At 38.2% G+C, this 72,089-nt stretch overlaps 3 protein-coding genes across 4 annotated transcripts; 2 read left to right on the forward strand and 1 right to left on the reverse strand.

Moving 5' to 3' along the window:
* The first annotated feature begins 19,431 nt into the window (after positions 1–19,431).
* Positions 19,432–21,472, forward strand: LOC103937073 (coiled-coil domain-containing protein 1-like). The gene is made up of 3 exons (XM_009346989.2): positions 19,432–19,590; positions 20,712–20,789; positions 20,883–21,472. The coding sequence occupies exons 1-3, from the start codon at positions 19,581–19,583 to the stop codon at positions 21,470–21,472; spliced, it is 678 nt and encodes a 225-aa protein (XP_009345264.2). The 5' UTR covers positions 19,432–19,580.
* Positions 21,473–22,176: 704 nt separating this feature from the next.
* On the forward strand, positions 22,177–24,399 carry LOC103937074 (fructose-bisphosphate aldolase 1, chloroplastic). Its single transcript, XM_009346990.2, has 6 exons — positions 22,177–22,384; positions 22,721–22,990; positions 23,112–23,221; positions 23,330–23,420; positions 23,568–23,837; positions 23,939–24,399. Exons 1-6 carry the CDS (start codon positions 22,211–22,213, stop codon positions 24,215–24,217), a joined length of 1,194 nt encoding a protein of 397 aa, XP_009345265.2. The 5' UTR covers positions 22,177–22,210; the 3' UTR covers positions 24,218–24,399.
* Positions 24,400–24,931: 532 nt separating this feature from the next.
* Positions 24,932–28,463, reverse strand: LOC103937075 (B-box zinc finger protein 19). Of its 2 annotated transcripts, none has more exons than XM_018644951.2 (6): positions 28,210–28,463; positions 27,399–27,495; positions 27,178–27,293; positions 26,854–27,084; positions 26,556–26,644; positions 24,932–25,261 (listed from the first exon to the last, which is right to left on the reverse strand). In XM_018644951.2, the coding sequence occupies exons 1-5, from the start codon at positions 28,300–28,302 to the stop codon at positions 26,588–26,590; spliced, it is 594 nt and encodes a 197-aa protein (XP_018500467.2). In that variant the 5' UTR covers positions 28,303–28,463; the 3' UTR covers positions 24,932–25,261; positions 26,556–26,587. The 2 variants fall into 2 exon arrangements, with proteins under 2 accessions (XP_018500467.2, XP_009345267.2); XM_009346992.3 differs by having other exon boundaries at positions 26,556–26,650; positions 28,210–28,451.
* Between the last annotated feature and the right edge of the window lie 43,626 nt (positions 28,464–72,089).

Raw genomic sequence — 72,089 nt, forward strand, 5'->3', positions numbered from 1 at the left:
GGCTTGATCTTGAGTTGGTGGAAGTTCTTCAAGGGCCGTTGGGGCTTGATCTTGAGTTGGTGGAAGTTCTTCAAGGGCCGTTGGGGCTTGATCTTGAAGGAGGATTTAACAAAGAACGAAGAGTGCTTTCTTCATCCTTCGAGATTTTCTTGAGAGCTTTAGAATTTTAAGGCTTCAAGGTCTTGGTGTGTGTTTGTTTATCCAAAGGGTCGTTGGGGCTTGATCTTAGGATGAACGATGAACACTTTCTTCAAGGGCCGTCGGGGCTTGATCTTGAGTTGGTGGAAGTTCTTCAAGGGCCGTCGGGGCTTGATCTTGAAGGAAGATTTGATGAAGAATGAAGAGTGCTTTCTCCATTCTTCGGGATTCTTGGGAATTTGGGGGTTGGATGCTTGAGAGCTTTAGAGTTTCAAAGCTTCAAGGATTTTGGATGTGTGGGGAGTATTCTCTTCCATTTTGGGAGTAGAGAAATGTATTTGTCAATTGGTCTTGGTGTCTTGGTTTATGAATTGGTGTTTGTGTGTGAATTGGTTTCTGTTGGTGTGTCTATTCCTCTTGATGGAGAAGCCTATTTATAGGTTTTGAGAGTGAATCACCACCATTCATTTTTTTGGTGAAGTGAGTGGATGATGTAGGTGAAGTGAATGGAGGTTGTAGGTGAAGTAAGTGGATGTTTGTAGGTGAAGTAAGTGGATGATGTAGGTGAAATGAGTGGATGTTGTAGGTGAAGTAATTGGATGATGTAGGTGAAATGAGTGGAGGTTGTTGGTGAAGTGAGGGAATGATATAGGTGAAATAAGTGTTGTAATTTTAATACATTGGTTAGCATTTACTTCACTGAAATTTTGATGTCTACAAATGCCCCCACTTCAAGGCGCGTCGTAGACATGTGCTTGTCACGTGTAGAAGATGCGTTTTGAAGTCCTTTAATGTGGATGTCAACCCAAGGGCCGTCGATGCTTGATCTTGAATTGGGCTGGAAATTTCTTCAAGGGTCATCGAGGCTTGATCATGAGTTTGACTGGAAGATTTTTTGGTTTCCTCCAATCGTTGATTTTCAACAGGTTTAATCTTGAACTGGGCTGGAGGATTCTTTTGGTCTCCCCCGAAGGTCTGAACTTACTCCTTTTATCTGGAGTTGAATTTGATTCAAGGGTGGTGAACACTTGATTTTGAATCAGACTTGTGATTTCTTCAAGGGCCGTCGAGGCTTGATCTTGAGTGAAAATAGGACCATGAGCGGTTTTAGGATTCAGACATATGGCAGGCAAGCACGAGGTGGAGGTGATGACCTGTTTCTTTGTTCAATCTTTCCAATTCATATTGAAGAGGGTTGGAGGATGACTCAACATATGCAGTTGTTGCGTTTGCTGACGATCCACAAGATTGATGTTTCATTGTCACTCGTCTTAGCTGTTCTCCAAGCAGATGTGGTCCCTTCTCTGGAAGTGTATCAACCGTTGAAGATGACTACTCGAGAGCAACGCTAGGTAAGCAACCAGGGAATAGATTCCAGGTAGTCGGTTCCAGATTGGAAGACTGACTCCAAGTGCCGGCTGATTGCTCTCTTTCTCTTTGGCTTTTTTTTTTTTTTTTTTTTGGTGATTTTGATGATGATTTTGCCGTACACAGTTTATGCTCTTACGGGCCAGGAGTGCTTGGTGCCGTTTGCAGTTTCAGCTCATGCAGGCAAGGAGCGTTTGGTGCCATTTGCAGTTTCAACTCGTGCAGGCAAGGAGCATTTGGTGCCGTTTGCAGTTTCAACTCGTGCAGGCAAGGAGCGTTTGGTTGTCGCCTTTTAGGCTCGTGCGAACGAGGAGCTTTTTGAATTTGTCAAACGATCTTAGAAAGGCATTCCTTGCAATCTTCATAGCAAGGAGTCTTGACTGAGTGATTGAAGAAGTCTTTGGGGAAGAAATCGCGCATCGTGATGGCAACGGACGATCTTTGTGTCATAATTTCATCATCCTCAACACTTTCATGTAGCTTTGAAGGTTGACGGTAGCTGCTTTGCCCCCTTTCCGATTGGTGAACTTGTGGAGAAGACGTATGTTTCTGTGCTCCTCAATAGCATGCTTTGGTGCCCCCAGCAAGGTCAGGTTGATGACCGACTCGCGCCTTTGATGCTGCTCTTGCTTGCTTAGCGGTATCAACTTTGCAGCGGCATGTTGAGGAGTGGTTGTGGCACCAATGGATGCTCCATTTGTGGCAGAAGTGCTCATGCTTCTTCCCTTGGTGGTTGCAAGAACGGCTTGTCCCTTGCTTGATGCCATTGATTTTGGAGGTGTGCTTTGGTTTTCTTGAACGGAAAAAAAGATGAGAGGTAGAGATTATCCCACCGGGCGTGCCAAATTTGTGAACACGAAAAATTCCTGAAAACAAGAAACAAGAATACGTGTACAAAGTAATATTTTTGTGGTGTTTAATAATTTTGGGGTTACGATCTCTCAAATTTGGTCCTCTGATTCGATCTCCGTAAGATGTAGATTTGTTGATCCAAGGGTCGTCGAGGCTTAATCTTGGATGAACAGTTGTAAGTTTCTTCAAGGGCCTTCGTGGCTTTGATCTTGAAGGTTGATGGAAGTTTCTTCAAGGGCCTTCAGGGCTTGATCTTGAATGTTGATGGATGAACGGATCTTCAAGGGCTTTTGGGCTTGATCTTGAAGAACGGTTGGTTTTCTTCAAGGGCCGTCGAGGCTTGATCTTGAATGAACAGTTGGTTTTCTTGAAGGGCTTTTGGGCTTGATCTTGAAGAATAGATGCGTGGATTTGTTTGTTGATCCAAGGGGCCGTCGGGGCTTGATTTAAGGATGAACAGTTGATGAATGGATCTTCAAGGGGTGTTGGGCTTGATCTTGAAGAATGAATGTATGGGTTTGTTGAGGTTGTTGATCCAAAGGGCCGTTGGGGCTTGATCTTAGAATGAACGGATGATGAATGATGAACACTTTCTTCAAGGGCTGTCGGGGCTTGATCTTGAAAAATGGTTGTGTGGATTTCTTCAATGGCTTTTGGGCTTGATCTTGAAGGTTGATGGATGCGCGGATCTTCAAGAGCTTTTGGGCTTGATCTTGAAGAACGGTTGGATGTGTGGATTTGTTGATGTTGTTGATCCAAAGGGCCGTTGGGGCTTGATCTTAGGATGAACGGATGATGAACAATGAACACTTTCTTCAAGGGCCGTCGGGGCTTGATCTTGAGTTGGTGGAAGTTCTTCAAGGGCCGTTAGGGCTTGATCTTGAAGGAGGATTTGACGAAGAACGAAGAGTGCTTTCTTGATCCTTCGGGATTTTCTTGAGAGCTTTAGAACTTTAAAGCTTCAAGGTTTTGGTGTGTCTTCTTCAAGGGCCGTTAGGGCTTGATCTTGAAGGAGGATTTGACGAAGAACGAATAGTGCTTTCTTGATCCTTCGGGATTTTCTTGAGAGCTTTAGAACTTTAAGGCTTCAAGATTTTGGTGTGTCGGTTTGTTGAGGTTGTTGATCCAAAAGGGCCATTGGGGCTTGATCTTAGGATGAACGGATGATGAATGATGAACACTTTCTTCAAGGGGCCATCGGGGCTTGATCTTGAGTTGGTGGGAGTTCTTCAAGGGCCTTTGGGGCTTGATCTTGAAGGAGGATTTGACGAAGAACGAAGAGTGCTTTCTTCATCCTTCGGGATTTTCTTGAGAGCTTTAGAACTTTAAGGCTTCAAGGTCTTGGTGTGTGTTTGTTGATCCAAAGGGCCGTTGGGGCTTGATCTTAGGATGAACGATGAACACTTTCTTCAAGGGCCGTCGGAGCTTGATCTTGAAGGAGGATTTGACGAAGAATGAAGAGTGCTTTCTCCATTCTTCGGGATTCTTGGGAATTTGGGGGTTGGATGCTTGAGAGCTTTAGAGTTTCAAAGCTTCAAGGATTTTGGATGTGTGGGGAGTATTCTCTTCCATTTTGGGAGTAGAGAAATGTATTTGTGAATTGGTCTTGGTGTCTTGGTTTGTGAATTGGTGTTTGTGTGTGAATTGGTTTCTGTTGGTGTGTCTATTCCTCTTGATGGAGAAGCCTATTTATAGGCTTTGAGAGTGAATCACCACCATTCATTTTTTTGGTGAAGTGAGTGGATGATGTAGGTGAAGTGAATGGAGGTTGTAGGTGAAGTAAGTGGATGTTTGTAGGTGAAGTAAGTGGATGTTATAGGTGAAATAAGTGGATGATGTAGGTGAAATGAGTGGAGGTTGTAGGTAAAGTAAATGGATGATGTAGGTGAAATGAGTGGAGATTGTTGGTGAAGTGAGAGAATGATATAGGTGAAATAAGTGTTGTAATTTTAATACATTGGTTAACATTTACTTCACTGAAATTTGGATGTCTACAGTTATAAATAGGTCAAAGTTAGAGAGAACCTTTTAATGGTAGGTGCAAGACAGATGAAAAATGTCGCACTAAAAGTATAGCACAAGAGGATAACAAATAAATACGGAGGAATATATGATGTTATTGATCTTTCTTTCTTTCTGTCTGTATATTTTTCTGTATCCTTTGATTGCAGTCGAGTGCTCTATTTATAGAGCAACTCGTATTACTATATTTGAAATTTACAACACACTTTTTGACAAAATGATATCTTGCATTCCCAAAGTCAGTTTTCAATTTGTTATGAGAATTGACAATGTATATGTGTAGTCATAAACAATGCCAATGTTAAAAACCAATATGTGAGGGCATTGAAAAACTCCACCAAGACACTGTGGGCACTACCCATCAACATTTTCAACACTCCCCCTTGGATGCCCACATATCAATATGAGTTGCCTCATTAAAACCTTGCTTGGAAAAAACCCAGTGGAAAAAAATAATAGGGAAGGAAAAAGAGTACAACTTTTCCTGGATCGTTGATATAGTGTCAAGTATGCTTTTGCCTCGTTAAAACCTTGATAGGACAGTGGGAAAAATCCTAATCGAAGGAAAAAAAGTACAACAAGCATGTATCATGGATGCTCCCTCTGACATGTATCACCCCCTGATTTTGCATTCTCCAAATTTAGCTATTTGGTAAGTCGACGTAATCCGATACTTTGCACTAACTTCTGAAATGTGCACTTTGGTAGAGATTTGGTGAACAAGTCTGCCAGATTTTCATTCGAACGGATTTGTCTAACTTCAATAACTTTAGCCTTCTGAAGCTTATGTGCACTGAAAAACTTTGAAGATATGTGTTTAGTCTTATCGCCCTTGATGAATCCTTCCTTCATTTGGGCAACACATGCTGCATTATCTTCATGAATGACAGTTGGATTGTCTGTCTCCGAAGTTAGACCACAGGAATTCCAGATATGATGGATCATTGATCTTAACCAAGAACATTCACGACTTGCTTCATGTAAAGCAAGTATTTCTGAATGATTTGAAGATGTAGCAACTAATGTTTGCTTGGTTGAGCGCCATGAGATTGCTGTATCTCCATTCTTAAACACATATCCAGTTTGTGAGCGGGTTTTATGCGGATCAGAGAAAAAACCAGCATCTGCATATCCAACAAGGACCCGGTCATTTGTGGAGTCCTTTGAGTAGAAGAGACCCATGTCTGTTATCCCACGAAGGTATCGCAATACATCTTTGATACCCTTCCAATGGCGAATTGTTGGAGCAAAGCTATACCTTGCTAACAAGTTAACTGAAAAAGCTATATCTGGTCTAGTACATTGTGCTAAATACAACACAGCACCTACTGTACTTAGATATGGGACTGTTGGACCAAGGACTAGTTCATCATCTTTTTTTTGGACGGAATGGATCTTTCTTAATGTCCAAAGAATGAATGACCATTGACATGCTGAGTGGATAAGCCTTGTCCATACCAAATCGCTTCAGAATTTTTTCAATGTAAGTTAATTGGTGGACCAAAATTCCACTAGCACAATGCTCGATCTGCAGGCTAAGACAAAATTTTGTTTTTCCAAGGTCTTTCATTTAAAATTCACTTTTCAGATATTCAGCAGTTTATTGAACTCTTCAGGATTTCCAACTAGATTCATATCACTATAACGAATCCAGAATTGGATTTCTTAATGAACACACAAAGACAAATTACATTATTGATATACCCTTCTTTGATCAAATACTCACTTAGACGATTATACCACATTCGTCCAGATTGTTTCAGACCATACAATGATTGCCTTAATTTGATCGAGAGCATACCTAGTGGTTTGTTACTTGTTTTAGACAACTTAAGTCCTTCTGGGACTTTCATATAGATGTCAGTATCTAATTCTCCATATAGATACGCGGTGATGACATTCATAAGTTGCATGTCAAGTCTTTCTAAAACTTCTAAACTTATTAAGTAACGAAACGTAATTGTGTCCATTACAAGAGAGTATGTCTCCTCATAATCAATTCCAAGTCTTTGAGAAAAGCCTTGTGCGACGACTCGTGCTTTATATCTTGCAATCTCGTTTTTCTCATTGCGCTTCCTTATGAATATCTATTTGTAACCCATGGGGTTTACACTAGGCGGGGTTTGGACAACTGGTCCAAAAACATTCCGTCTTTCCAAGGAATTTAATTCTGCCTGGATTGCATCTTTCCACTTAGGCCAATCATGTCTCTATTTGCATTCATCAATAGAGAGGGGCTCAATATCATCACTTAAGATGATTTCAGTGGTTATTGCGAATGCAAACATATCATCGATGATTATTTCATTCCGATCCCACAATTCATTTGTACATGCATAATTTATAGAGATTTCTTTGCTTTCATATACTTCTGTCTCTTCAGGGACATGTGTCTCATCAAGGACATTTTCTTTTTATGGAAGTCTAGAATCATGAATTATGGATTTATTATTCATTTTCTCTTCCTGGATGATTTCATTTGGATTCAGCTGTGCCCTCGACTTTCTCTTTCGAGGGGCTGAATCTTTTGAACCTGGGAGTCTACCACGCTTCAGGCGTGCACCAGATGAATCATTCGCTGCCACTTTATTTTGTCCAACAGGGACATCAATTCTTGCAGATGCATTTGCAGCTGGTATATATGATTTTGTCACTTTCATAGCATTATTAAATGCATCTGGCATTTGATTGGCAATACTTTAAAGACTTTCACATTGAATGCCGCGAGGATCAAAATGAGATAAGGTGGAAACAACCCATGTCAGCTCTTTCCATTCTTCTGGAACTGTATTTTCTCCCCTTAACGACGGGAAGATTGTCTCATCAAAGTGACAATCAGCAAAACGAGCTGTAAACATATCACCTGTCAGGGGTTCCAAATATCTAATGATAGATGGTGAATCAAAACCCACGTAAATTTCCAGTCTACGCTGAGGTCCCATTTTAGTGCGTTGTGGCGGTGCAATAGGCACATAAACAGCACAACCAAAAACTCATAAATGTGAAATGTTTGGCTGATGTCCAAACACGAGTTGTACTGATGAGTATTGATGGTTGGCTATAGGTCTCAATCGAACCAATGATCCAACATGTAAGATGGTATGTCCCCATGCAGAGACTGGTAATTTAGTTTTCATAAGCAGTATGCGAGCTATTATCTGAAGCAGCTTGATCAATGCTTCTGCTAAACCATTTTGAGTATGGACATGAGGAACAGGGTGTTCAACATCAATGTCCAATGTCATGTAATAATCATCAAAGGTTTGAGACGTAAATTCACCAGCATTATCAAGTTGGATTGACTTAATGGGATAATCTGAGAACTGTGCTCGTAACTTAATTATTTGAGCAAGAAGTCTCGCAAAGGCTACATTCCGAGTAGACAAAAGACAAACATGTGACCATCGGGTAGATGCATCAACCAAAACCATAAAATATCGAAATGGTCCACATGATGGTTGAATAGGCCCACAAATATCCCCTTGAATTCTTTGCAGAAATGATGGGGATTCAACATCAACCTTTAGTTGTGATGGTCTAATTACCAACTTCCCTTGAGAACAAGCTTTGCAAGGGTTATCATTTGAGATAGCAATGTGTTTGCTCACTAATGGATTTCCATTAGAGTTGGTAATGATCCTACGCATCATGGTAGATCCTAGATGACCCAAATGGTCATGCCAAATCATGTAAACTTTTGAATTAATAAACTTCTGGTTCATGACAGTATGTGATTCAATTGTCCTTGTGTATATATAATACAATCCACTCGATAAACCACGCAACTTTTCCAATATACGCTTCTGGGTATCGTTGGAGGTAATGCATAAATACTCCACATTTTCTAAACTTTTCGTTTCAATGTGGTATCCATTTAAACGTATGTCTTTGAAACTCAACAAATTTCGAATAGATCGAGTAGCATACAATGCATTCTGTATGGACAATATTGTTCCATTTGGTAACATAATCTGGGCTTTCCCTGAACCTTCAATTACATCTGAAGGTCTTGATATTGTTGTTACCCCTACTCTTGTAAGTATTAAAATTGAGAAATACTTTCGATCACGAAGTATTGTATGTGTGGTTGCGCTGTCTGCAAGACAAATATCTCCGCCATTTCTCATGTTCTGAGAATAACCACAGTTTTTATCCATGCTCTCTAAGTAAGAGAATTAGAGTTAAAACCAAGTTATAACAAGAAATTTACATGCCACTTTTATTGAATTTGAAATACGGCAAGTTCAGCATAATAAAAGTACATCAATGATTCAATCGTACCAGTATACTTCATTTCCTCTTTCCACAATAAAGTCTGGAACATCTAGGTAGGTTGTGTTCAACTGCCCTGATAAATCAAACACTGGATCAGGTATATCCATTGGTCTAGCCTGGTCGGGAAAATTGGTCTCAACACCTTTCTCCTTGAGGGAGGCTCAATACAGATCCACTAGATGTTTTGGGGTACGACAAGTACATGCCCAATGCCCATTGCCACCACACCTATGGCAGGCTCCTTCAGAGTTCCTGGGGGCATTGTTCATATGAGCTTTGTCTTTGTGGTGATTCACATTTTTGAAGCTCGGGTGTGAATTATGCCTCGGAACCTGGTTGTGAAACTGAATTCCATGGTTCTTGTCTTTCCTGTTCCACCGACCTCGCTTGTGGCCACGTCGTCTTTTATGATTATCACCACCAGAGGATGTGGCGTTCACTTCGAGGGAATCATCATTCACTTCTGGGAATGGTGCAGATTTAGTAGGTCTGGAATGATGGTTTTTCATCAGGAGCTCATTGTTCTGTTCAGCTACTACGAGCACAGATATCAGCTGGTTGTACTCAGTGTAGCCTCGCGCTCTATATTGCTGCTGCAAGAGCACGTTGGAGGCATGAAATGTGCTGAGAGTCTTTTCCAGCATATGTTCTTCATTAATAATATCCCCACAGAGCTTCATCTGAGAGGTAATTATGAACAACACAGAATTGTACTCTGCCATTGACTTGAAGTCCTGGATCCTCATATGAGTCCACTCATAGTGGGCCCTTGGAAGAATCACCGTTGTCTGGTGATTGTATTTGTTTCTCAAGGCATTCCAGAGAGCTAACGGATCTTCAACCGTTAAGTACTCGCTCTTTAGCGCCTCATCAAGATGTCGACGATTGAAAATCATGGCCTTTGCCCGATCTTGAGAGGATGAGCTGCTCTCTTCCTTGGTGGTATCTCCAAGATTCCCTGCTTCCAGATGGATCTTGGTATCTAGTACCCAGGTTAGGTAATTATTCCCGATAATATCCAGGGCAGCAAATTCAAGCTTCGCCAAGTTTGTCATTTTCTTTTCTGAAAGAAAATGAGATGTGTTAGAACTTGCAATAATATGTATTCCTGGAGGAATATAATGTTAGAACTTCTGGTTCTTACAAATTTTTCATTTTGATCTTTAGGCCAAAATGATAAGCACTTGAAACTTCTAGCTCGAGATTTTCAGGGTGAATGAGGAAGGCGATTGTACCGCACCATTCTCATTGTAATATAGAATGGGAGATTATTCTGCACCACTCAAGTAGCAGGAAAATTTAAATACGCAGAGCAGTGTGGACGATTATACCGCACCACCTAAAATTGCAGTGAAATCAAACAACAGGCAAATTTAAATATGCAAGGCAGGGTGGGTGATTATACAGCTCCACCTAAAATTTGCAGTAAAATTAAATCTGTAGTCCAAGATAGGCGATGATACCGCACCGTCTTGGATCGCAGTAAGAATAAATTTGCAGTTCAAGATGGGCAATTGTACCGCACCATCTTGAACTGCAGTAAAATTAACATAAATAAACACTGGGTTAGTAATCAATCTCTACACCAAATAAGAAATCAAAGATGTATGTCACCGTTAGGTTGAGAACTAAGAGCAGCCATGGAGCAAACATTTCGTCGCGAGAGTATACCGCGCAATTGAGGCAGAGGAAGAAGATGAACAATAAAAACCTTAGAGGAAACATTTTTTCTTTCTTTTGTTCGGCGAAGAGAGATGAGAGAATAATTATATTTAGAGACTAGTGCTGATAACGTGTTATAAATAGGTCAAAGTTAGAGAGATAACCTTTTAATGGTAGGTGCGAGGCAGATGAAAAATGTCACACTAGAACTATAGCATAAGAGGATAACAAATAAATACGGAGGAATAGATGATGTTATTGATCTTTCTTTCTTTCTGTCTGTATATTTTTCTGTATCTTTTGATTGCAGTCGAGTGTTCTATTTATAGAACAACTCGTATTACTACATTTGAAATTTACAACACACTTTTTGACAAAATGATATCCTGCATTCCCAAAGTCAGTTTTCAATCTGTTATGGGAATTGACAATGTTTATGTGTAGTCATAAACAATGCCAATGTTAAAAACCAATATGTGAGGACATTGAAAAACTCCACCAAGACACTGTGGGCATCCACTACCCATCAACATTTTCAACATTGAGACCAAAATTTCATTTTCTTCAGTGTTTCTTAGCTTTGAAAGCTATGAGAATTGGACGGCCTAGATCACTTGTCGTCAGTCAAAGGATTGGCATAAATAATGATGTTGGAAACATCAGAAACCAGAATGACATGAAGCTGGGAGTGACCCAAAGAACAAAATAGGTGGTTCACTCCACGTGGTTTTCCACATGCTTACTAACAAGTGATGGATTAACTAGTCAAGAAAACTAGTCAAATGGTATAGATTCGTTAGTTAAGCAAATACAAGTTCAACGAATAAACTTAGTTCATTATAAGTTAACATACTCAATAACAATACAGTTTTTATCTCATGATAATGCAGTACAAACTTGAGCACAAATATATATCAATTAATGGATCATATAATGCATGAAATATGATAATAAACTAGATATGTCGACAAGTTTAACTAGAAAGAATGCAAGAAGTTTTGACCGGAAAAAGTCACCTCTAGGTTTAAAAATCGAGGACTCCACAGAGTCCAATCCACTAGAGCAAATAAGATTCATACAAGGTACCACATCAAGCTCATTTCCTAAATCTAATCTATAAAACAACTTTACCGCTGTGCAACCTTATTTTGCATGAGATGGAGATATCTTCAGTCTTCACAAGAAGGCAGCTCCATTCCTTAAGCTCATCTTTTTGTGGCATCGAGACCAACACGTTCAATGTATTGTGGTGTGTAGATGAAGATGATATGTAATGTGGATTTAACTGACAAGTCAGTTTCTCTAGTACAGAGATTGAAGGAAGAAATTAACGAGAATACAAAAATTAGTTCTAAGTGAAGATTTGAAACTTAAAGTTAGACCATGAAAACACAAAAAACCTATTTCTCAATGATTAGAAGTATAATGCATGAAATACGATTTGACGGCTAGGTTACATAAATAAGGAAGAAAGGAGCTCAAGAGCTTTGAATGCACTCTATTTCTCAACGATATAATTTGGACAAGCAAATGCAAAATGCAACCTAGTTGGGGTTTTAAACAAAAAGAAGTTGTTTGTTTTCAGCCAACAAGGACAAGGAGACTTGTCAAGCCAAAAAACGATATGAGCAAATCAAGGGCTAGAAGCTGGCTTTCCGCAAAAATGTGTCAGTCAGCCCATGTGGATAGTCTTAATTTGTGTGCCCAACTTGTGTGAAAGAAGCGAGCAAAACCGACGAGACAACTAATCTAGTTAGAATGTAACAAGAATTTAGACATGAATGCATATGCATGAAAAAACCTTTGGAGGGATGAGCCATACACTTCAGCAAGCATTTTCAACAACATCAGCCCTTAATTATAGCATATTCTAAAAACTAATTGGAGCATGTGTGATACAATTTACAATATTGACAAGCAAAGCCAAAACACTTGAGTCTAGAGTTTACAAGATTTTTTTTTTAAATAAATCCCACGTCTTTAAGACTGGGTTACAGTTATGTAGTTTTGAGTTTGGAAGTTTTACGAGAGCTAATCGAGATTTAGAAACTCAAACTCAGAAATTTCGATGAACAAGTAGATTTAATATATGTGGTTCGATATATGAGATTTGGGATCTAAGTTTTACATTTAGTTGTGGTTTGAGATTTAGAGATTAGAGATCTGATATATGTGATTGGTTGTGGTATGAGATTTATAATTGGAAAAGTCGTGAAAGTAGAGTGGCATACCACTTGCTAATGGCGAGAAAAGGGTGGGCTCAATGATTGGTCGATTGGAGGTAACGACAAAGCTAAAATTACGGACTGCATGAGTTAAATTTTATCAGGTTATGAGAAAGTGTGTGGTTGGTTGGGAAACGCAATTGCAGACGAAAAATCGACATTATTTGTGAGTAAATATTTTGTGGGGATATATCTAATAATGTGATTGATTACCCCCTTTGTATTGTTAATTTATATTTTATTAAATTGATTGTAAAACTTATCTTCAAGCTTACCTTATTATGATCGTTCATAGGGCGGTTGTAGAGTCACTGAGTGAAGTTCTTCGTTTCTTTCGGAAGTGCTGACTATCAGAGATGACTAAGTGACATATGGAATATGTCCACGACAACAATATATTGTAAGAATATTTTACCATTCTAAAGTGGTCCACATGGTACAGTCCATGTAACATATATTTTTATTTCTAAACAATCTTGTGGGCCAAATTATGAGAAATTGTTCCCTATCGTATTACTGTGATGGATGATAATTGATTATGGGCTTTAAAGGAAATAAGTCCTCTCTTTGCCTCTCTATATATATTGCATAGACCCATTTACGGATGGGCAATGATTATGGCAGCCGGGTAATCGCGATTATTTACCTATAATCGTTTATACTCATATCCGCATAATCGTTTACTTGTTGGTAATTGCTTAAACGGTTATACATATACCCATAACCGTTTGTAAATGGTTAACCATATCCCGTGACTGTAGACCCATTTAATCGTAACCGTATACCCGTTTATCCATTTTTAACGGGTTTTTATCACAAATGGTCCTTGAGATTGATCAAACTCATCATTTTGGTCTCTCACTTTTAAAATCAATCAATATCGTCCTTGACATTCACTACCCCACATCAATTTAGTCATTCCATTAAGATTTCGTCAACTATTATGTTAGTTTGTATGTGGTACCCACTAATCCAATGACATAGTGACACGTGGATCACAAAATAAGGGTTTTATTGCAAATGGTTTCTAACATCAATCCAACTCCTCATTTTAGTTCCTGAGTTTCAAAAGTTGATAAATTTGGTCATTGACTTTTACTAGCGAATCAATTTAGTCATTCCGTTAAAATTTCATCGATATTTTTCGTTTATGTGTTGATATGGTCCCACTAGTCCAATCATATTGCTCCATGTGGATGAATTATAAGAAACTTTTTTTTTTAAGTTAACCAACAGACAAGTATTCCGCTCTGACGTTTTTCTCGCATCCCACAACCCCAATTGGAAAAAAAAATCAATCTAAATTGGATAAAATCAAATCCAAATTCAATTCAAATTTGATAGGATTACAACCAACCAGAGAGAATGAGGAATGAGTTCAAGAGGCCAAGTAGTTTAATGGTATCATGGTGCCTTCCTTTTATTTGTGAACATACCCTGACGAAGATGACAATGACTTTTTTTTCTTTTAGTTTTAGTTTTTAGTTTCTTATTTTACTTTTAATTAGTTTTAAATCTTAAAAAAAAAAAGAAAAAAAAAGAGTTTCTTATAGTTTATCCACGTGGTGCCATATGATTGGATTAGTGGGACAAAAAATATTGACAAAACTTTAACGGAAAGATTAAATTGATGTGCGGCATTGAAATCAGGGACCAAATTTATTGATTTTTGAAATTCAGGGACTAAACTGAGAAGTTGGATCAATGTCAAGGACAATTTGCGATAAAAACCCTTATTTTTTGTAGTCCACTTGTCACCATTTTATTGCATGTGTGGGTCCCATATACAAATTAACAGAATAGTTGATGAAATCTTAACGGAAAGATCAAATTGATGTACGGTAGTGAATGTCAGAGACGACATTGATTGATTTTGAAGGTAAGGGACCAAAATGATGAATTTAATCAATCTCAGAGACCATTTGTCATAAAAACCCTTTTTTAACCCATTTACCAATTTTTTCTCCTATTTACATGTTTTTTGTTTTTTGAACCGTAACCCTATACAACTCCAATAATTGAAGTAATAATTTATGAACTATTGTAGGCTTATTTGATTGAAGTAATCTAAGGGATTAGAGAGAGAGGGGGCCGGTGGTAGCAAAAGGGAAGAGAAATATTTAATTGTGAGGTGTGTGTTGTATCATCCTATTGTGCTTTTATTTATAGTATTAGAACAGGTAAAAACCTTACCCTTTTAGGATTACAACTCTTAATAGGTAATCAACTCCTAATATGAATATAAGAGATATTCCTAGATCTACTAGGATTTACACAATTACATTCCTATTTAAAATATGATTGCAACACAAACAATATTTTTAATTGTTATCAATCAAGGTAATATAATATCTTTGCTAAGAATTGATTTGTTACTAATAAAATACCTCTCATTACTTGGGCAAACATATTGGAAAGAAAATTAATGTATTTTCGACATATTTTTTTTTATATACCTAAGCAAGTCTTCAATTATAACATCCATATGAGTACAAAATAAAGCTTCTAAAAGCTTAAGGCACTCATTATCTTAGGTTGAGAATATTATAATCAATATGCATCAGCACTGGATGTTATAAGCACCAGGATGTCATAATTGAAATGGATGTTATAATCAATATGAAATTTCTATAGAAAGTGGGGTGTTGTGATTTAGCTTAGGTTTTTTGTTTTGCTTTTTTGTTTTTTTAATTTTTTATATATATTAAAATAAATGGGTATCCATTTATAACAACGGTTAATACGCATAGCCATCCATTTAAATTTCACGAGTAATGGTTATACCCATAACCATTTAATTATCTAAACGGTTACTCATAACCGTAACTGTAAAATTTAAATAGACAGGTAACCGTGTTACCCATAACCTATGAGTATTTGCCCATCCCTAAACCCATCTAATATGCACGTGCAAATAGAGGCAAGAGAGAGAACAACTATTTCCTTAGCTGTTGACTGAAACCAATTGGAATCTCATAGCGTTGCCATCATGAATCCAAGTACACTTGGTTATTTATTGTATTTCCGCATTTAATGCATTATATAAAAATCATGAAGTTCGATGATCATGGCTTAATTTAATTTATATTTTACATGTGGCATTAGGGCCACGGTTAAGAACTTTCATGGTTTTCCTAATGTTATCAGTTTTGATGAATGATAACTGAATCATCTTGAATGGAGAATGGGGTTTTCGTTTTGAAATAAATTACGATCCACTTTGCGATTTTGAAATAACCTAATTGTATAATTCATGACTGAAACTTATGAACTGCCAATGAATTTTTTATATATTGTAAATTGCATGATCAAGGATGTGGGATTTTATTATATTGAAGCCGAAATTTCTTCTGTTTCATAATCTTTGGTTTGCCTCTTTGTATGAATTAATATTGGTATATTTAGCCACTGCAATTTGGAATCTTTATGATGGCTTTCAATTTTATGTAGTTATTTATTTAAATAAGATCATTTAATTTGTAATTCGTATTATGAAATTGTTTGTTAGTTGCCAAAGTGGCCAAACTAGAAAGATCACATAGATTCGAATTAAATGACGATTATCAATTACTCATGGTATGATGATGCATATGAACGAATAAAACCTTATTATGTTTTAAGGGTTTGTACATGAGTAATAGATTTTCGTTAGGCATAAGTTCTTAAGGGTCATCCAAAGGTGGACTAATTGCTCGTAGGATTAATGATTTGAATTTGGTGAGAATTTGTATATTTTTCGTTTTTTTTTGTATTTGTTTGGATACCCAAAGACAAAGAAACTAGTCTAGTTAGAGATGTACAAATTATCAATAAGGTATTATCCATTGATGATTATTTGTATTTTTGTAGTATCTACCCTGCCCAATGGAGAATACGATAATGCAATTAATGTTTTTACACTTGCTTCTTAGTACGCAAAACACTAACATTTTGAGCATATTCGGATTGCAGTGTCAATGCTTGTTTCTCTTCATTCGCTTGCTTCATCTATTCCCTCACTCAGTGGAACAAATTTCTCATATTGGAGTGAACAAGTTCAGTTTCACCTTGGTGTCCTGGACCTTGATTTAGCACTGCGAACTGATAAACCTGATGTTCTTACAGATACAAGCAGCACTGAGGAAAAATCTCTGTATAATTCCTGGGAGAGATCGAATAGATTGTGCATGCTGTTTCTGTGAATGACTATAACAAGCAACATAAACACTAACCCTCCTTAGGCTGAAACTGCTAACAAGTCTCTTGCTGGAACATTCTTGGCTGAGCTTACCACTAAGAAATTTGATGGTATATGAAGCATGCATGAGCATCTTGAAATAACTAATACCTATTTCGTCACTGAAGAGACTGTTCATATCTTTAACGACTATTTCTAAATAAATATTTCGTCGTTAAAGGTTTATTATGAGAAAAAACATGAAAGAGAAAACAAGAGCAGCTAATATGGCTACCTAGCTGTGAGGCTTTGAAAAAGAAAAAGAAAAAATAGTAAAACTTTTTTGTGTTTAATTTACCATATAGCCCGTAACTTTTATTTTAGTTTTAGCGACAGGGTTAATTTGGTTTTGCACCCTTCTTTCTGTTGACAACAGGGCATAAGCCCAAAAGAAAAAGGAAGATTACATAAAAATATCACAGGCTATGAGACCCAACTATATTTGCAACTGGTAACCGATGACAAGAAAGAGGAGCTTGCTCAAAAAATGCTGAACCCAAACTGCATGACAAACCTAAACTAGCCAAATCATTAGCAACAAAAAAAAATTTCATGATAGATATGATGAATTTCACAAGACCAACTTTGATGCATAAGGACACAACAATTCAATACTAAATTTCCAAGAAGGTGATTATCTACTTTTGCATTTGAAATCAATTGAACTGCAAGAGTAGATTCTACCATAATTTTTTGGGAGTTTTAATAAAAAACTCACGGTACTGTTCACTTTAACGAAAAAACACAATTTTACTCTAAAAAGTCAATCCTATATTATTCACTCTACCCTTTATTTTGTCCTTATCATTAAAACTCAAAGTTTTCAAACCCTTTTCATTAGTTTTCTTTAATTTTTTAAATTCCATTATTCCATGCATGTTGCAATCCAATAAAAACATCCCAAACTTCAGCATATAGAGTACCACCTCAACCAAAATTACACACAAGAACCAAAAATCACTGCGCTCGACGAGTTTCTAAGAACACTGCCAGCATCAATGAAATTGGCCTCTCCCTTTTAATTGACAAAGAAAATTTTGTTAATAGGTAGTTTAAATATAAATTAAAAATACTATATCACGTACAATCCGTAATCAAATATGCTAAAATCTTGAATTAAACCAATTAGGAGGCACATTGATTTAATTTCCTCTACTTACTTTCCCAATCGCACAAAAAGGGAAACCCGATTTTCTTGATGGGCCTGGATCAGATGCCGAACCGCATCGACCTCTAGAAAGATTTTATTTGTGAACAAACGATATTGACTTTGTTTGAATATGTTTTTAAAATAACTGAAATTACTTTTGTTTAAAATATTTTTAGAATTAATTCTTAATAAAGATACAAGTAAATCTTCAAAAAGTATTTAAAGTGCTTTTTGAAAGAAGGACATAACTAGTGCTTCTTGTTTAAAGCACTTCAAGTGCTTTTGGAATCCAAAAACATTTTCTTTAAAAACGCTTTCAATCATTTTAAAAACACATTCAAACGAGCCAATTATATTTACTAAGAGAAAGAGAGTGGATGTGACATCACAATGGGTTACCAATAATATGGTTCAATCATATTTAACGAAAATCAAACCTAAGAGCACTTAGTAAGGTCTCCTGGGCAATGGACAACTCAAAAACTGCCTTCAGTGAACAATAATTGTCCAAGTGCATCTTCACTCCTAAACTGAATAACCCAGGCAATTTGTATTAAAATATTAATATTTTTTATTTTATAAAATGATAAAAGATAACTTTATTTTTAATTTTAGATAATAATAAACGATTTGTTGAAAGTATTTGAAAATATTGAAATGTAGTGTACAGTGAAAAAACATGGTTAGGTATTTATAGAAAAAAATTATAATTTTTATATCTTTAATTATTTTTTTTTAATAATTTAAATTATGGTTGCATTGCATAGATATGGCGCTGGGACATGCAATTTTTGCCTGACTTCTGCATACTTGGGTCCAATTGCCCCAGTGGGCTAGAGTGTTTTAGGGGGGGAGGAAGTGGATTGGATTGCATATCCCCGAGGTAATAAGCAACAGAGGAGTTGCACTAAAACCTTTTACTTGTAATATAAATGAAAATGAATACTACTAAACTGTAATATGACATAAATAAATGTTTTTTTAATAAATGATATTATCTACACCAAAGAAAAATAGTGAGTTTAGTCTCACAATAAGATAGCAATAATGTTGTTCAAATTCACATTTGATGAAAAATAAGGGGGCTGTATTTAATTGGAAATTTGAGAGATTTTAATGGATTTATAAATCCATAGATTTTTATGAAGTTTAACTGATTTGTAGAGATTCTATGTAAAATTTTAATTCAAATCTCTTGAAATCTCATGAGAGATGTGGGATTTGTGGATGCTTAAAATACACTACAAAATCTCTCAAATTCCCTCTAATTCCTCAATTTTTCCAGATTCTTTAAATTCAAATTCTAATTGAATACACCTAGAATGTTATAAATTTTTTTAAAATTCTAATTAAATACACCCGGATTTCTAAAAATTTTAATAAACTATCCTGATTGAATACACGTTGAATTTCAGAGAATCACTTAAAATGATAATTGAAAATCCTAAATTTATTAAAAGAATTAAAATCCTTCAAAATTCCAATTGAATACACCCTTCTAAATATTTTAAATTCAAATTACTTTTTGAAATTTCAGGGAATGAAACCGTAGCCGATAGACTTGTAAATCGTATGAATCATTATTCGTTTCTTGGTTCGTCTTCTTCCTTCGAAAGTGTTCGTCTTCTTCTTCTCCCTAATCCATAACTGCTTCTCCAAATTAGGGTTCTCAATGGCACAAGGTACGCTCCTCAAGCCCTGAAGCTTACTCCATCGTCGTCGTTAATTCATCTTCCATTCCTGCGAGTCCCCTTCCCAAGGTTTAGGGTTTCTTTATTTTTTTAATCTGATTAGGTTTAGGGTTTATGTTTAATTTTGCTATTTTATTTCATTTTAATAAAGTGCATAAATATTTGAAATTTACTTTTTAATGTGAAATGTAAAGCAGAAAATGATGTATAGCAAAATCCTCATGTGTATCGATTGTCTATTTGTGAATGTTTTGCTTTGGTTCTTTGACAAGGGTGAGTGGTTTCATTGATATGTTTGAAAAACCTTCATCTCGGTTTCTTCCGAAACAGAGCATTATAGGTGAAACTTATGAGATAAAAGGAAATTTTGGAACATTATCGAGATTAATCACTTGGATAATTAATGTGTTTCACTGCTACAGTTAGACACTATTGCTATACATGGTAAATGATTAGTTGGAAAATGTTTACTCCAAGTTGAAGTCTCAGGAAATTAGCTTCTAATGTTTGAAACTCCTTTCCTCTCCCTGTTTGGCTTGTTATGTTGCATCATTACAACAACAAAAATGGATTCAGATAATAGAAACAGAACAGACGAAGTCACTGATGTGGTTAAAGAACCCGAGTTCGCTACCATTCTATTGTATTTGTTGTTAATTAGTTGTTTCCATAATCTGTTTCCTGTATTAGTATGAACTTCCATGTCTGTTATATTGCTTGTATTTTCTTTTGGTATTACATGAATATGTGAATATCATGAATGAAGCCATGTTAGGTTTGATGGGTATGTTTTGAAAAGGCTGTCTCCAATGATGTCTAACCAACTGACTTCCTCTGAAATGATTGGAAGCTAGGTTTTTTTTTTGTTTTTTTGTTTTGGTCATTCAACTTTTTGTGCAAGAAGCGTTTACATTTTTTTTTTGGGATTTTTATTTGGCTCTAAGTTTTCATGTCAGAATGGAAAACGAACACGAAATTTGTATTTGAACATTTAACTGAACGTGTATACTGACAGAATTTAATCACAGTCACATGTCAGCATAAATTGTTTTGTATTTGCAAAAAGCATGGCTTGTACTTGCTTCTACTTACTGTTTCCCTTAAATTTGTAGCCATGGATGTTGGAGATGAAGTGATGGAAGGCACTATTCAGTCTCTTATCATGGATTCCCTAGAGTCTATTAAAAAAGGTGAGGTACTTTCTCCAGAGGATAATGCTTGGGTTGATTCGTTCCTGATTAACGAATTTGATGTTTTTGATGACAACTGGGACTCTCTGAAAGGTGCCTTACAAGAAATCCTTGGTTCTCAGCCGCCTGAATCACTCAGCTCTTCTTCACTTGTAACTAATGGTTTAACCGGGGGAGCTGACACTGTGATACTTGCATCTCGTGAGCGGGCAGAAACAAAACAACTCCGAAGAAGAATCCGAAATGCTGTTCTAAGTATTGGTGAAGAAGCAGAAAGAAGTGATGAAGATGATGATGATAATGATGATGATGATGATGACATGCCAACCGATGAGGATTTGAATAATTTGCAGTCATCAACTTTTACGGGAAATCCATTTTTGCCAGGATACAAAGATGACCCGAGAATGACGGAAAACCTCGAGTTAGGAGCCGATATCAGCTCTTCATTATCTGAGATGGAGCCTTCAACTAAGGATATTTTCAGGGTTTGGGATTTGGATCTTCCTGTGGAGGAAGACGACCTGGTAAAGCAGTTGAACAAGGCCCTCGAAGAAAGTTTGCCTCAACCGGTCCCATCAACTTTTGATGATTCTGATGTATGGAAAAGTATGAAAGTAGATTCGGTTGATGATCTAGTTTCTGGGATTGCAGATCTATCTTTGGATCTCAACTCTAGTTAAACATCTTATATATTAGAATAATAGAATTCTGCTTTAATTTCTTTATTTGTTGCGGTGTTAATAATCGACTTCCTGTTGTTTCACAATTTCGCATGACTCATTTATTTGTTGAATTCTTCTTATGTTATGTTCAACATCGTACCGAAAGGTTTTGCGGAGGCAAGAGCATTGTATTCAACCATGAATCTGCTACTTAGTGAGAGCCATTAGATTGAACCAACCTATCGCCGTGGTTTACGTGGCGTGGAAAATCACCAGCACGGTCGTAGAAGCTGACCTGTGATGCTATGTACCGTCCACGTGGTTTTCTGTCTCGTCGAACCTTAACGTTGAACCATAGCCGTTAGTCAGTAAGAAAGGGGGAAACAAAGCAAGAGAGATCATAACAACCTCATATTTACTTCCCCATTTGGAGAGGAATATCTTGACACAAGTCTGTTTTGGACGTTTCACGTTGTGAGCGTCATGCATTTGTCTTTTTCTTCCAAGATGAGAAAAAACCCCCATGCCTGAACCACGTACGCAGCCAGCCAAGTCAGCAGGTTATCATCCACATGGTGCGGCGGGATTGGCCGGAGCACACCAGCCTCAAATTAGACATCTTTGTTGTACACAAGACAGTTATAAATATAGAGAGCGAGTGCATGTGTGGCAAAGGGCAAGAGAGCTTTACCGGAGGAGATAAGATTATTTTACACTTGTTCTCTCTCACAAGAAGGCTACTCTTTACAGCTAACGATGGCTTCTGCATCTTTCCTCAAGTCTTCTCCGGTTTTCGACAAGTCTGAGTGGGTGAAGGGCCAGACCCTCCGCCAGCCTTCCGTGTCCTCGGGTGTCAGATGCCTACCCACTGCCCCAACCGGTCTAACCATTCGTGCCGGTTCCTATGCTGATGAGCTTGTTAAGACTGCTGTAAGTTTTACAACGTTTGAGTTACCATATATGACTTGAACTATTTACTTATGCTCTCTCGAAAATATACGCTCTCGAAGTATATTTTTTTACGCGAGAAACTCTGAAAATGTTACTTGAATTGCTATCTTGTTATAGTAATTGAACATGTTTCTTACTATGGACCATTAATCTGAACTACTGATAAGGTTGATTCTTGTTTGAACATGTGGAACAAGTTGATAGTCTGATAACATAACATCCTAAACTGTTTAGTTATAGAAGTTCATCTTTAACTTGCACCCTTGCCTGTTGAGGTTTGAATTTGATGAGGTGTGGGTTTGGTTGTCGGTACAGAAAACTGTTGCATCCCCAGGCCGTGGAATCTTGGCCATGGATGAGTCCAATGCAACCTGTGGCAAGCGTCTTGCCTCAATCGGGCTAGAGAACACTGAGGCCAACCGCCAAGCCTACCGTACCCTCCTTGTGAGCCCCCCTGGCCTTGGCCAGTACGTTTCAGGTGCCATTCTCTTTGAGGAGACTCTCTACCAATCCACTGTTGATGGAAAGAAGATCGTTGATGTGCTCATTGAGCAAGGCATCGTCCCCGGGATTAAAGTTGACAAGGTCAGCTGACTGAAATGCAAAAATTTACATACCAAAGCAAGCTGCAAGCATACTCTTCTGTAAGCATAGTATTAGTACATAAAATTATGGTAGCTGCATGTTCTGATTATGACAAAAACAGGGTTTGGTGCCCCTAACTGGTTCCAACGATGAGTCCTGGTGCCAAGGTCTTGATGGTCTTGCCTCTCGCACAGCTGCCTACTACCAGCAGGGAGCTCGTTTCGCCAAATGGTACGGATCAAATCTGAATTCCCCATGTTATTTTGGCAACTAATTCTAGCTCCATAAGCTAGATTGATGACAGTAAAATGTAACGTAATTACCAACTTGATGAACTAGGCGTACCGTTGTGAGCATCCCCAATGGCCCATCAGCTCTTGCAGTAAAGGAAGCAGCATGGGGTCTCGCTCGCTACGCTTCCATTGCACAAGTAAGAGAACTGATATGCTATGCAAGTTGATTTCATATTTGATTGACTAATTGCTATTAAGTTGCTACTTAGACCGCAGGGGTTTGTTTTGTGTCTAGTTAGGATGTGTTTTTTGATTGAGAAAGTGCTTGCTTCTTGATTCTTTAGGACAGTGGTTTGGTCCCAATTGTTGAGCCAGAGATCTTGCTTGACGGTGAACACACCATTGAAAGGACTTTCGAAGTCGCCTTGAAGGTGTGGGCCGAGGTTTTCTTCTACCTAGCAGAGAACAATGTCTTGTTCGAGGGTATCCTCCTCAAGCCAAGTATGGTTACTCCTGGTGCAGAGGCCAAGGAAAGAGCCACCCCTCAACAGGTTGCGGACTACACCCTCAAGCTCCTCCACAGGAGAATCCCCCCAGCTGTCCCCGGGATCATGGCAAGTGTTCGAAAAGCTTGATAATAATTGGTTTTTTATTTTTTTATTTTGGTGGTGAGAATATATCATGTACTGATGATGAAATTGTGTCTGTTGCGCAGTTTTTATCTGGTGGACAATCTGAGGTCGAGGCAACCCTGAACTTGAACGCGATGAACCAATCGCCAAACCCATGGCACGTGTCGTTCTCCTACGCCAGAGCTCTCCAAAACACCTGTTTGAAGATATGGGGAGGCAGACCCGAGAACGTGAAGGCAGCTCAGGATGCTTTGCTCATCCGTGCCAAGGCCAACTCACTTGCACAGCTTGGCAAGTACACCGGAGAAGGAGAGTCCGAGGAGGCAAAGAAGGAATTGTTCGTCAAGGGCTATGTGTACTAAGTAATTTGAACCGTCGCTGTAGATGATGAAGAACAAATAGCAGATGGTGATGTTGTTGATGTTAATGGAGGAAGGAGACATGGATCTCTTATGTGTGTAATGCTTTATAACCATGAAAGACTATTTTTGTTGATGAACATTTTATGTACTTTTTAGCAACTTAATAAGCTTCTTGATGATGAGTTAGTTAGCCGGTATTTATTCAATCAGATATTTTCATGCTTGAAGTTTGCATCTTCGGTTCATAAGTTAACCTAAACCCCAAAAATTTTGCTACTTTCAGGCATAATTTTTTCGGAAATCCGTCAGCTTGATCCTTCGAAGCATATAGCTATTTGTCTGGAAAAAACTTGGAAATGTTTCAGTGATTTCTCGCAATCTGATAACATGGTTCGAATCATTAGACTACATCAAAATCTATCAAGATGACCGAGCTCGAATCAGTAGACTACATTAATACATCCCCACCAAGTGTTTCTCAGGGATGTCTTCAACTACTGTTTCTTGAAAATGTTGTACGAAACGGGTGTTCCACATTCATGGTTATATGAGTAGCACATGATGTAGAGAACATTAGACTCCCATTTCATGCAACGGGTACAGGAAAAGTTTTCTCCCTCCTTGGATCGCCTTTGTGCATACACATAAACTACATAAGTAATCCTGATTAAGTTTTCATTTAAAAGCCAAATCACATGAGTTTTTGGGGAAGCATTAAAATTCAATTGAAACCAGTTCACATTTCCTTTCTAAGATTTGATAAAAATGTCATCGAAGTGCAAGTAAGACGAATGTCGACAGCGGCATTGTATTTCGATAACTTAACTTTGAACAAACTGTACAAATGACTCTCACTTTTCTCTCTTTCTAGCTAAACACATTGCTTGTGATAATACACAGTTAAAGAGTTTCATCTAATCTACTTTGCACGAGGAACGTGACAGACTGATGCTGATCCAAAGAAAGCGGAAGAAAGGTACAAATAAGAATACAAGTGCATAAGTCGTCAACCAAGATTCTGCAACGGTAGTTTGTCTAGAACATCTGCAGCCACAATGTAGAGGAAGAGAAGGGTTTGTAAATTTATTGGACAACGATGACAAAGAACAAAGATAATCTCATTAGATCAAAAACATGATCAGACAGAAAACAGAAATACAAATAGTTGGGGGTCTTAAACAAGTTGTTTATGCCTACACTCGACCCATTTCAAAACAAGAACCGAAAAATATCAGCATATATGTGTTATTTTATAAACAGAGTTATTAACTTTCTCCCAACTTTCTTTTCACCGATTGAGTACACAGTATAATGGGAAGCCAATACAATCTCCACCTCTTTATTTCTAGAAAACCTTTAAAGATAGTAAGGCTAAAATGCAAAGTGGAGGGAGAAGATGACCGCTCATATTCAGTTTTGGTTCAAAGATAGGCCATGAGTCTCACATCACAGTTGAAATGAAGAAAAGAAATCCACGCATAAAGGGTAATTCGATGAGATAGAGACATATGATTCAGTCATAGAGCCTATGTGTTACAGAAAATTTCTCCTATATCACACCAGACTACTAGCAGTCAGATATATATAAAGTCTTTTCCCCTCTAATTTATTTTATTTTTCTTCTTTCTCCTTGGGTTCCCTTATTAAGTTGACTTTTTTACAGCAAACGGATGATCTATGTATATGTTACGTCATCATGAATAGCATAATTCATATCTTGTCATGTGAATCTTCCCGGTGAAGTATACAGCTGCACACGGGTTAAGGCTCACCACTCAAATAATACACAAACTTATGTGACCTTGCTTTGAAAACTATATAAAGTTTGTAACTTTTTTTATGTCATTTGACTAAATGGAACCCTGCCCTTCCCACAAATGCACAACAGGTGCAATTTCCTTATAATGTCAACCATCTCTCAGTTCAAACTTATCATCCAAGTTCTTGGGGAAAAAAATACATTACCAAGAAGAAATTGTGGCTTTGCAAGCCTTAATTGTATCATTTTCTGCTAGCAATTAAAGTTGCTCAAAACCAAATACGTTCTTTGGGACTGGTATCCAAATATCCCTCCTTGTTAGTGACCCAATATGAGAAAAGTTTCACTCATTTTCTAGCATTCTGAAAGCAAAAATCCGATGCAAATACCCATGTATTTTACATAAGCACGTGCTTGCAAACCATTGATTTGAATAATCCTTTTCATTTCTGAATTTAAACACATCAAAATCAATGCTAGAGAATTTTCCTGAGCTATAAGCAGCAATTTAACTTCATACAAGAAGATCTTGAAAACGTAAAACAAATGGATGAGGATAATATGATACGCAAATTGTACCTTTCTCCCTTTTCAGGCTATTTTTTGAAGGATCAAACTGGAACGACACTTACAGATTCGTCATTCACGCCATTATGAACACCCACACCCTGTTCCTAAATATGAAGGCAAGATAAATGTTGTTTTGATTAGTCAAAATGCTTATAATTGCAAATAATTAAAGGAACAGAACTAGAGTTCACAACATTCAAACTGCATATTTAGAAGACAAAGAATGCCTTGTTAATAAGAAGACAAGAATGCCTTATTAAAGAACCCAACCGGATAGTAAAATCAACATGGGGAAATATATATTTACCTGGTTATTTGAAGCTTGCCCGCGTATTCTTTGGGGCCTGGTATTAAGATCAATCAATGTATTGTCTATCTTGTAGTCACCGTCAATATTGTTGTCTAGGACTGCAATTGGAGAGATATTGTGATTATGTTCACCCTCTATTGGTTTTACATCGGGCAGCTGATTTTCGTCCCTTCGTACCTTCTTTTGGTCAAGTGGTTGAAGTCCTCGGCCAAGCTTATTCCCTGGAAACTATGGAGAAACGCCCCAAGAGAGAAAAGAAATTAATCCCTGGAGGCCTATATATATAACCTTAACCCGAACTTCCAGTAGAAAGACACGAACCTCAACTCTCTGCCTGAAGAGGAGATACCTCCCATGGGTTCTTTTCCCACCGACATGTACAATCATATCGCACTGCAGGCAAAGAGAACTACCATCTACCTCACAGTAAAAGAACGCTACATGTATGTTTTCCAAGGGAAAATAAGTCTTGAAAATTCTTCTACTTAAGTTTAACATAGCTCACAAAAACTAAAAGTTTAAAGCATTGAAGTCTAGCATACCAGGTGCATTTTCGCAAATATCACAACAAGGAACATCACTGGGTGTGGCTAGCCCAACACGTACATGTCTATTGGCAAGTTTATTACACAGATGGACCTGCAATTCCAACACAGAAGAACAAAATCATGCTTCTACTACAATTTGACAGGAGAGCTATGCAAAGCAAAAAAAAGACTAAGAATTCAAACATCTTCGGTAGTCATGATTTCCATACACATAAATAGCAGAAAGACTTCAAAATTAAGAAGCAAACGTCAGACTTGTGTTACACATGATTTTCGAACCACGCTACATTCAGATAGCAACCCATCGCCAATCACTTCTCTAACCAAACATCTCAAAATTCATCACTAATGTGAACTGTTGATTAAATTTACCAATCTCACTTTCACAATTCCAAATTGTATAGTATGACTTCCACATCATCTGGGTACTCATAGTTTGATACAAAACCTCGTATACTCGTCAGACAAGTTCAAGCAGTAAGCAATCATTCTTATGATTTGTCCGGCACCAATATAGCAAAAGTGGTGGATTGCCCTAGTGGTTAGGCCTTCCTCTTCACCCCACTACGTCCCGGGATAAACCTCCCCCCTCCTTAATGTAGAGTATTGTTTGTACTAAAAAAAACAACCACCTGTGACTTAGCTTGCAATAATCAAAATCAAGATTAACAATCAGAAAGCAGACCCACAAAATTCAATTTCCCAAAAACTTGCAAATGTTAGTGCTAAAATCATTGGAAGGATCATATAACTAAAAGTCAATGTTTGCATAAACAAAAGCAAAGGGAAAGAAGAAATGAAGAACCTTCTCGTCACAGGAACGGCAAAGGGCGGCCTCGTCGGCGGCACAGAAAAGGATGGCAGCGGCGCTCTCGCACACATCACAAAGCGTTCGCATACTGTATGCCCACTTCTTCTCATATACTCATCCGTCCTTCCTCCTGCAGAAAGCCATTGTTTTTCTGGTTTCCTCGGAGACAGGCAAAAGACAAAGGGGGTGAGGGAGGGAGGGAGGAGAAAATCGAGTCATTGTATATAGGTAGTGGGCAGGTGGTACTCTGTACACGTTACGTTGATGTGTATGACAGCTTGGTTTTTGTGTTTTCTTTTTCTTTAATTTCATTACTATTTATGGAAAATGAATCTTGTGGTGGCGACCCTTCAATTTTCACTTCAAATTAAATTCTTCCACTACCGATTAATGAAAGTAGACATGTGGTTTTAATTTTTATTTATTTATTTATTTTTCATGATTTAGAGCCAATCATTGAAATTAAATTTTACATTTGTTGTAAAAGCAATGTGAATGCCTTATATAACAGCAATACTCACTTGAAAATCAACTTTTATATTTAATATTATTGAAATTAAATTGTTTTATTCGTGGATGGTAGGTACATCACCTAATTTTTATATTTAATATTATTGACTAGTGGAAATATGAGGTGGAATGAAGAAAAAATGGTTGGTTATCTGCCTATACAACCAAGAGGAGAAGAAGCAGTAGATGTGGAGCCTAAAATAATTTAAAAAATTCTAGAGGCGACACGTGAATTTTTGCTCAAGAAAGACAAGATTGTCCTCATTAAATGGGCAGACTCCTCAGATACTCCCACGCGGATCTGACACCTCTGAATGTCCATGCAGCTGAATACGGCTACTCACAACTCACCTGCCCTTGCTAAGGAAAAGTCAAAGCATTAAAGATAGATATTAATTACCCAAATCCTATCTTTAATACATTCTCAACTGAAGATTGACTTCATTCAAGTAAGTAATTCCTATTTAAATCAATTAGGGATATTTACTCCATTATCTCTAGATATTATATCCTATTTAATATCTTGAGAATATTTCTCCATAAACCTTGGCCAATATGATGGCGTCATGTGTAGGGTAAAACCCAAGTACCATGGCCAGCCCTTTCCCCTATATATCCCCAATTCTACCAAATTTCGGTAAGCTTTTGCAACCCTAAAAAGCTCTAAACACTTACTCTTTTTCAGAGAAACTAACTTAGGCATTAAAGATCCATTGGCCTAACCCCCTTACCTCGCGGGTGCGTGAGGCTTAGGTTTATGATCAAAGGTGTTGATTGTTTTGTAGGTGTATTTTCGTCAGGCTAGAGATGACAGAAATTTGCATCCACAGTAGAGGACGTAGAAGAGAAATATATCAGTAGCTATAAGGCTAGAGAGAAGAAAGAAAAATAATGAGAGATATCGTTGTATTCCTATTATTTCAAATAATGAAGGAAAATACTATTGCTGCCCTAAGGACGTAGGGACACTTACCGAACCTCATAATATTGTGTCTTATTTACTTTATATTCCATTGCACATATATCCTCAATTTCACAACATTTTAAAGTTTTTTTGCCGCTTTTGTTTACTAATCACGTCTCATGAAACTATGAGGTCGAGCTTTGAGTACTGGCGATAGTCATAATTTAGGCTTGTGGATTAAGTTAGAGTATTAGTTGTGTTAGAGTAAAGATTATGTTAGATTTTAGAGATGTGGAGATTTAGTTGTTTGTGCAGGTTTCAACCACTTTAGTTTTTGCCTTTTCGTGTTTTTACTTTTATCGCCTTTTCAACGTATCTAATATACTGTTGCAGTTTTAATAAACATGTTTTAAATGCTTTTACAATGCAATTAGGCTTAGAGCTCTTTTAAACTGCTTCTCTAAAAATCACATTATTTTAACGCTTTTGCTAAAATTGATTTTATTAGAAACGCATTAGAAATTTTTGTTAAAAATTGTCATGACCATGGTGATGGGGAGGGGTAGGGTAAGTTGGTGCTTGGGTCTATAGGAAGGATCTAATTACTGAATTTTGAATATGTCCTAGATATTACTTTTTAAGTGACATTTTTTTAGGAAATAGTTTCTGGTTTGTTAGTAGTGTTTCTGGATTTCTTCTTCCACGTTTGAGTTTTGTGATCTCCCATTTGTTTTCACAATGTTATCTTGTTATTGTGTGAGATAATTAAACGTATATTATTCTGCTACTTTACTCTTTATTTCTGGCGGCTAGAGGCTAGTACATTATGTAGGCTTTATCCAAATTCTCTATTGCTTCAACCTTTTGCTTTTTGCTGGTAAGTTGTGTGGTTTTTTAGCTTCAGGTTTGTACTAATAATGTAAACGCTAATAGTTTATTTGTTGTTAATAAGTTATAACATTGGTGGATCTACACTTAAGGAGTTGTGCCGACTTCTTGAAGTTTTGAACGTTGCCCGACACATGTTTGATGAAATGCATGATGCCTGCCTTTTGCTTAGGTGTGCAAGGCTTATGAAGACTTGATCAGCACCATTTTGATTAATCAGTCATGTCTCTATCATTTTTTTGTAAAAGAATTTGCTAGAGTTGGATTAATATGCTGACTATGGTGAGATATTTGAACTATATTTTAATCATATATTTGTTTTTGGTAATAAATCATTATGTTTTTATATATTTTCTTCGGTAGGTTTCGATATAGAAGAATAGGTTTCACTTTGGGTATGTTGTGAACTTTGGCATACATCCACTTTAGCTTTGGATTTAGGGTTTTTTTGTTTTTTTGTTTTTTGTGACAAGCAACAATAGTCTGATATTTCATTAATCATTCCAAACAATGCATAGGTGCCAATTGATTTGACTAATACTCTAGTGACCAAGAAAATGATCTGGAGGTGAATTTGCACAAACAATATAATATTTTTTCTTTCATTATGTAAGCTCATCCAGTATCCAACTGTTGTCGAAAGTTCAACATGTTTTTACTTGGAGTGATGTGCACATTATGCACCAAATGATTTATACCTTCTACATTAACATAATTCTAAAAGATCTACCAAATAAGATATGTTTAACTCACATTGTATAATGTTTCATTAGTTTGGTAAGTACCAATAATAAAAACATTATGTACCATACATCTGCTACGTTCTAAATTAAAATTATGTTATGAACCATATGAAATTGGTACCAGGCAGAATATCATGTATATAAAAATTATAATCCACTGGACTGACTAGTCAAGCCCGCTAGTCAATTAAGATAGATTGGTTAGTTGATAAATCAAAGATTCAATAACCAATTTCAAATACCAAAAGCTATCCTAGTTTGCAAGGCCTCAGTTTGTTCCAAGTTATTAATGTATCAAGTGAGCATGATTGTGAGCACATACTAATTAAATATTCAAGTTATACATGCAGCATGTATATGTATGTAAGATATATGACACAATATAAATAACTTTGAATACAAGATGTTTTTGGCTGGAAAAACCCACCTCTGGGTAAAAAAACCAGGGACTCTCCACTGAGTCCAATCCACTAGTATAATCAAGGTTCTTACAAAGTACCACGCAAAGCTCAATTCCTAGACCTAGTCTACGGAGCAGCTTTACCTTTGTGCAACCTTACCTCACATAAGATGGATTCCTTTGGTCTTCATGAAGTGGCAGATCCTCCTTAACTCTTCACCTTGTGGCACCGAAAATGTATTGTCTCTAGTCTTCACAAGATGGTAGCTCCTCCTGAACTCTTCACATTGTGGCACCGAGACCCATACACGAACTATGCATATGATGATATGTCAATGATATGCAAATCTGGATTCAAATGTCTAGTCAATTTCTTCAGTCAAATTGTTGAAGGAAGAACCAGACAAGAATCCTAAAATGGGTCATTTTTAAAAATTTGAAACAAGGAACACTTGACCACAAAAACATTGCAACCCTATTCTTAAATGATTGGGTGTTTAATGCATGAAAAAAAGTTTTGCAATTAGGGTTCATAGATGAGAAGAAGGAAGAAAGTGGAAGCATAAATGCTCTGTCTCTCTAACGATATAATCTAAAAACCCCCAAAAAAGAAGTGAAAACGTAGCCAAAGATGTATGCAAAAAGGATGTTTCATTTTAGTTAGCAAGGATGAGGAACACATGTCACACCATAAAGCAATTTGGGCATATCCACGGCTAAAAACTGGTAACCAGCAAAAAGTTGTCAATCAACCCATGTGGGCAGGTCTTAATTTGTGTGCCTAACTTGCTGAAAATTTGCGCGCAAGCTTGACTAGACAACTAAGCTAGTTAGAATGAAGATGCGAAATGCACATGTATGAACAAACCTTTTGAAGTCCTTGAACATTTTTTCCCGGTAGACATAGCCTATAAACAGAAAAAAGCCTAAAGCTAGATTGAGCATATGGTACAATTACAATGTTGACAAGGAAAGCCAAACCTAAAAGTCTAGACTTCACAATCTCCCCTTTGGCATAAAGCTAATTTCACTTACCCATACTCAAGAAATGAATCCTGCAAAACAACAAATCTTAACAAGAACCAGTGAAATTTATCATAGGTGACCAGCTTGCAAGGTAATAAGGTAATAACACAATTGAAAATTTTCTCGCCCATTTTGTCATGGTAAGACAAAGGCAAGGTAAAATATCACAAGAAATTTTCCAATTTGCAGCAAATCACAATGCAAGAACCACAAAAGTATAGTGGATAAGGAATTAGCAATATATCATATAAGCATGTCCAAGCAAAGTAAAGCAACAAGTAAGCACATATAAGTGATCCAACTACCCTAGAAGGGATGCAAGCAATGAAATTGAACTCCCCTCAAAATTGATGCTTTCCATGTAAACACACCCTTATAATTCTTAAACATGACTTCATTTATCTAACAAGGGACAATGACTCAACGGAAAATGAAGATGTCCATTGACACATAAATTTGAGCATAAGCATAGAAAAATATACCTAAACAACCAAAGGTAGCTTATTAAAATTCTAGAGGTCAAGATAACAGTTGAATCTTTGAACCAATAAATTACAGCTAAAGCACAAGCCAGGAAAAGGATAAGAAAAAGTAGTTTGAATATCGATGCTTGATATTGATAAGACAAGTATTTGACAAAATAATATGCAATGCAATTCTCAAAGAAAAACTCTTCAAGGGCATACAAAGACAGTAATACAGGGATGAACACTTGCTCATGATGCAATTGTGATGTCACAAGGGTATATGATTGGTCACCGCCATCTTGAAATCATAAAACCAAGCATTTAATTTCAAAAGAATTTTCAACGTTAACCAAGTTTTTAATAATCCATTGACTTTAAGAAACAGCACTTCCTGCATAATACGGACAATGGACAAGACTCGCAAAAAGTAAGGCCTAAGCCTTGAAATAAAAGTCAACTTTGGTGAAGAACTTTGAGTGAGGCACCAATTTGAGAAATGCCAATGTCATTTGAATGAAGGTGATATTTAGATGAGTTACCAATTGATTTTTTTAGAGAATTTGATTCATGACCTACGAAGGGGGATCTTGAAGCATTACACACGACATTGCAAGGAAAGCCAAATTGAAGGGATTTTCCCCATTGATAATATACGATTTCTTTTGAAGACACCCCTTTCATAAAACACTATCCTATTTGAATGTTTTGGTTTGATTTGGGGAGAGGACAAAAAGAAAAGAATTGACATATGGTCCAGATTAGAGCATCTCCAATGGGAGTCCCTATTTAGGAACTCCTATTACCTCCTTTGAGTACTCATTTAAGGGCTTAAAGGGAATCTTTGTGTTCCTAAAGGAATATTGCCTCCAATGGGAGAGTCCTTATAGTAGAATCCCTAAATTTGAGGTTTTTACAATTTTATGTGATAATTTGATTAGGTGCACATTTTTTATTTATGTTAACATTATGTTCTCGTAAAATATTTTTTGTGAACATTTTAACCAAAAAAAATTCAAATTCTGACACTAATTTTTTTCTCAGAAAAATGTAACTAGAATGAGGGAATTGAGTATAAGAGATGAAGTTGTGGTAAGTTTTGGTTAAATAATTTGGTATTTATAGGAATGATGAGAGAACAAAATTAAAGAGTAACCCAAATTGAAAATATTAATATTTCAACAGGGGCATTATGAAAAGAGAAAACAAAAGAATTTGAAAACCAACATGAGAGATTAACCTAAATTGAAATGGTTATTTAATTGGAACCGTTGATCTTTCAATGGTAAAAAAAATTTGAAAAGCAAGAATCAATCTGGACCCTCCATGTTAAACGGTTGAAAAGAAAAGAAAAAAAGACAAGGCCATGTGACTGGGACTCACGCCTACTTTTCCACTTAAATTATCATATTGGGTCCACTATTTCAGTCCCTATAGAGTCTTATATGTGGGTACATACACCAAGTATCCGGCAAGTCCCTATACTTTAGAGACTCATTTTCCGATCAATTGGAGATTCATTTTGTCCCTATATTTTTTTTATACTCATTTTATACGGTGGTTGACCTTATATAGGGACTCCATTGGAGATGCTCTTAGTAAGTAAAGTTACTGCCACTCAATTAGGACCAAAGCAACATTAAATACAAAAACACCTTAAGATTTGGATGATTGGAAAAATGATTTTTCGGAGGCCATCTGAGAGAATAGGGAGAACCTTTGACTTAACAACGAAAAATTTATTCAGGGCTAATCCACATATTACTAATAATGTATGACAGATAAGAGATGCATACAGAGAGCAAAATGAGATTATATGATGAGATAACTATCTACACAAAAACATGCATAAAGACTAAACAAAATATTCAACTCTTGGAAGTAAGGCCATACAACCTATTCAACTTATATCAAAACGACCAATAGACCGTTAAAGATCTTCGTACTTTCGATTATCTAGGACTTTGGTGATGATGTCAACTAGCTGTTTTTTAATTGGCACAAAGGTTAAGTAAGAATTTTACCTTCCATAAGATCTCTAATGAAATGATGTCTTATATCAAATGTTTGGTTCTTGAATGTTGGACAGGGTTCTTGGAAATATCAATAGCACTCATATTGTCATAATAAATAAGAAATGTGGATCAAGATATACCATATTAAGCATTTGCTTCATCCACATTAATTGCGTGCAACAACTTCCAGCAGCAACATATTCAACCCTAGCTGTAGAAAAGGAGATGCAGTTTTGCTTCTTGCTATGCCAAGCCACCAGATTGTTCCTAACATAGGAAGCTCCCCCAAAGGTACTTTTTCGATCATCAATGCACCTAACCCAATCAACTTCACTATATACAACCAAGTTGGTGTTTGTGTCATGTGTATATTGTAGCCCAAAATCAGTAGTTCCACCCATATTTTGATAATCATCTTAATTGTCAATAGGTGAGATTCTTTAGGACAACTTTGCAATTGAGCATACACCTCAACTGCAAAGGCAATATCCGGTCTACTTGCAGTCAAATAGAGTATGCTTCCATTCATGCTCCTATACAAAGTTTGGTCAACATCCTTGCCACTCGAGTCTTTGTGAATTTTGCACAAGTACTCATTGGTGACCGAACAACTTATGATATTTTAAGACCAAATTTCTTCACTAAATTCTTGGCACATTTGGCTTGAGAGATGAAAATGCCATCATTTTATTGTTTTGACTTGAAGTCCAAGAAAGTATTTTAGTTCACCAACAAGGCTCATTTTAAACTCATTGGACATCATGTCAATGAACTGCTTCACAAGAGAATCAGAGGTGAAGCCAACAACAATATCATCAACATATATTTGAGCAATCACAACATGAGACTTCACCTTCTTTACAAATAGTGTATTGTCAACTGAGCCATATGTGTAACCATGAACAAGAAGATGAGAAAATAACTTGTCATACCAAGTACGAGGAGCTTGCTTAAGACTATAAAAAGCCTTCCTCAGTTTGTGCACACATTTAGGATTATAAGGATCTTCAAAACCTTTAGGTTGTTCCACTTAGACTTCTTCATTAAGATATCCATTAAGGAATGTGGTTTTGACATCCATTTGAAATAACTTGAACATTAAGTGGCATGCAATAACACAGAAGTCTGACATATTCAAGACGAGCAATAGGAACGAAGGTTTCATCAAAATCAACATCTTCGAGTTGAGAGTATCCTTGAGCAACAAACCTGATCTTATTTTTTATCACATTTCTTGACCCATCAAACTTGTTCTTGTAAATCCATTTTGTGCCAATAACATTAGTATTCAATGAACGATGAACAAGGGACCAGACTTCATTCCTCTCAAACTGATTCAGCTTCGTACTTCATTCCTTTCAAACTGATTCAACTTTTCCTGTATAACCATGATCCATTCTTCATTAGTTAAAGAATCTTTAATATTCTTAGGCTCAATCTGGGAGACATAGCAAACATTTACAACTTCATCAGCTATTTGTCTTCGAGTTCTAATGCCTTTGTCAATCGGACTCATAATTTCCTCATCACAATGACTTCTAGCCCACTTTGGTTTATCCTTGAATAGGACATGAGAATCTTGATCAGTGCTTAATTCACTCTCAGTGTCACATTCTGACACCACACTTAACTCAACAGAAGCATCATTGTTAACCTTAGTTGTAATACCTTGACTATTTTTAAATATCTGATTTAATTATGAAATTCGAGTGGGAAAAATGTGAAATCCCATTCCTAGATTTTATTATTAAATTTTTTTTTGTCGTATTTGTAGTTACGACACATTTATATTTAAGACGTATAATTTTTACGATAAGTGAAAATGACGAAAATGCCCTATTTGGCTAAATATAATTATACAATGATGTATTTTATCCTCATGTGCTTCATTGTATTTATTGGCATATTTGGATAGAGCTTGATCCTACGAGTGCGTAGGCGAAAAAAACCGTTCGTGAAATGGAGATATAACGAAAGAGATATAAATTAACAAAGATAGGGCCAAAATGGTTATTTGACCATATTTCTAAAAGGCTCTAGATTTGCTGGAGCATGAATCTAGTGCCACGTGTGTGGCTAGGATGGAGAGATAAGAAGAGAAATGAGGGAAAATGAGAAGGGGCTGTCGAAAGGGAAAAGGGAAAAACAAGGAAAGGAGAGGAACCGACCAAACTGGATCTTCCTCGACCCGCCAACCCGACCCGATTGTATCTCCCTATTTCGGCCAACCCGAACCGGTTCCGTATTGATTCTCACTTCAAACCTAGTCGATCCCTATTCCATTTCCACCAAACTAGACGAGGATTAGCCTCATTTTCTTGAAGAATGGTGTCGGTGGTGCCGAGGGGTCCATGGCAACGATCTACCATTTCTAAGGGTATTACATTTGACCACCACCACCAATGGACACCCCTCAATCTCAGGAATAAAGCCTAAGCAGTGGTTGAGGTGTCAGAGTTCATTTTGAGGTCGAATTGAGAACACCCCATTTCTAGGGTTCTGACGGATCAATGATAAATTCAGGTATTTCCTGGCCGAATTGGACTTCCTTCCAGGTATGAAAATTGTTGCTCTCACCGAGATCTACATGTTTGTAAAATTTGATAATTTTTGGAGTTGGTTGGAAATTGGGTTTTCGTTCGCCGGAAATCACCTCGTGCGGCGGCGCATGGCCAGTGAGCCGACGTTGCCTATTTAAGTTAAATTCGATGTTCTGATTTCAGATTTGATATCCATTTGATGTGATTTGATTGTTTGAGCCTAATATTGTAAATGACCGCCACTTGAATATTTTAGGAAACGGTTTAATTGACGACGAACTACGAATGGCTTGATCCCATTCGAGGGTACATAGCCAGTCTAACAAGGAGGTTAGATGCAGCCATAAAATAACTGAAATTAAATTTTAGTGAACAATTATTAAGAAAAGAAATTTATTTTGGTTAATAGCATAAAAAATTAACCACGACTTTATTTTTTTGGCCTATCACAGTAATTAGTTTTCGAATTAATTTTTGGGAGTTACAAAATGGTATCAGTGAACAATTATTAAGAAAATAAATTTATTTTGGTTAATAGTGTAAAAATTAACCACGACTTTATTTTTTTTGGCCTATCACAATACTTAGCGTCAGAATTAATTTTTGGGACGTTACAAAATGGTATCAGTGAACGATTATTAAGAAAAAAAAAATTATTTTGGTTAATAGCGTTAAAATTAACCACGACTTTATTTGTTTGGCCTATCACAGTAATTAGCTTCCGAATTAATTTTTGGGATGTTACAAAATGGTATTGGTGAATGATTATTAAGAAAAGAAATTTATTTTGGTTAATTGCGTAAAAATTAACCACAACTTTATTTTTTTGGCCTATCACAGTAATTAGGGACGTTGGGACATCAATGTTATCAATCTTGACATTTATGGACTCTATGATGGTTTTTGTTCTTAGATTGTAAACCCTATAAGCCCGACTTGTGTTGGAGTACCCTAAGAAGATTCCTTCATCACTCTTAGTATCAAACTTTGTTTGATGTCTCGATCACGTAGAATGTAGCAAACACTCACAAAGACTTTGAAATACTTTACCATTGGTTTTTTTTACCTCTCCATAGTTCATAAGGTGTCACATTAGTGCTAGGTCTGAGAAACACTCGATTTAAGATGTAGCAAGCAGTGTTCATGACTTCGGCCCAAAAGTGTTTTGCCAAGTTTTTTCTGTTAAGAAACACCATAGTCATCTCTATCAAAACACAAATTTTCCTTTCCACTTGTTGATGGGTGATTGGAGCAGAAAATTCATGCTTGATGCCGTTTGTTGAACAGAAATCATCAAAGTGAGCATTCTCAAATTCGGTTCCATGATCAGTAATGGATCTAATTATAGTAAGATGGCTAGACAGAGATTCATTCAACATTACTCTGTGCACAGTGAGGAATTGTTGAAAGGTATTTGATTTTTAGCTTAGAAAGCATACCTAAATGAATCTAGAGTAGTCATCCACAATTACCAAGATGTACTTCTTGCCACCAAGAGATAAGGTCTAAATTGGTCCAACAAGATCCATATGAATCAATTGAAGAGGCTTAGTTGTTCCAATGTCAGTCACTTTCTTGTGAGCCACCCTAGATTGCTTTCGTAATTGACATGATCCACAAACAAAGGAGTCCGAAATAAAAAGAGGTGGTAGCCCCCTCACAACCTTATGTTTGGACAATCTCTTGAGGGCTTTGAAATTCACATGTCCAAGTTTCTTATGCCACAATACACTAGTTTCATCGATAGCTTTGTTGCACTTGGAGTATTTAGCAACTTTAGAGACATGTAGCAATTGTTTCCAAATCTCGGGAGTATAAGCAAGTTCTTTCCATGTTCATTCACAATCCAATAACCCCTTTTTGAGAAGCACACTTCATCAGCCACATCATCACACAACTGGCTAATGTTAATGAAATTTGACTTCAACCCGTCAACATAGCTAACATTTTCAAGCTTAGGTAATCCAAGGATCTTTACATCACCTTTCCCTATAATCTGAGAGTTATCCCCATTACTAAACAACACCACCGCCAACAAAAGGATCAAGAGATGAGAAAACCTCTTTGTCTCCAGTCATGTGACAAACGCACCCACTATCAAAATACCACACATTTGGTTTGGTAGCATATAGAGCATTTAGAATAACAAGGCACATGTTGAGACTTTTTGAACACATTTGGAATGAGGCCTCACCTTTTTCATATTGGATGCATGTACAAGTTGAGCAATTCAGTTGACTTCATTGACCAATCGATCCACCTGATTCTTCAAAGTATCATTCTTCATAGAGTGAAGTTTCCTACACTTAGGACGAATGTAACCCAATTCGCCATAGTGATGACATGTGTGAATGAAACTGGACTTCGAGCTTGGATTGACTTTTAAGTGCCACATGAAGAGATTCTCTCACAAATCTTAATTTGGTACTTGTTGAGCTTGAGCCATTTTCCATGTAACCAAGGCCACATTTGTCAACATCAGGTTTCCCAAGGCTCAACAACTAGTCAATTTTTTTAGCCTCAATGGTAAGATGAATAACCTTGTCATTTGCCTCATTTAACTCAAGAAGTTGTTTCTGATTAGCCTCATGATACATAACGTTATTTGTTTTCAACGCATGAATTTGATTAATCAAGATTTCTTGAGATTCCAACAACTTTTGAACTTGAGCTTGAAGAACAACAATAACATCATCTTTTTTCCTCTTTGTCATCGTAAGGAGAATCCTTCTCATTTTGTTCCTTGATATGTACCTCAAGATAGCCAATCTTTTCATCCAGTTTAGATCTAACTAGACGAAGACCTATTTTCTTTCTATAACTCAGCAACCTTCTTGGACAGTTCAACCTTTTCCACTTTTGTAGTACAAGTCTCATAAAAATAGTATCATACTTGATGCATAATTCATCATAAGTCATTTCCTCATTGTCATTCTGCACTAGATCATCATCACTTAAAGACACTTCCATCATTAGAGCAACAAAAGCAACAATTTTTCTTCATCATCTGACGACCCATTAGAATGCATAGTGTTGGAAATGTGCCCTAAAACCAATCATATGATGATACTTTACGGACATTTCAAACTAATGTAGTTTAAATGTAAAGGGCAAAGATTATTGTTTGAGCCGTCTCATATAAATGTTATATGCTTAAACGATAAGTCCAAGGAATATGTGATTGGAAGAATGCGATCTAAAGAAGTTAGATTCATGAGACCATTCTTTCGTTGACACATCCTAAACGTTCCTGATCATAGGATTGTCAATTGGGCATTGACAGTCCATTAAGATCATGTTGGAAATGTGCCCTAAAACCAATCATATGATGATACTTTACATATAAATGTTATATGCTTAAACGATAAGTCCAAGGAATATGTGATTGGAAGAATGCGATCTAAAGAAGTTAGATTCATGAGACCATTCTTTCGTTGACACATCCTAAACGTTCCTGATCATAGGATTGTCAATTGGGCATTGACAGTCCGTTAAGATCAGTACGTGCTATGTCTTCTCTCAGGGAGAGTGACTAGTCTCGAGTCATTGGTGTGTGTGACATCAAGACAAGTACGTAGGTGCTCAATAGAGAATGAGTTCACTGAACACGATCAACGAAGAGTTCTCATATTCATGTCACATGAGAACTCATGGTTGGGATAATGCAAATTAGTCTTTTGACAAAAGACTTGAGGCATCACAGTTGTCTTGTGGTTAGGTCCTTAATCTTTGATTATGTCAACGTCACTCTATCAGGGTGTCCACGGCATCGTTGGGGTTAAGCCACTTAGCCATGGAGGCAAGTGAATGCGCAACAAGGGATCTCTAACCTTCAAACTGTTTGAGGGAGAATACTCTATGATATGATTTAGAATCTCTGGCCAGAGTATGAATGAGATGTTGGAATGCGTTCCAGATCACATTCAAGGTAATCATATAAGTACAAAGATTCACATTGGATAGTAGACATGAATAAACTATCAAACCAAACAATGTGGTCAAGAGTATTGTATTAGAGAAAGACCGTATTGCATTTGTAATCCTAAACTGAATAGGTTCTCCACCTCTTCTGATTAGCTTGGGTAACCATGATATGCTGCTAGGTGTCACTCATGGTTTGTGGAAGCCCTAAAAGTGTATTATCACTAACGGGAGAATTGAAAATAAGTTTCAATTCACAATCGATTTGAAAGAGTTTGAATCGCCCACTGCCTCGCTAAAAGGAACCTAATGGATCGTACACCGTGTAAGGTAGAGTTTGAAGATTCAACGGAGATGAGTAAGAATAATTAAATGGTTTAATTATTTATGGCAAGGATTAATTAATATGATTTATAGCCATTTCATCCTTAGGGTTTTCTAGGGAGTAAAGATGAGAACACAAACCTCCCTTTGTTCTCAAAGAATTCGGCTAATCTAGAGGGGAAAATCTAGCAATCTTACTTCCTCTAGGTCACTCATTTCTTCTTTCAATATACCTTGGTGTGGAGACTTAGAGGTTCTCAATTTTGGGAACTTGGAGAAACCTTTTCATCCATCCAAATCCATGGATCCAAGATGCAAGGAATGAAGGCCCTCTCTTTGGGTGATTAGCCTTTGCTTATGCAAAGAGGAATCTACAAAGGTATTGATTTCTCAACTCACTTTATTTTGAGTTGAGTCTTGATTCACTTATCTACTGGGCTTTGAATTTCATGGGTAAATGTTTTGTTTTAAGTGCATACAAGCATGATTCCGCCTTTAATATGTTAATTGCATGCTATTGATGTTGCTTAAATGAACATGTTTTTCACAAATTTTCCTTCAAGTGGTATCAGAGCCTAAGTCTAGTAGTTGGTGAATCCTTTTGGGTTTTGTAGTTCATAGTTTATGATTTGAATGTTGTAATTGTTACAAGCTTTATTCTTGCTTCTTTGAATGTAAATTTTGTTAGAAAATTTGCCATCTCAAATGTTGTAGATGTAGTTCATATGAGCATGAATAATGGAACTAAAAGTTGGTGCCAAGTGTTTTGGGAAATTCGGCCAAATCCAAAGGGTGATTTTTTGGGTTCATGTTAGGCTTGTTAAAATGGTTTTAAAGTGCTTTTTGGAACCCCTAAGTACCCTAGGATATTAACCCTCTTTTGAGTTGTGAAAATTTGAGTTTTTGATGAAAGAAAACATCCATGGAGCTATTATGAGTTTTCATGTATGTTCTTCATATTTCTTGAAGTTCTTATCAAGAACAAAAAGTTTTGAAGTTTTGATTCAAAAGTTTTATGTTTTACATAAAGTTTTGATTATTAGTTGATGGGTGATGATTATGTCAAAGATATAATTTTGATTATTAGTTAATGGGTGATGATTATGTCAAAGATATAATTTTGAATATTAGTTGATGGATGATGTTTGTTGGTAAGAAATAATTAAATGTTTTTAATTATATCAAAGGTATATTTTCTTTTCAAACCATCCCCACCATCTTTAATCTCACCCACCAAAATCCACTTACAAAATTCTTTTTATCAAAAATCTCTATGTTACTATCCTATGGCCGGCCACCCCTCTAGTGGGGTGCTTTTGTGCAATTAAATAAAGTTTTGATACTTTTGTGTATTTGTATTTTGACCCAAAAGTTTGTGTTTTTGCAAAATGGCCCAAATAGAATGAGAACAAAAATTGTTTTGTCTCTTTAATGAGAATTGGATTTTCATTATATTTAGTTCCATTTAAATCAATTCTATGGATACAAAAACCAAATGAAAATGTTGCATTCAAGTTTAATTAGTTAAAGCGTTGATTAATTAAAGAAATGGTGATTATGAATCTTAGCCTACGATAATTGAGCTATGTGAAAGGCCGTTTCAAATTTGTTTGAACCATGGGAATGTGTAGATTAAATTTTGGTTGTAATTTGATATGATCAATTGTTGTAAAAGAGCATAAGCTCTTCTTTACTTTAAAGTAATTTGATTTGATCAATTGTTGTAAAAGAGCATAAGCTCTTATTTACTTTGAAGTACTCATTTCTTGTTTTATTCGATATGCATGAAATTGGAGTAGTTGGGTCCAACGCCCAATAAGACAACACGCCTTAATGTGATTAAACGCGTAACTAAAATCAATCACCATCCCTAGACCGAGATTCAACACTAGGCTCGTGTTTGAATCGAATCAAAGGTTCATAGTCATCCTAAGGCCCTAAGGCAACTATATAGTCCATCAATGAATGCAAACCTTATGTTAGTAGTATCATATACTCTTGCTTTAAAAACCGTTTTAAAAGCTTAGTGGGAGTATTATATACAACTAAATCAATCAAATGGACCAATAGTTGTAATAGGATCAAAATGTTTTAATTAGATTAAAATGTATGTTTATATGTGATGAGACCTAAAAACCCTCAACCAAATCAATATTAAGTTGATAAGCGAGAGATGCTTTGAATATCTCTTCGTGGCCTTCCACCGTGGTAGGCTCCAATCGTTTGTGACTTGTACACCGGCTTCACCCTATCATGGGGGAGTACAAAGTGCATGCTTACATTTAGGAGGAGTCTATACGCATATGATGAGGTGAGTGTAGGCAACGAGGATAGCCAACATCGTATCATCGTGAGGTTATTCTTGAACCCCTTCATGAACTAAGCATGGTGGGAATAACTTAACTAAGTGCAATGGCGCCGATATCATATCATTGTGAGGCAACATTCTCTAGAGGCCAAATAAGATGGGTACTTGCATGAGATGCAAATGAGTAAGCGTACTCTCTCATTATTATTAATGCTAGCCAATATCGTATCATCGTGAGGTGGGTTTGGTAATGGTGAGCCTCCCATACCCTACTAAGAGCTTCCTCCAAAACTCTCGAATTCCGATGAGGGATATGGAATTTGCCAAAAATAGTGGGTGGTGCTAATTGATTTAAAGACCCGAATCAAATAGCTTAAAATCAATCAATTTATATTCGTTATGTATTTGTTTACCAATATATTTGCAAACGCTATCCAAAACTTGACAAAGAAAAACCAAACGCTTTAATTTCCGGACTTAGTTCTACAATCCCATAGATTGTCTTTAATGGCTTGTAGATGTAACTAAGTAGTCTCATCCTCACAATCTTCCTATTGATAATGTATCATTGGAAGAATATGTTAGATAAGTCTAACATGAGAAGGACAACACTTTTAATGTCATAATTCTTCAAATACAAATGTTGTATGAAGAAATAAGAGTTGCTTTGAACAACCCTTAATCAACACAAACTTTAGTGCTTGTCTCTTTGTTACACGAATAAAGAACTTGAGAAGTAAGCACAAGGGCATGGACACTTTATGTGCCATGATTCTTCACTTACAAATTGTTGTATGAAGAAATGAGAGTTGCCTTGAACAACTCTTGAGAGTTTGTTATTATGTTTAGAACATAATGGTTGGTTGACAAAAATAGTCCATTAATATGGACTTATGATGATTTTGAATCATTGAGTGTTGAAGTGTTAAACCACTTAACGAGACGGAAACTAGGCAAGGACTTCACCTTTGTGTCCCTATCCTAATAGGTTCACTAAGTTTATTGTAAACTATATAGTGAACAATAACCGCACGCTCTCCAAATCGTTTGATGTGTATAACACATTTGAAATGAGTTTCAAGAGAGATAGTGGGAGTTTAGGGACCATGACTATTGTAGTTAAAAAGGGAAGTCAAATGAAGAAGGCAAAATAACTCCAAGGGAACAAACTTTCTTTATGAAAGGATGGACATTGGAAGGGGTATTTGCAAGAAATGTCTTGCAAGTGTCAAGAACACACCTTTTGAAGGTGTTGTAAAACGTTCTTGAAAAGTTCATAACAGTTGGTTCTTCTACTTAAATGCATGATTCCGTATTAGTAACTATGTTTTACAATTGATGTAAAAGTGTGCTAATAAGAAGTAGAAGATTAATGAGAGAAGAGAAAGTACTTCACATTCCAAACGTGAATCGAATATAGATCTCTGCGAAAGCGGATTGTACTTACTTCCTCATATGAACTACCAAAGAAATTGGAAAATACTAAAGATTGTCTTTACATTCCAATTTTAAGGAACTTAAATCCGTCACTATAGTAGAGATGGATAAATGTTTTGTTTGACAAAACATTGTTCTTTATTAATCAATAATTAGATTATTGTAATCTAATTGGTTGTCTCTATAGTAGAGATGATGTGGTAGTTTAACTGTTTAGAATACGATGATGCTTAAAACCCAAAAGGTTGCAAGGTAGTGACTAATCCCAACTCAGTTGTGATACCTCTAAAACATAAGTTACGAGTTGGTCATAGATGGATGCTTTGGATCGTTAGATCCGGATCCAATACCTTCTTGTTAAAATTGTATAGAGGCGAACTGTTCGAATCTTTATTCTTTTGGAAAGAAGAAAGAATCACAAAGTTGTTGAGGTTAATTCACTTAGATGTTAGTGGCACTTATCCACAACATAATACTACTCATGTTGTATGACATTCACCGAAGATCACTCTCGGTTGGACTATAGTTTATTTTGAATAAACATAAGTCCGAATACTTTGCAAAAGGTTTCAAAGAATTCAAGAAATGTAAGTAGATGAGTAAGACGTCTAAAGTATTTACCTCCTTAGATTTGATCCAAGGAAAAAGTAACACTTTAGATTAATTTCCTTGAAAAATATCAAGGAAAGTAGCATCGTAAGATAATGAATTTCTCCATTAGGAGAAGAATGAACATAAATAAGATTTAGTTCGTTGGACATTATCAATTACCCATATATATATGATATATACTTCTAAGACATGTTAGTTGTAGAGATCCATCCATCATGGATCTTAGCAAGCTAGTGGGAGCCATAAACGTCTTATGAGAAAAGATCAATTGTTTGATTTCTCATAAAGATGTAAATGAATCTTTTGTTTACTAGGTTTACAAAAGATTAGTGGGAGTTGATTATATTCCTAAATTAGAATATATATACATGATATATATTAATTTTGAAAATGAAAGGAATTCTTCATCGTTAAAGTTATGACTTTAAACATTCTATAATGATAGAATGTATATGGGAGACATAGTCTATATACATGGGATGGAAATCTATAATGATAGATTTCAAGATATAATTGGATTATATCAATCCCTAAAATAGACAAGAGATGCTAGGAAGTTTCTCATATGATGATAAACTTCAATTAGAATGACAATTCTAGTGAGACTAGGAAGTTGTTCTTCTCAAAGGGAATGTACCCTTTGACTCCCAAAGAAATAATGCGTAAATAGAATCCTTTATGCATACGCAGAAAGGTGATTTATGTATTTCATATTGTATGAAAACATTGATATAAGTCGTACCTAGAACGGTACAAGATGATATCAGTGCAAGCCCAGGATCAGAACCATGGCAACTGTCAAGTGAATCCTTAGGTATTTAAGAAATACTAAGGATGGATTCCTCAAGAATGAGGAAGAATTAGAGTAACGTAATGGAAGCGTAAATGTATTAGATTATGAATCCAATCCATCATAGAATATCTCTTCATTATGAATGAAGTGATAAAGAGATATCTCTTTATTATGACTAAAGAGATATTTGGGTGGAACGTTAAAAGTAAATGACTTTAATGTGTTTCATCATGTATGCAAAATATATTGCCATATAGAAGCTTACAACATTGTTGTTTGGATGGGAAAGTTCATTCATGAACTCTTCATTCGGTTCCAACCAGAAAGTGTATGACACTAATGGGGCGATAGCTCAAGCCAGGGAATCAAGGTCTCATCAAGGTCCGAACTCAAATGAGAGACTGAACCACATGATTGAGAATCATGTATAATGGTGACGTCGTTATTCTCAAGGTTGCTTCTATGGATAACATATAGATATCCATTGTTTAGGCCTACTACTCAGCCATTTATGAAATGAATTACAGAAGAGGTATCATCAATGATGACTAAGCTGATTGGCTCTAGTGCAAGTGGGAGATTGTTGGAAATGTGCCCTAAAACCAATCATATGATGATACTTTACGGACATTTCAAACTAATGTAGTTTAAAGGGCAAACATTATTGTTTGAGCCGTCTCATATAAATGTTATATGCTTAAACGATAAGTCCAAGGAATATGTGATTGGAAGAATGCGATCTAAAGAAGTTAGATTCATGAGACCATTCTTTCGTTGACACATCCTAAACGTTCCTGATCATAGGATTGTCAATTGGGCATTGACAGTCCGTTAAGATCAGTACGTGCTATGTCTTCTCTCAGGGAGAGTGACTAGTCTCGAGTCATTGGTGTGTGTGACATCAAGACAAGTACGTAGGTGCTCAATAGAGAATGAGTTCACTGAACACGATCAACGAAGAGTTCTCATATTCATGTCACATGAGAACTCATGGTTGGGATAATGCAAATTAGTCTTTTGACAAAAGACTTGAGGCATCACAGTTGTCTTGTGGTTAGGTCCTTAATCTTTGATTATGTCAACGTCACTCTATCAGGGTGTCCACGGCATCATTGGGGTTAAGCCACTTAGCCATGGAGGCAAGTGAATGCGCAACAAGGGATCTCTAACCTTCAAACTGTTTGAGGGAGAATACTCTATGATATGATTTAGAATCTCTGGCCAGAGTATGAATGAGATGTTGGAATGCGTTCCAGATCACATTCAAGGTAATCATATAAGTACAAAGATTCACATTGGATAGTAGACATGAATAAACTATCAAACCAAACAATGTGGTCAAGAGTATTGTATTAGAGAAAGACCGTATTGCATTTGTAATCCTAAACTGAATAGGTTCCCACCTCTTCTGATTAGCTTGGGTAACCATGATATGCTGCTAGGTGTCACTCATGGTTTGTGGAAGCCCTAAAAGTGTATTATCACTAACGGGAGAATTGAAAGTAAGTTTCAATTCACAATCGATTTGAAAGAGTTTGAATCGCCCACTGCCTCGCTAAAAGGAACCTAATGGATCGTACACCGTGTAAGGTAGAGTTTGAAGATTCAACGGAGATGAGTAAGAATAATTAAATGGTTTAATTATTTATGGCAAGGATTAATTAATATGATTATTAATCAAACGAATAAGTTCGTTGAAGACCTCGGGATAGTTTTGGACCTTAAGGCCCAATGGGCTTCGAACGTCAAGTCCATTGACTTAAGTTGTATGACAACTTAATGAATAATGATTCACAAAGGCCCAAATAGCCCAATAAATCCCCTTAAGGCCGGCCATTTAGAGGAGGGTAGTGAACTTGGCTTAATTGCAAGTTTGCCACTCCATGGTGAGGTGGTATAAAGCCATCTTTATAGCAATTTCATCCTTAGGGTTTTCTAGGGAGTAAAGATGAGAACACAAACCTCCCTTTGCTCTCAAAGAATTCGGTTAATCTAGAGGGGAAAATCTAGCAATCTTACTTCCTCTAGGTCACTCATTTCTTCTTTCAATATACCTTGGTGTGGAGACTTAGAGGTTCTCAATTTTGGGAACTTGGAGAAACCTTTTCATCCATCCAAATCCATGGATCCAAGATGCAAGGAATGAAGGCCCTCTCTTTGGGTGATTAGCCTTTGCTTATGCAAAGAGGAATCTACAAAGGTATTGATTTCTCAACTCACTTTATTTTGAGTTGAGTCTTGATTCACTTATCTACTGGGCTTTGAATTTCATGGGTAAATGTTTTGTTTTAAGTGCATACAAGCATGATTCCGCCTTTAATATGTTAATTGCATGCTATTGATGTTGCTTAAATGAACATGTTTTTCACAAATTTTCCTTCAGATCAGTACGTGCTATGTCTTCTCTCAGGGAGAGTGACTAGTCTCGAGTCATTGGTGTGTGTGACATCAAGACAAGTACGTAGGTGCTCAATAGAGAATGAGTTCACTGAACACGATCAACGAAGAGTTCTTATATTCATGTCACATGAGAACTCATGGTTGGGATAATGCAAATTAGTCTTTTGACCTGAGGCATCATAGTTGTCTTGTGGTTAGGTCCTTAATCTTTGATTATGTCAAAGTCACTCCATCAGGGTTAGGTCCTTAATCAAGGTTCTTACAAAGTACCACGCAAACCTCAATTCCAAGACCTAGTCTATGGAGCAGCTTTACCTTTGTGCAACCTTGCCTCACACAAGATGGATTCCTTCGATCTTCACGAAGTGGCAGCTCCTCCTACGCTCTTCACCTTGTGGCACCGAAAACATATTGTCTTCAATCTTCACAAGATAACAACTCCTCTTGAACTCTTCACCTTGTGGCACCGAGACCAACACATAAACTATGCATATGATGATATGTCAATGATATGCAAATCTGGATTCAAATGTCCAGTCAAACTGTTGAAGGAAGAACCTAACGAGAATCCTAAAATGGATTAGTTTTAAAGATTTGAAACTAGGAACATTTGACCACAAATTTAATGCAAAACCACAAAAACAATGCAACCCTATTCTTCAATGATTGGGTGTTTAATGCATGAAATAAGGTTTTGCAATTAAGGTTTCATAAATGAGGAGGAGAAAGAAAGTGGAAGCATAAATGCTTTCTCTCTCTAACTTTTCTCTCTAAACAATATAATATGAAAACCCCAAGGATGAAGTGCAAACCTAGCCAAAATTATATGCAAAAGGGATGTTTCATTTCAGCTAGCAAGGACAAGGAACACGTGTCACCCCACAAAGCAATCTGGGCAAATCCATGGCTAAAAGCTAGTAACCAGCAAAAAGTTGTCAGTTAGCTCATGTGAGCATGTCCCAATTTGCATGCCCAACTTGCTAGAAATCTGCGCGCAAGCTTGACTAAACAACTAAGCTAGTCAAAATGAAACAGGAATGAAGACGTGAAATGCCCATGCATGAACAAACCTTTTGAACATAGATGCGCCACATCCTTGAGCATGGGATACAATTACAATGTTGACAAGGAAAGCCAAATCTAAAAGTCTAGACTTGACACCATATGATCATTATGTGTCAACTTAACATGAATTAACATACTAGTTAGTTAATAGTGTAATACCGAATGATCATTACTCATTGACATAATGTACAAAGGCATACCAAATAATTGTTACATTTCAAATGCACACTATATAACGTTTCATCAAACGAGTACGTTTCAAAATAAAAACTTTATGTACCAAATGTGTGTTAAATTCTAAATTAAAATTACTACATGAACTAAACAACCATTATGTGTCAATATAATATTAATTAACGTACCAAACTCATGGTACACTCTAAATTTGCAGACCTCAAGTACTTATATAGTAAGTTATCAACTGGCAGTACAAAATGCTCATCACTTGTTAATACATAGTATTAGTCATGCACAAAACTCCATTTGCTAAGGCAATGTTTTGTGAAGTTCTTGAATACCTATAACGACCAAATTAAAAAAGAAGAAGTAACCAGGTATATTTCACTACATATACAAAGATTTATCTTGATGAACTACCATTTAATATCCATTTTTACGGTAGCCTTTTTCTTTACATTTCTCTAGCATTTTTTCCTCGTTTGAGTAAATACTAGCATCTTGGCACAACTCAACATGGCTTAGATTCTCCAAACATTCTCTATTGATAATAGAAATAAAATAGCATAAATTTGACGTATATTCTTAACAGAGCAATCTTACAAATACATTTTAATCAAACTCTTTACTTACCAACAAAGCTGAAACACAACCTATTACTAAATGTGGTTTATTAACATGTACCAACGATTTGTTCAAACACTCAGTCATCGCCATTGCCCAATTATATGTTTGAATTTGAATCAAGTTCTCACATATACCCACTGTTTTCCACGAAATTTGGGTAGAACTTTTGCACAACAAGAGCGTGTTATAGAAATAAAGACACACCAAACTTTCATAGTCTGCATGCTCTTCATTTGATCTTTTTGCAACTGCAGTTTTATGGATGCCTCAATTCTAGTCTTAGTAAACACGGTCAACCACATATGAGAAATAGCTAGACATGAATGTTGTTTTCTTCATTCTCTCTTTTGGTGGTACGTATTCCAAATATTTCCTCTCATTAGGATTGCCACATATACCAACAATCAACACCTTTTTGATGTCACCAAATACAAAGCACCTTTGATCTTTTTCATATTGTTCAATTATCATCTTGCTATCACTGTCCAAAGTGCTACAGTGCTCGGTTGTTAACATATTCTTCAAAATGGTTGCCTTCATATGAAAATTGTGTCCGTCTTTAACATATTCTTCAATTGCACTATACAAACCAACAAAGTGTAGAAGCTTTGATAGGTAGTTCATGCTCCCATTCTTAGTCATTGGTAGCGGCATCATGTACCTTGAACATTTTTAATTGGTAGTCAACAACTAGTATTTATGTTGATATGCTACAATAGAATAAAAGCAAGTATACAAACTAACATCTAACTGACTGGATCACCAAGTCACAATGATAATCACTACTCAACATTTATTCTTTCCTTTTTTTTTTTTACATAAAAGAAGAAATCTTACATGATAGACAAAAAATTACGTTTTTTTTTAATTTATTATTATTTAGGGGAAGGGTTTGAAATGTTATAATAATTTAGGAAAAATGGGAGTTTTGAACCCGGTACGCATGGGTAGAAACTCAACATCCTATCTACTACGATATTAGACCACATGCAACTATTTCCTTACTATTGCTAATTAGAGCCGGCCCTGAGATTTCAAGGGCCTGTGCAAAAGTGAATTGGAGGCCCTAAAAAGTACTAAGAATTTAAATTTTTTTATTTTTTTTGTTCAAAATAATAATTTTAGTTTTCAATTGAGCTTCTATAAATTCTAATAGCACAAACAAATTTAAAAAATCAACAAGTGGAAATGTGGTGTATTGTTTTTCCTTAACTATTTAGAGGGTCATGGTTCGAATTTTCATGTTATTGTGTGGAATTTTTATATTATTTTGTGGAAGCTTATGCATTTAATAAAAATATAAACCGAGAAAAATGATGGAGAAGAGTTTCAAACCCATCCCTTAAGCCGATGTAAAGAAGCAATAATTCCACTTGCACTAAAGACCCAAGTTTGTAATATTCTACACATACTATTATATATATGTAAATGCATGCAAAATTGAAAAATTGAGAGCCCTATGTAGTAGCACCACTTGCATCCCTTTAACGCCGGCCTGCTGCTAATGCATAAAAGTTGATACCAAGAGGCGAGTGCTCCATCTTGATTAACCAACATTTATCAAAACGTTCCCACCCTTACTATATCAAATACTAACAAAGAGATAAGTCATTCATCTTCATTAATCAAAACGTACCAATCCTTCCCATTTCAATTGTAATCTAATCATTTAATTGAAAACAGAGCAAACTTATACCAATTATTGAATTATGACAAATGTACCAATCAAAGCCAACAAAAAAAAAAAAAAAAAAAAAACGTGAATAGCAAGTGAACCTTGGTACGGAAAGAGGGAGTTTAAAACTTGGGTATATTCATTTATGGGGAAAATGTGCCGCCGGAGAATAAACTTCACAGCAGGAAGTTAACATGATTAATATCCTTAAATTCAAATCCTTCTTATCTTGAGCCGTTAGTATTCTCCTCAAATTAAGACTCTGAACATCAGTTAACAAGAATCTAGGAACCCTCCTCTATTTTGGCGTGAAAAAAACTGGACACCAAGATCTACTTTGTTAAATACTATGGCAGGAGCCACTTAGTATTATGGTTTGGTGGTATTCCTCTTCACTTGGAAGTGAGAGGTCTTAGGTTCGAATCTTGTGGATGTCGAATTTAATACCAAATTAGGTAGCCCATTGTGTGGCTTAGCCGAACTCCTCCTCTCCCTAGTGTAAAAATATCGATGTACTAAAAAATACTATGGCAGGTCATGTAGTTTAGGTACATTTAAATGGGTTAATTAAAGTACACAAGGCATCAAAATTGTAGGAGAATGTTTAATCAAATTGTTAAAACAAACAGATATTTAGTCTAAGAAGCTTAAAACGAGAGGGCTATATCAAAATGTCCTAATAAATAAACCATACCACAACGATTCACTGAGATAATATCGTATGTACTCACCTACACATGAACATAAATATCACTAAATCGTTGTGATAATCACATATTTAATTTACTAAGATAAGTGAGTTCAATACTTAGATTATCAAATCTCCACCCTTTAAATTTGCCATATATAATTGGTTAAGACCAAGAAAATGGGGTGTAGAGAAGTGTGACGGTGCGAAGCATCTGGAAGACTAAAACTGCTCCACACACGGACACACACTGGAGAACAGAGGTCAAAGATTTTGGTTTTACAGGTTAATTTGTGGTGCACCCACTTGTTCATAGCCACAAGCTTGGAAACTCCAAATGAGAGTCATCTAATGAAAGCTCCTTCTAAATCCATTTTAAGCCACCAATCTCATATCTCCATTGACCCACATTTCAATTTTTAAAGGTCTCTGTAGACATCGAAATTTCAGTAAAACAAATGTTCACCAATGCATTAAAGTTTTGACGTGTCAAGGCATACATGGCATACGCCACGTGTTGTACAAATTGTACACATGGTGTGTGACTCAACAAAATAGGAAGAAATACCCTTGAAGGATTAAACAAGTTTTTCTTCTTATTTTGGGCAATGACAAGGCAAGTACATTTCAAGTTTAAAATGGTGTTAAGTGGGAAATTAGACCATAAGTTACACCACTTCAAGTTTAAAATGGTATTAAGTGGGAAATTAGGCCATAAGTTACACCACTTCAAGTTTAAAATGGTGTTAAGTGGGAAATTAGACCATAAGTTACACCACTTCAAGTTTAAAATGGTGTTAAGTGGGAAATTAGGCCATAAGTTACACCACTTCAAGTTTAAAATGGTGTTAAGTGGGAAATTAGGCCATAAGTTACACCACTTCAAGTTTAAAATGGTGTTAAGTGGGAAATTAGACCATAAGTTACACCACTTCAAGTTTAAAATGGTATTAAGTGGGAAATTAGGCCATAAGTTACACCACTTCAATTTCAATATTGCATTAAGTGGGAAAATTAGGCAATGGTGCTTGGAAAGGAAAAAAATATTTTGTGGTGGTGATTCATTCTCAAAGCCTATAAATAGGCTTCTCCATCAAGGTATCAAGCATCAAGGAATTCACAAATACATTTCTCTACTCCAAAATTAGAAGAGGAATTCCCCAAATCCTTGAAGCTTTGAAACTCCAAAGCTTCCAACCATCCAAATTCCCAAGAATTCCGAAGGATCAAGAAAGCCCTCTTCATTCTTCGTCAAATCCTCCTTCAAGATCAAGCCCCGACGGCCCTTGAAGAACTTACACCAACTCAAGATCAAGCCCCGACGGCCCTTGAAGAAAGTGTTCATTGTTCATCATCCGTTCATCCTAAGCTCAAGCCCCAACGGCCCTTTGGATCAACAACCTCAACAAATCCACACATCCAATCGTTCTTCAAGATTAAGCCCAAAAGCCCTTGAAGATCCGTTCATCCATCAACCTTCAAGATCAAGCCCAAAAGCCCTTGAAGAAATCCACACAACCATTATTCAAGATCAAGCCCCAACGGCCCTTGAAGAAAGCGTTCATCATTCATCATCCGTTCATCCTAAGATCAAGCCCCAACGGCCCTTTGGATCAACGACCTTAACAAACCCATACACCCATTCTTCAAGATCAAGCCCAACGCCCCTTGAAGATCCATTCATCAACTGTTCATCCTTAGATCAAGCCCCGACGGCCCCTTGGATCAATAAACAAATCCACACATCTATTCTTCAAGATCAAGCCTAAAAGCCCTTGAAGAAAACCAATTGTTCATTCAAGATCAAGCCTCGACGGCCCTTGAAGAAAACCAACTGTTCTTCAAGATCAAGCCCAAAAGCCCTTGAAGATCCGCTCATCCATCAACATTCAAGATCAAGCCCCGAAGGCCCTTGAAGAAACTTCTATCAACCTTCAAGATCAAAGCCACAAAGGCCCTTGAAGAAACTTACAACTGTTCATCCAAGATCAAGCCTCGACGGCCCTTGGATCAACAAACCTACACCCTACGAAGATAGAATCAGAGGACCAAATTTGAGAGAGATCGTAACCCCAAAATCATCAAACCAAAAAATATTATTTTGTACACGTTATTCTTGTTTCTTGTTTCAAGGAACTTTCGTGTTCACAGTCTCATTATATATATAATCAAATTATTAAGTACAAGTCTTATCGAATGATTGTTTGTGGCCAAAGGAGATGTACTCGACTGAAAATTAAGGATATTGTTAGAATAAAATTAAGGATATTTGAAATCATTTCCGTAAGTAACGGAATATAATTTTGATTGTAATTAATTTACAATTTAATCACATATGAGTTTTCTCAAACCTTACTGTTTGGGCCCAAAATAATATTGGTGGGCCGAGTGTAGGGTTGTGCTCGGCCCAAAGCGGTGTCAAATACTATGGGCTGCCTAATTGATTCCGGGCCATTTAGCAGGGATGGTCGAGTCCTATCACAAGAAGGAATAGTCCAGATAAGCAAGGAGGGCCGAGGAAATCCTGGTACAACTAGGATTCTCGAGCCGGCGATGAATAAAGCCCCGAAGATGGGTGAGTTCAAAGTCCTGATGGGAGTAGGGTTGTTCGAAGCAAAGTTAGAACGGGGCAAGGACTCCCAATTCAGATAGGGGTTTACTTCGGTCTCAAGGAGTTGGTGCTATAAATACAAGGAATCATGCAACAAAGAAAGACCTTCAATTCAACATACAATTGCCCTGCGCAAAACCTCTCAAATACCTTGAGATTTTTCCTTTTCTTTTTCCGCCAACATACCTTCAGTTTGGATAAACAGCACCGTGGAGGCAACCGGCGAACACCTTCAGTTTGGATAAACAGCATTGTTGCCGTAGAATCAGCCGACCGAGGAGTATCTTCAGTTTGGATAAACAGCACTGCGTCGAGGCTGACTGGTTATCTATCCAAGTCTCGGCTGACAAGGGTTTTCGAATCCTTATTGGCAGAGGTTATCTTATCAGCTGTCTCAGCAAAGTAAGGTGTTACGAGTTACGACATTCGGCGTATCGGAGGCCAAGTGATTTTATGATTGGATATTCACAAGTGAGTTTTAGAGTTCGGCATTCTGACGGCCGAACCACGTTCACCATCAAGACACACATCACCTTTGAATATTTGTGTCCGTATAGTCTGGTGTCGATTCGACGTGCTTATACTCTTACGAATATAATCACGGTAACCAAATCAGGCACCGACGACTTGTGAACTTTGCAGAACTAGCAGCCTCGTCTTCGGGCTCTAGAACCCAAAGATCGAGAATGTTCCTTCCTCGGTCGCAGTCGCAAGATAGAAAAGTCAGCAACGCGCTCAACGCAACATCAACAAATTTTACTCCTCGACCGAGCTCGGCTGACGGGTTGGCACGCCCCATATTCGACCGAATGACGTAGTTGGCTTATTAGTTACTTGGCCTGCACGCCGTGTAGGCTTTGTAATTTTTAGGGTCAACATTTTGGCACGCCCGGTGGGACCATTATGCTAGACCTTTGGAGTTCATGACCATTGAGACACGGTTCGTAAAAAAGAAAACAATCATGGGAAAGTTAACGACTGACTTACCAGCGCAAGGCCTTAGGCAGGACTTGCATACGGCGAAAAATTCGATCGTTGTTGCGCCGCCCAAGGCTACAAGTGCAACGCGCCGAGATAATGAAATCTGTCTCGGCGGACAACCTCGCAACCTAAAAGTCCTTAACCAAATAGCAGGCATTTTCGTTGAAGGAATAGTGGAAGATTGCGACAAAGATGGTGGGGAAGGTTCTGATCCACCAACTAGGTCGTTTCTTCGGAGACAACTCGATGAACAATATCGACAGGTCGAGCAGTTGCTTGTTCAAAAGGATGAATGATTTACTAGACGCAATACGGACCAGGATGCTTGAACTATTGGTTAGTAAAGCCTTTGAAGATGGCTAGGTCGGCCAACCTCAGCAGCCTTCTTTTACAAATGTTCCAATACAAGCCGAGAAAAGGTCCGTTCGGCTACAACCAATCGACTTAGAGAAAAGAGGCGGACCAGGCAATAGATCTGACGGCCCAAGCCAGGGAGAAAAAGCAGCATCCGTCAACGTGACCGAGGTCCAAAGAATGATCAACTCAGCCCTAAAAAAGGGACTGAAGTTTCCAAAATTCATCCATCCATACCCGGCTTATGTAGAAAGGTTCGAATACCCGTGAGGCTTCAAGATCCCTGATTTCAGTCTGTTCGTCGGAGAATCATCCCTATCCTTGTTAGAAACGTCAATAGTGATTTCCATAAACTACGGTTGTTCAACTTTTCACTGACAGGTTCAGCTTTCGCTTGGTACATTAATCTCCCACCAAACTATGTCCAGAGTTGGGAGGAATTGGTCGAGAAATTCCATGAACAATTCTATCGACCAGGGATGGAAATGTCTGTTTATCATTGGCTAGAATGGCTCAAGCGTCCGATGAATCTCCAATGGAATACTTAACAAGGTTTAAGTCGGCCAGGAATTGGTGTCAAGTACCTCTCCCTGAAGTTGAATTCGTCAGAATTGCCCTAAATGGTTTGGACGTGGAGTATAAAAAGAAGTTCCTGGGGGCAAATATTCGAGATATGTACGAACTTGCTCAACACGTTGAACAATATGATTATTTACTCCGAGAAGAGAAGATTTCGAAGTCACCATCCCGAGGAATATTATATAAGAATCCCACGGTTAGCTATGTGTTAGCCGAAAACGAAGACAACCAGTATGCCAGTGTGGACGCGGCCGAAATAATAATAGATAAACCTTATGTCTGCAAGGCATTAGCTCAAGTTAGTTCCAAAGACACCAAGGCCCACTCGACCGCCGAAGAGATGAGTAAAACATCGAAAGTGTACACTTTCGATATCACCAAGGCCGATGTAATTTTCAATCAATTATTGGTAGCAAAAATCATCAAACTACAGCCAGGACACAACATCCTTAAGGCCGAAGAATTGAAGGGCAAAATACATTGCAAGTATCATAATTCTAATAAGCATGCCACCAATAATTATGTTGTATTCCGAGACACGATTCAAAGTTGGATCAAGAAGGGAAAGCTAAAATTCCCGGAGAAACAGATGGCGGTCGACGTCAATCCCTTCCCCTTAACAACAATTGGCATGGTGGATGCTTATCTCCCTAAAAACAAAGGAAAAGGGAAGGCCGAGTACGTCCCGGTGCAGTATGTCCGTAAACAGAATAGTAAACCAAGACTGAAGATTGATTTGTTTTCAAATGCACCACCTGCGGAGTGCTCAGGGCCGACCATTAATGAGCTTATGACAGGTTCGAGTTTCGAAGAAACTCATGAATCAATGGTTTTATGCGACCATTGTAGAACACTAGTTGAACCTAGAAAGAGGACATTTTCGGCACCTACTTCAGGCCCACCATCCACGACCTTTACAAAATCACCAAAGGAACTCAGTAATGGTCCACGACGCCAAGTGTTTAAGAGACTCGGCCCACAGGTACAAACAAAAGACCAGGCCCCGATCAGGCGGCGTCTTGATTTTGACGCACCTTTCTATAACGAGGATTATTACTCGCGCAATGCCAGCAGTTCGGGCTCGACAGTCGATCGAAAAACTTTCAAACCGCCCAGGACACCATACCAACGTTGGTACAGTTACAATTCTCCAACTAGCCTATATACGGCGTTATCTAAATCTCAAAAACGTCGCCGTCAGCGGATAGATTGCATAGCTCAGCGACAAGAAGCGCATGCCAACCTTGCCACTTAGTGGTAGCCAAAAGAGGCCGTGGGAAGCATTGACGATCGGCTGACCTCGACTATCATGACTGAATTACTCGAAGAGAAAAAGGTAGCGGCTCGTGACTTTGAGACCACCATTGAAGAGTTCGAGAAACGCATCAAGCCCATTCTCTGGCCTGGGGAGACAAAAGCTCGTCTCGAGCATTTTAGACAAGAGGTTGAAAGGAAACTTTCTCCGTTACCACCGCTAGAACCGTTCATCAAGATACGGCGCAATCTACACCCTCTATTCCTCGGTGAATCCTTGGAGTACATGTGGGAGTTTCATAAGAAATATTCAGCCAATGACTTGTACGGACTGCCCAAGGCGTGTCAGGAAGCCCTCGACCTAGTGCTAACTTGCCCCGATGCCGAGCAAATTATCCAGAAAACCTTCGACCCAGCAATGAAAGCTAGATTCCAGCATATACGGGAGGCTCGGGTCCTCGGTTTTGAGGTCGATCCCTACACAGATATCGACACCGCCAAATTACCTTTTTCACTCAAAGACCTTCAGGATTTGCAATATCATTTCGAAGTGTTTTGGGCTGTATCTCTTTTCGGCCTTACAGCCGATGAGGAAAAACGGGTGGCGCGTCTAGACACGTATCTGGACACAAGAAACGCCTACATCACCTACGAAGAACGAGCTCGTAAAGTACGACAAGAACGAAATAAGTCTTCGGCAGTAAACACATTCGAGGAAGATATCCAGAATAAAATAGACTCGGTTAATACGCTTTCGGTCCGAGGCACTAAAAAGTCCGAGCAAAGATACTCTAACGACTGATACTATGACTACTTCTGTGGAAGACGAGGACCACGACCCGATGGGTCCCTCGGTCCTCGAACATATAGAGATCAATATGGTCCACGTCTTATCGGTTGAGTTTCAACCAAGTACCCATCAGTAAAATTTCTTAGATGGGGACGTAGTTGCTGAAGAAGCAACACAAGTGGATTTCGTCGCGAATGACGACAATGGGGAAGTCCGAAAAAGCGACAACCTTAAGGCAGCCTTAGCCGAACTATTCCCCCGCTCCCCCTTGGTTAATCTCCAACATCTAAAGCCGTTATACGTCACGGCTCATATTGAAAGATTTCCCATTTCGAAGGTGTTTGTCGACTGTGGAGCCACAATCAACATCATGTTGATGTCCGTCATGAAGGCATTACGCCGTTCTGATGAAGAATTGATCCCGTCAGGGATAACAATGAGCAGCTTCATTGGCGACAAGTCTCAGACTAAAGGAGTGCTCCTGTTGGAAGTCAGCGTTGCCTGTCGTCACCACATGACGACATTCTTTATAATCGACTCCAAGATTGACTAGCATTGCTCGGTTACGATTGGATCTGCCAAACCAGTTGCATTCCTTCATCATTATACCAAGTCCTCATCTTTTGGGACGGTAAATCAGTCATAGTGCACCCAGTCGATAATCAACCGTTTGAAACCAACATGATTCAGGCTTGTTATTACGACGATCACGTTGGCTCTATCACCCTCCAAGGTTTTAACGAGGATGGACGACCAACAAGAATTTTCGTACAAAAAGCTATCGAGGTAGGCGCCGAGACTGTCCAACAGGATTCGGCGAGACTCGGTTTGGCAGATTTAATTACCGATGCCGATGATTAACGCCACCAAACAACAAAGGGGTTAGGCCGCGGTTTCGTCGACAATGGAACGTCTGCTGGCCCATTGGTACGCCCTCGCTAAGCAGCCACATTCCGGCATAAACTTAATCGAATTTTGGCCAAAGCAGATAACGGTCCCGTTCTATCTCTCGACAAAGTTTAGGCCGCACCGGCCGAACTCGAAGACAATCGGCCCCAGGTTAAGGACCCATTAGAAGAAATCAATGTTGGCACAACTGATGATCCTCAACCATTGTTTATCAGCGCGTTACTCCCACCTGCTATGAAGGTTGAGCTTGGTAAATTGCTTCATAAGTTTAAAGATTGTTTTGCGTGGAATTATCATGAGATGCCAGGCCTTGACCGAAACCTTGTCGAACATGAGTTACGCATCAAGGACGGGTGTAAGCCTTTTCGATAGCCCCCACGCCAGTTCTCGACCGAAGTACAACTTGGCATCAAGGACGAATTAGTTCGGCTTCTAAAAGTTGAGTTCATGAGGACTGCTCGGTACGTCGAATGGTTGGCCAATATCGTCTCGGTGTTGAAGAAAAGTGGAGCCCTCCGCATTTACATCGATTTTCGTAATCTAAATCTGGCCACTCCTAAGGATGAATACACAATACCAATCTCAGACTTGCTAATTGATGCTGCAGCCAATCATGAACTACTATCCTTCATGGACGGCCATGCCGGTTACAACCAGATCTTTGTCGCTGAAACCGATGTCCACATGACTGCCTTCCGTTGCCCAGGGGCACTCGACGCCTACTACAAATGGGTAGTCATGCCATTCAGCCTCAAGAACGTCGACGCCACATAACAACGAGCCATGAATACGATATTCCACGACTTAATCAGTACAATCGTAGAAGTTTATATCGATGATGTGGTGGCAAAATCAAAACATCGCCAAACGCACCTGGATGATCTGCGGCAAGCGTTCCTTCGCATACGCAAGAATAATCTAAAAATGAACCAGGCCAAGTGCGTCTTTGGTGTATCGGTCGGTAATTTCTTGGGGTTTTTGGTGCACCATCGTGGCATTGAAGTCGACGAAAATAAAGCTCGCTCAATCATTAGCGCTTAACCCCCAACAACAAAGAAGCAACTCTAGTCATTGCTCAGGAAGATAAATTTTCTCTGTCGCTTCATCGCCAATTCGGCCGGCAAAATGAAGGCATTCTCTACGCTCCTCAAACTTAAGGATTCCGACAAGTTTGAATGGCGCGAAGAACATCAAACGACATTTGAAGGAAAAATTTTGTCCTAGCTAAGAACATGTAAGAACATTTGAATACATATGCAAACTAATAACTCTTTAAAGTAGGCATGCATTCAAAAACAATTCATAAAACCCATGACTTTCAAAGCCTAGTATATGGTGAACCATAAGACTCTTTAACAAAATTAAAGAGAATAAGAATTTAGAGATTCTTTACCCTTGAAGCTCATCCTTGATTGCACAAGGGATTCACCCAAATGGAGGGCCTTCAAGTCACCTCCTTGCTCCTTGAATCTTCCTTGTGATTTCCTCCCTTTTAGTGCTCCTTTTCTTCTTTGAGGATTTGAGGATTTGTTCTCCAAAACACCAAAAGTTTGGTGTCTCTAAGTCTCCACACCAAAGATGTTGTGTGAAGATGAAATGGATGACTTAGGGAAGAAAGATTGCTAGATGTTCCTCCCCTAAGGTGAAAATGAGAGAATAGGTTTCACCCAAATTCAATTAGAAACCCTAAGGATGAAATGGCTATAAAGATGTCTTTATACCACCTCACAATGGAGTGGCAAACTTGCAATTAAGCCAAGTTCACTACCCTCCACCCTTATGGTTGGCCATTAGTTGTTATTGGGCTTAATTGCCCATTTTGTTTTAGTTGTCATACAACTTAAACATAATGGGCCTTGTGGACCAAAACGTTTTTGTGCCCCGAAGCCCAAAACTAACTTAAACGCCCAATACGAACGTTTCGTATAATTAATTAACTATTTAATTAATCTTGACCATTCTTCAATTAAACCATTTAATTGCTTATCCATTTCATATAATTTCTTCACTTATATCTTTACTCGGTGTACGATCCATTAGGTTCCAATTAGCGAGGTAGTGGGCGATGTTACTCTTAACGATCGATTGTGAATTGAAACCACATTTCAATTCTCTCTTAAATTAGTGTTTGCTAATCTTTAGGGCTTCCACAAACCATGGGTGACGCCTAGCAGCATGTCATGGTTACCCAAGCTAAGTAGAAGTGGTTGGAGAACCTATCCAGTTACAACTACAATGCAATACGGTCATTCTCTAATACAATACTCTTAATCACATTGTTTAAGTGATAGTTTGTTTCATGTCTACTATCCAATGTGATACTTCTCTATATGATTCAATTGAATAAGATTTGGAACATCTTCCTTAGTCATATTCATATGCTTTGGCCAAAGACTCTCGAATCATATCTTAGAGTATTCTCCTTCCATCATGGAAGGTTAGAGATCCCTTGTTGTGCATTCATATGCCTACATGACTAGATAGCTTGACCCCAACAATGCCGTGGACACTCCAATGGAATGCCGTTGACATAATCAAAGATCAAGGACCTAACCATTAGACATCAATGATGCCTCAGGTCAAAGGACTACTTTGCATATTGCAACTATTGAGTTCTCACATGACATGTATGTTCGAACTCTCGTTTGATCGTTGTTCAGTGTACTCGATTACTCTTTCAAGCACCTATGTGTTTGCCTTAGTGTCCAACACCAAATGACTTGAGACTAGTTCATACTCACGCTTGAGTCGACATAACACATACTAACCTTAGCGGATTGTCAATGCCCAATTGGCAATCCTATGGCTAGGAACATTTTAGGAATGAACATAAGAGAAAGGTCTCGTTAATTTAACTAACTTAAATCACTTGTCTCTTAGATCAAATACATTCCTTGGATTCCCTTATTGCTTAAACACAAGATACTATAAATAGTGATTAACAATAAGCTTTGCCCTTCTATTAAACATATAAAAGTTTAACACAATAAGTATTCCAAAAAGCTATTACATCAAATGAGTGGCTTTGTGGGCATACTTCCAACAGCATTTACGTAAATCAAGGTGTCCCTTTCCACTCCACCTATACTAGTTCCACCTCGTCACGGCAAACCCCTTAAACTGTACATTTCGGCAGCCGTTGAATCCATTGGTTGTCTCCTCACGCAAGATAACAATGTAGGGCGTGAACAAGCTATCTTTTATCTCAGCCGTAATCTGAATTCACCGGAGCTCAATTATTCACCCGTCGAAAAACTTTGCTTAGCTTTGTTTTTTGCCGCATCAAAACTTCGGCACTACATGCTCCCATCTGTTACGCAGGTCATTGCCCAAACAGATGTGATTCGTTACATGCTCACTCGGCCTATCGTCAAAGGCCGAATTGGAAAATGGACGCTCGCGTTATCCGAGTTCAGTCTACAGTACGTACCTTAAAAAGCCGTCAAAGGCCAAGCTCTCGCCAATTTTTTGACCCAATACCCTTCTCCTTATGGTTTTGGGGGTAACGACGTCGAAATCGGCTTAGTCACAACACGCGATAACCATTGGACTATGCATTTCGATGGTTCCAGTACTTCGACCTCGGCTAGTGTTGGTATTGCCATTCAGTCACCCGACCACTGCTGCTGGTATTTTTCTCTCAAGTTGGAATTTAGCTGTACAAATAATCAGGCCGAGTATGAAGCTCTTATCATCGGCCTCCACATTTTACACGATTTACGAGCATCCCGCGTTCTCGTTCTCGGTGATTCTGAACTCGTGATTAACCAACTCAACGGCGTGTTCCGTTGCATGAGTTGTACTTTGGCACCCTATCACATGGTTGCCACCTATTTGGCCGAGTCGTTTGAATGGATCACATTTGAGCATATTTCGCGTATTCAGAACACGGACGTCGACGAACTCGCCCAAATTGCCTCCGGAGCACAACTCACGGAGGGCAAGCTAAGCCGGGTAACACCCATAGTTCTGCGATCGTACCCAGCCTTGGTCAATCAGCAAACTCTCCAGCACAATCACGTAATACGCACAAGGGTGATGTCGCTACCATCGTTACTGGAACGGGGATACCCCGTAGAAATATGTGTTGTCGAGGTACAACCAGACGATTGGAGAAAGACGATTTTACGATACCTCGATAACCCCGATGGGAAACACGACCAGAGAACGAAGGTCCTCGCCACGAATTATGTGTCATACCAAAATGAATTATACCGAAAGGGTGAGGATGGGTTACTATTATTGTGCCTCGGCCCACAGAAGGCTGCCCAAGCGATGGCCGAGGTACATAAAGGATTTTGTGGAGCTCACCAATAAGGATGCAAAATGCGTTGGTTGCTTCGACGACATGGTTACTTCTGGCCAAGTATATTAAAGGATTGCATTGAATACGCTCGGGAATGCATACCATGCCAGATTCATGGACCAGTGTAGAGAGCCCCAGCCGAATTACTCCACTTAGTTACTAAACCCTGGCCGTTCAGGGGATGGGTAATGGACGTAATCGGAAAAATCACACCATCGTCTGGAGCGGCAAAACATGCGTAGATAATAGTAGCAACTGATTACTTCACTAAGTGGGTCGAGGCAAAGTCATACGCCGAATTAACAGCCAAAGAAGTCTGCAGTTTCGTAGAGGAAAATATTGTGACCAGATTCGGCGTGCCAGAAACGATCATAACCGACAATGGCACAATTTTCACGGTTGATAGGTTTAGGGAATACATGGCAAGTCTGAATATCCGACTGAAGCAGTCTACGCCATATTACCCACAGGCAAACGGGCAGGCTGAAGCAAGCAATAAAGTATTAATCGACATTCTCGAGAAAACGGTAAGAGAGAGGCCTGGGATATGGCATTTAAAGTTAAACGAGGCATTATGGGCATACCGAACTTTACCCCGATTGGCCACCAGAACAACCCCTTACGCGTTAACTTACGGACACGACGCTATGTTGCCAGTTGAGCTAAGTATAAACTCCTTATGGGTGATCGAGTAGAGTAGTTTGTTTAGTGCCGAATATTGTCAAGCTATGTGACAAGAATTAGAAGACTTAGAAGAAAGTCGGATCGACGTGGGTAACCTATTAATAGCACAAAAGAAAATCGTTGAGCGAGCTTATAATCAACGTGTCAGACAAAAAAGGTTCGACGAAGGAGAGTTGGTTTGGCAAACGGTGTTGCCTGTCGGGATTAAAGACTCCAGGTTCGGCAAATGGTCGCCGAATTGGGAAGGACCGTTCATTGTTCACAAAGTTCTCGGCAAGGGGGCATATCATCTCAGAGATCGGACCGGTTTAATTCACAAATTGCAGATTAATGGAAAATTTTTGAAAAAGTATTATCCAGTCACGTGGAAAATGCAAGAATAAATACCATTTTATTAAATTCGAAAAAAGGCGTGAACAAATACATTCGAGATGCTCCTAAAATAAAATAAAAATAAAAATATTTTTCTAGGGGGTCGAAGGGAGAAAAGCCTCGAGGGCAGTTTTCAACTCCAGCTACTTCACTTTGCTCAAAATTATCTCGGCCTACCTCGTTTTCTTGTTAAGTTGCAGTTGATGGATATGCCGCACGCCGGCAGCGAAGGCCGTAAGCCGAGCTCTATTCGCCTCGAAGTCCCTCTCAAGCTCTGAAGTAGCAGCGGACCGTTGCTGTTAAAGCTCAGCAATCTGACGCTGAAGATCGGAGATCCGGCGATCAAACTCGCCCAACTGCGCCTTCTTTGCTTTTATCGCCTCCACTTCGGCGACCGGCAGCGTGGGCTGAGACCCCGAAGAAGTCACGGGTGTACTCATCCCACCAGTCCCCAAAGGTGTCGGTACCCAGAGATTCAGGAACGGTCGGTCGAAGCTGAAATTTTTTACACTTGTCCTGAAACTCTTGTTCCGTCGTTTTACACTCCCTATTAGAGAAACCAGAAAAACGTTATCGACTTAAGAGGGAGCGAGAAGCGAGCAGGGGTATGGGGCAACCTTGGAGGTAGCCAAGCTGCCGAGCGATGAAATGGGGATGATAGACCTCCCAGCTAGCTCGGCGAGCATCGCAACCAAAGGGAAGGTCGCGAGTCAATACGAATGACACACACTACCGTCGGAAGCTTGATTGAGGTGGGGTATTCATGACGTCGGTACACCAGGAACTCATCGTCAGAGATGACGTCTAGGCCAAAGAAGTGTTTGAGGACTTTGTCGGCCCAGTGAAGAGGCACTGGTCGAGAGGCTAGTTGAAGACCAAGCGCTGCGGTACGCTGGAAAACGGGGACCTCGGGTCGAAGTGTGGAGAAGTAAACCTGCAGCCAGAGTTGGAATACCCAGAGGGGTTCGTTCTGGTACGAGTCGATTTTGTTGATGGTCGTCTCGGCCAAACAACGGAAGAGATTAGCAAGGATGACTTGACTGAGCGCCAATGAGTGATCGCTAGCCAGGGCCTGAGCCACGGGCATATTCTCGACCAAACATTTGTTTGACCTGGTACAACAAATGAATTTGTTGTACCAGTAGAATAGGAAGGCTTCATGTTCTCCCTTTCTAAGGCTTTCCTCGCCTCGACCGGCGAAGTGGATGATAAGAGTGTTGTAGTTGAAGAAGTTCTTGTGTAGTTTCTGAACCTCTTCTTTCGAAAGCTCCTGATCACCTTGGCTAAGTGTCTCGACGGCCCATTCGTCGAACAACGCTTTTAGGTCGAAAGGCGAGGGGTATCCGGAAAGGGCAGCATCAATTGGGAGACCAGACGGGAAGTCCCAAGGATAGCTGAGATATCAAGGACGGTGGGGCCGAGAGGGCCGAAAGGAAGGATCATGGTGTTGGTAGCCGAACACCATAAACTCAGGGCCACCATGAGCAGTTCTCTATCCATGATGATCTCCATGGTCGAGAGCATGATGGCGTCATGAATGCCGAGAGTTTTCCATTATTTACCGAAGAATGCACCCATTCGGTCGACCCAGGCGGCCCAGGCTGCTGTGGTCGAGGGCCAAGCTCCTTGGGGCCGTGCCAAACACTATTTCGACCAATCAAACCCTTGCAGCAAGGGTGTTGAGCACTGTTCCTTGAGGAGGTTGGTGATGCACGACAGCACTGCATCTTTGAATAGTGGACCCAAAATTTGGTGAGTGGTAGCTAGGTCATTTTCGAAGCGAAGCGTTTTGATGGCGCTTCCCTCGATGAAATCCTTGCATTTGTTGCATTTGTCGGAAAACTTGGAGATGAAGGAGGCCATTGGTAAGGGATAAAAGGGTTGCGTAGGTTAAAAAAGGGGTTTAGGAGAGATGAGTTTGAGGGTGCATGGTTTGAGCGAGCAAGAATGGCGAAGGGAAGATTTCAAAAATCTCTGAAAGCGTAGGATACAAATGAAAGAGATTTGGGTATTTATAGGCATTTCAGAAGGAAGATCAAACGTTTGGTATTCGAAAGCACTAGTTTGAATTAGGGGGAAATTTAGCCGGGAAATGGCCCCAATCATTTCGGATATTTTGGGAACCTGTAGGGATAAGATCGAGGTTTTCAAGGATCTGGGAAGCACGATTGCGTGCGGCGGCTGTTTTAATGCATTAATGGGGAAGAGACGCTTTGGCAGGTGCACGTTTTCGAGGGCCATGATTGAAAGTTGTTAAGATTGGCGGAGGGTCGACACGTGGCTGTATGTCGGGAGTAACGAGGATAGTGCAATCATGTCCCATAAACGTGCATAGTAATGGTTATCAAGAGCAGTTAAGTCTAAAAAGTAAAAGATGTTTTCGCTTCTTCAAGGTTGAAATCCGACCAAAGGTTGACAGTCGGCGACCTCAGAAGCGAGGGGGTAATGTTTGGGCCCAAAATAATATTGGTGGGCCGAGTGTAGGGTTGTGCTCGGCCCAAAGCGGTGTCAAATACCATGGGCTGCCTGATTGATTTCGGGCCATTTAGAAGGGATGGTCGAGTCCTATCACAAGAAGGAATAGTCCAGATAAGCAAGGAGGACCGAGGAAATCCTGGTACAACTAGGATTCTCGAGCCGGCGATGAATAAAGCCCTGAAGAGGGGTGAGTTCAAAGTCCTGATGGGAGTAGGGTTGTTCGAAGCAAAGTTAGAACGGGGCAAGGACTCCCAATTCAAATAGGGGTTTACTTCGGTCTTAAGGAGTTGGTGCTATAAATACAAGGAATCATGCAACAAAGAAGGACCTTCAATTCAACATACAATTGCCCTGCACAAAACCTCTCAAATACCTTGAGATTTTTCCTTTTCTTTTCCGCCAACATACCTTCAGTTTAGATAAACAGCACTGTGGAGGCAACCAGCGAACACCTTCAGTTTGGATAAACATGACTGTTGCCGTAGAATCAACCGACTGAGGAGCATCTTCAGTTTGGATAAGCAGCACTGCGTCAAGGCCGACTAGTTATCTATCCAAGTCTCGGTTGAGAAGGGTTTTCGAATCCTTATTGGCAGAGGTCATCTTATCAGCCGTCTCGGCGAAGTAAGGTGTTACGAGTTACGACATTCGGCGTATCGGACGCTGAGTGATTTTATGATTGGATATTCACAAGTGAGTTTTAGAGTTCGGTATTTTGACGGCCGAACCACGTTCACCATCAAGACACATATCACCTTTGAATATTTGTGTCCGTATAATCTGGTGTCGATTAGACGTGGTTATACTCTTACGAATATTGTGTTGTCTATGTGTTAGGCTTGAAAATTTGTCACATGTAAGGAAGCTTGTTGAGAGAATGAATCCCACCTCAGAAAAGAAGGCACCTTGCAACAGTTATAAGTAAAACGGATTACTCTCCATATTGTCAATTAGTTTTATAATTGAACCTCAACTTTCTTCAATATGCTATCATTCGTCTAAGTTTACCAACTTAAATCCTTGGGTTTTGTTTTCTGTGTCAACACAAAAAAAATTAAAAATAAAAATAAAAATCTCCCCTTCCTGCTCTTCCCTGCGTCTTCCTTGGGTTTTGATAGTTTCTTGGTCGTCCTCTAGCTGCCGTCCTTCTAGGGACCATGGGCCACTTTCTTGCCCCGGTTTCAGCAACAGCAGGCCTTCTCTCAATGTGCATCCAAGCGTAGTGATGCTGCACGCCACCCATGCCGCATGCCCTCCTTGCTCTATTCGACCCGCACCTTTTCCGCCTTCGGCTGCCACTCTCTTTACACCCGCCCGCATCATCCATATTATTATTAGATACCGTGCCACTCATCATATGACCGGCCCATCTTCAAATTTTTCGGCTTCTCAACCTTACAATGGTTTAACCAATGTTTACTTGGGTAATGGTAAGACGATGAATATTATTCATACGGGTTTCGTTTCTCTCACTCTTGGTCCTACTAAATTTCATTTTTGTAATGTCTTTCTTATTTCTGAAATTCGAAAAAATCTTGTATGTGTTGCTCGCTTTAATCAAGAAAATATTGTCTTTTTTGTTTTCGCTCCTAATTTTTATCAAATTTATGACTTAGATATTAGTTTCTTGCTCTTTCAAGGCCCAAGTAAGGATGAGCTTTATCGTCTATCATTGTCGCTTACTGTCTCTGATGTCCCCCAAGCCCTTGCCACCATTTCATCATTCACTTGGCACCAAAGACCTAGTCATGTTTCTTCACCAGTTATGTTCCCTTTATGTTCTCGTTTACCGTTCTATTGTCAAAATCGATAAATCTTTTTATATGGGTTATGCCCTTAGCAAGTCAGAGCAACTTCCTTTTTATTCTAATAATAATAATAATTGTGCTTACTCTTTATTTTATATCATTCATTCTGATGTGATATTTATTCACGGATGAATTTTTCTGCTTCTCTTGGATCTATCCGATGAAGTGAAATTCAGAAGTCTTTGATCACTTTAAAATATGTGTGGCTATGGCTCGCAATATTTTTCATGCTACTATTCAGGTTCTCCAAAGTAATAATGGTCCAAATTATGCTAATCAATCATTTTCTACTTTTTTTCTTTTTCATGAGTTGGGCATTGAATAACAGTACTCTTGCTGTGAATACTCCTTAACAAAATGGGATTGCCGAAAGTAAGCATTGCCATACAGTCATCTTAATACGGGCCTTACGCCACACTGTGGGGCTATTATTGGCTGAAGCTGCCATCACAGACGTCCTTCTTATCAATCTTCTTCCTACTCTGTGTGTTGTACTTTTATGCGCAAACGGAAGCGAATTCTAACAAAGTACCAATATCAATGTCGTAGGTGAAAGCTAAAACAAACAATCTCAAACTAACACAAGAGATTATGTGGTTCGGCGTAAAACCTACATCCACGAGTGAAGCACGATGAGGAATTTCACTAAACAAACAGATAATACAAAAGAGTGTTTAAACTCTCACAACCCAAATCCTACAAATTAACCCTAAACCAAACGAGTAGAGAACCCAAAACTAATGGAGAAGATTCTCCCAAATTGCTCTCTAATTCACAAACTCACAAATTGACTCTCACCAAATTGTCACACGAATGAGCCACACAAAATACACTAACCCTAAGGTCCTATTTATAGTGCATAGAACTTAGGTTACAATAAGAATCCTAATAGGAAGTAAATACAAATCCTAATCAAATAGGTAACTAACAAAATCTCTCCGCCAAAGAAACCAACTTAGAAGTCAAAATCTAAACCCAAATAGGACACCAAAACCAAATGGGTAACACAAACCTAATTTTTTGCATCATCCTAATTTTAAGCCGTAAAACCCAACATTGTGCTTAATTGGAATTATCCTTATTTTGTTCTTTTTGGTTTTCCTCCCATTCTTACCTTTGTGTCTCGGGTGTTTGTGTTTTCCTCATCTTAAACCTTATGTCTTCGACAAATTAGAGAGTCGATCTAAGCCCTACGTCTTTATAGGTTATATAGGTGTCTTGATCCCCAAAC

This window comes from the organism of the source record quoted next, unplaced genomic scaffold, assembly GCF_019419815.1.
Source record: "Pyrus x bretschneideri cultivar Hongxiangsu unplaced genomic scaffold, Pyrus_bretschneideri_v1 Contig85, whole genome shotgun sequence".
Taxonomy (NCBI): Eukaryota; Viridiplantae; Streptophyta; class Magnoliopsida; order Rosales; family Rosaceae; genus Pyrus; species Pyrus x bretschneideri.

What these genes read in the sequence shown, in the direction of transcription:
- LOC103937073 (XM_009346989.2), top strand. An exon ending in CCTAGAGTCTATTAAAAAAG is followed by an intron (nt 20,790 to 20,882) that starts GTGAGGTACTTT and finishes ACTCTCTGAAAG; the next exon opens with GTGCCTTACAAGAAATCCTT.
- LOC103937074 (XM_009346990.2), top strand. Translation starts at nt 22,211, where the DNA reads ATGGCTTCTGCATCTTTCCTCAAGTCTTCTCCGGTTTTCGACAAGTCT. An exon ending in GGAGCTCGTTTCGCCAAATG is followed by an intron (nt 23,222 to 23,329) that starts GTACGGATCAAA and finishes TTGATGAACTAG; the next exon opens with GCGTACCGTTGTGAGCATCC. An exon ending in GCTACGCTTCCATTGCACAA is followed by an intron (nt 23,421 to 23,567) that starts GTAAGAGAACTG and finishes TTGATTCTTTAG; the next exon opens with GACAGTGGTTTGGTCCCAAT.
- LOC103937075 (XM_009346992.3), bottom strand. Translation starts at nt 28,302, where the DNA reads ATGCGAACGCTTTGTGATGTGTGCGAGAGCGCCGCTGCCATCCTTTTC. An exon ending in TATTTGCGAAAATGCACCTG is followed by an intron (nt 27,294 to 27,398) that starts GTATGCTAGACT and finishes ACATACATGTAG; the next exon opens with CGTTCTTTTACTGTGAGGTA. An exon ending in TCTTCAGGCAGAGAGTTGAG is followed by an intron (nt 27,085 to 27,177) that starts GTTCGTGTCTTT and finishes GTTTCTCCATAG; the next exon opens with TTTCCAGGGAATAAGCTTGG.